At 35.7% G+C, this 72089-nt stretch overlaps 2 protein-coding genes and 4 pseudogenes across 2 annotated transcripts; 1 reads left to right on the top strand and 5 right to left on the bottom strand.

The window, feature by feature from the left end:
- Positions 1 to 11135: 11135 nt before the first annotated feature.
- On the bottom strand, positions 11136 to 15804 carry LOC113768851 (RINT1-like protein MAG2). Its single transcript, XM_027313357.1, has 4 exons — positions 15448 to 15804; positions 15260 to 15346; positions 13704 to 13807; positions 11136 to 13614 (listed from the first exon to the last, which is right to left on the bottom strand). The coding sequence occupies exons 1-4, from the start codon at positions 15785 to 15787 to the stop codon at positions 11704 to 11706; spliced, it is 2442 nt and encodes an 813-aa protein (XP_027169158.1). The 5' UTR covers positions 15788 to 15804; the 3' UTR covers positions 11136 to 11703.
- A 19380-nt stretch (positions 15805 to 35184) lies between these two features.
- LOC113769397 lies at positions 35185 to 35772 on the top strand. The gene has a single exon (XM_027313849.1). It carries the CDS (start codon positions 35185 to 35187, stop codon positions 35770 to 35772), a length of 588 nt encoding a protein of 195 aa, XP_027169650.1.
- Positions 35773 to 37183: 1411 nt separating this feature from the next.
- On the bottom strand, positions 37184 to 38397 carry LOC113769398 (annotated as a pseudogene).
- Positions 38398 to 41339: 2942 nt separating this feature from the next.
- On the bottom strand, positions 41340 to 42607 carry LOC113769399 (annotated as a pseudogene).
- A 174-nt stretch (positions 42608 to 42781) lies between these two features.
- Positions 42782 to 59947, bottom strand: LOC113769400 (annotated as a pseudogene).
- A 10375-nt stretch (positions 59948 to 70322) lies between these two features.
- Positions 70323 to 71318, bottom strand: LOC113769401 (annotated as a pseudogene).
- Positions 71319 to 72089: the final 771 nt, after the last annotated feature.

Here is a 72089-nt window from a genome sequence, read left to right on the forward strand (position 1 = left end):
TCTTTGGGAAATGTCGGGTAGAGTTCTTTCAGTAGTTTTGTGTGGTTCAACCGTTTTTTGTGAAACAGCATGAAGAAACGAAAATGAGTTCTATTAATTTCATAATATGTTACTGCCTGCAGCAAACCTCTGCAATATAAGCGGGAGAGGGGCAAACCTTGGTTGAGTTTAATTGATTTAGTCTATTAGTTATAATGCAAAGTTACAAAATACTTGAGAAAGGGTCATCTCAATAGCCACTTTGTTTTACTATAAGTTAAGACTGGACAGGATAGATTATATTCCTTAATTAGTAGGGTAATCTACTTTACCATCTTGACATCTCTTTGCTTTGCATAACCTTTAACCTTTTCTTGTTCAGTATTTGGCAATGCTCAGTTTTAAACTTCATGAAGCTTGCCTATTTTGGCTGGTTGTAGGAAGTTAAGAATTCCTGTTTTCCATCTTGCTATTTTCATCCTTTTGCTTGCTTGTGATTTTGTACCATGTTATGTGTTCAACATGTTATAATTAATTTTCCTGCATAGCGAGATTAGATAATTTTTTAGTAGCTGTGCCCGCCTCCTATCCGAGATTTATAAGAAGAGTTGTTTTTAAAGCTTTTCTTGCTTTCTTGTCGACTTGAATTGTGGTTTTATCAAATCGTTGTTATACTAGTATTCTTTTTTCTTGCCTATATTAGTCTGGTTAACCAGCTACTAGGTGACATTCACATATTACCTCTAAAATGTCAGCTATTATTGTTCTTTTCATTTAAATCTGGTAGAATTTTCAAAACCTAGATTTTTGGCTGCTTTAGACTTTCATATCTTCTTTGGCTTTCTTTGAAAATGAACCCTAGTACTGCCATACTTGTTCGACAGTCTTCCGCTAGTCCTTCGTATATTTTTGGCACTCATACCATATTGTAACTGAAAAAATCCTATGCCTTTTGATTTGTTGAACAGCATGCTGTTCAGTGTAATTTTGTTGCTCCAGATTTCATCATTCAAACATGGTTCGCCATCGTGGGTCGCGATCGCGTCGCAGTTTCGGTTATTCCACATCCGTCGCGGCATATCGATTGAATATCGGGTGATATCTACATTATAATACATGAAAGTTTCCAAAAATTTTGAAAAAATTACTAAAATTAGAAAATACCAAAAAAGGCACAATTTGAAAAAATATCCGAGTCGACTCCGAGTGGACTCAGATATATCGGCCAATATCATGCATCACGGATTCGAATCAGTCAATATCGACTGAGTCAGAGATCAGTATCATACCGGTCCCCTCCGTTCCAATTACAACTCGGTCGATATGGCGAACCATGCATTCAATGGAAGTTCTTATTGTTCTCCAATACCAAGTCACTGCTTGAAGTTCTTGGATAATCCCATGCAGTTTGGACCAAGTTACCACCAACCTTGAATTTGGATAATGCCTATAATCATGTTTTAGTGACACCTTTTGTTACAATGTAGAACCCTATGACTTGTATGGACAGTGATTGTGCTTGTGACAATTTTTATGAGGTGGCACCCATGATTTGCTTATTCTTTTGCAACCTTTTTTAAGTCTTATTAGACAAGTCCTGCAATTAATTCACATGGTGGAGCATCTATCTATCTACTTTCGTTGGTCTGATCAACCATGGATCTTCCGTTCCATCAACACCAATTACTCTTGAATTTCGTATTAGTGCATCGTCAATGTCGAGTTTAACATTCATTGCAGGTTTTGCTTGTTACGAGACTAATCTGGAGTTTGCTTTTGCATTGCTTGGAGTTGCCAAGTCACTCGAGAAGATAATAGTTGAGCTTCGCGATAAATATAGTCATATTCATCCTGTCTTTCCACGTTGGAGAATGACCAGACAGCATGCCAAACAGCTCAAAGCAAAATTATTGGATACATAATGGAAACATGCAATTTATTGTTTCGACAAAAAAAAAATAAAAATTGAAACATGCAAATAAACTCTTGGATGTTTGGATAGCAAATTTTCCAAAAAAAATTTTCGCTTACATCATAAACATATTTTTCAATCCACCTTTTTATATTTTCAATCATCTTTTTATCTTACATACATTACATCAAAAAAAATACTAAAGTAATTATTTGGAATAATACTCTATCCAAATGTATCCATACAGATAATGAATGCTTTTCTCAAAGCACATGGTTCTTGGATAACCTTGTATCTGCCTAGAAATATTTGGATGTACCTTTTTTTTTTTTTACGAAAACGTTAGGAATTGTATTGATATCAAAACAAGCTATACAACTTGAGCAAATGGGCCCACAAGGAACTTTACAATAGTGTTGTTTGACACTGAGGACTTAGATATTCCTCATCTTGCACTAATATATATATATATATATATATATACTGGTCCTCCACAAAGGCTAGTTTCTGCCATACCTAGGAGGGAATCATTGAATTCTAGAAATCTGCTGTCTCTAAGACAAAAGAGTAGGGATGTGTCAAGTCCTTCTCTTGTCAAAGGTTTAGCTGCAATTTGTACTAATCCAAAATGAATATAATTGTATTTTTCTTTATGTTTTTCTATTGTTCTTTTGGATAGTAGTTTGATTTCTTCATGATCAACATCTAAAGCTATAGTTTGTTCTACTGTTTTAATTGTATAATCTGAAGTAGAAAACATCCACTTTCTGTCTCTTTCATAAATATCAGTTTGTGTATATTTAGGGATTTCCCAATTGTCTATGTCTTGATTGACATCTTGTATATGAATTTCTTCTTTTAGTTTGGTGTTTGAAGAAGAACTAGAAGATGCAGAATTTGTTCTAAAAAAGGAAGCCATGTAAAAAAGACAAGTAAAATTAAAAAATAAGCTTAAACAAATGAATAAACTTTATAATCATCTTCCCTTTGGCACAGAATCCTTCGGGATCCATGGAGGATAAACTATTTTTCTTAATCAAATTATAAAGGATAGTGTGAAACCTACAAGAAAAGATCTAACCTTTTGAGAAGAATTAACTATACATGACGACCATATTTCCATCATATTAAAGATAGTAAAAATAAACCTACGAGAATAGATCTAAATCTTTTGAGAAAGATTAACTATACATGACGACCATATTTCCAAACAAAATCATAAGATTGATAGTAAAAACCCATTTTCCCTGGATCTGATCTTGTGACACTTCCCCGTCTTGGAGTACGTCCCAAGAACCTCAACGCCCCTACAGAGCCAAATCCCATGGTCTTACCTGGACCGGACGTTGGCACTTACTGGATCCATGCCATTCAATCAGATCCAAAGTCATGAAATCAGAACTATCAAAATTATAATAAGCTTGAATACATTAGATGGTAATCACGAAGTTAACCAGTCTCATCTAATAAGATCTAAACTTGTAGATCTACACTATCAGTAGCATAAATAAGAAAGATGGTAATCACGAAGTTAATAAATTTCATCAGGAAGATATAAACTTTTAGATCTACACTACCAACATCATAATAAGTAAAGAAAGATAGCCATCTCCCCACTTCCCCCTCTGGCTCTGATACCAGACGGGACGAGGGGTTAGCCCCTTAAACCAAGAACAAGTAAAGAATAGAGGAGGAAAGCATAAAAGTTAGGAAGTGGGTCGCAGCCGGACTGCCACTAGTTAGTATAGGCGGTTGAACCAGCCATGTATAAACAAAATGTAAATAAAATGTAAGAACAAGTTAGAGTGTTAGATCAGGCGGTATAACCAGCCATGTATGGTTAATATAATCAAAACAAATAAAAATAAGTAAATGAATTTTCCAAACTTTACAGTTTCTTTAAAAGACAAAAATATTCTAGATACTTTAACTTTAAACATAAAAACTGCCAATTGTAGAGTCAAAACTGGGACTCTTCCTGTGGCTATCATTTATAGAATTCAATTCAAAGTTATGAATTTAGCATTCAGGACATGAGCCTTAAAAACATTACAAAAAGAAGAAACAGTCCTATTCCAAACAGATCTGGCCAGATCTAGGATTACAGTCCCAAGATCTATTACCTGGAACCAGATCTCACTACCAGAAAGCTGGGTTCTTCCCGAAGTAGTTCCAGCAGATCCAATACAAAATACATCAGTTTCAAGCATTCAACAATTTGCTTCTGGAGCTGTTCAAATCAAATTCAACAGATCCATGAGTTTCAGGGCATCATCTTCATCAACAACTGGTATAGATATGCCTAGATACTCAACAGGAAGAAGGTCAGTTTCAGACAGACCGCTGACTCCTTCCATTTCAACCAGACTTCAAGATCTAGATCTTTCTTCTAAGATTCCACAAGCAAGGTATGCAGCCAGCAGACCTACTCCTTCAGAGGCCCAAGATGAATCCTCTGATGATACGGAACAAGAAGGACTTCCTAGATCTCCTACATATTCTTCAATAACAGAGAGTCGTCCTCAACTTGATGAGTTAAGGGTGATTTCTTTGGATAAACAAGATATCAAAACAGAATTTTATGCTGACAACAATTATCCAAAAAGGATGTGGTTCTTTGATAAATACAAGGGACAACATCGACAAAAAATACAAGAAGATTTCTATGAGTTTCTCAGAAGAACGAAACAACATATTCAGTTCTTCGATTGGTTTGAAGTATATTCACAAAGAAAAGGAATTAATTATCCTTTTTCGCAAACAACAAATGTGGTAACAAGGTGGCAGACAGCTGAAGGAGAAATTCAAGCACAGCTTCCACCACCAAAGTCAATCATCTTCACATACAAATCAACAGAAATTAATGCTAAGCCATTCAAGCTCAAGAACATCCAGGATGAAGGAGCAATTAATAGCAAGGACATCCAAGGAATCTATGAGCAAAATAACTACACCAACAAGTATCTCCAAACTCTTGGAGAATATCTCTTAAACCAACCTATTTCCAAAATTCCTTCTATAACCACTTCTTCATCAAACCCAATTTTCAAACCTGATGAAATACCAACCAAATTTAAAAAAGAACTCCAAAACAAACCTTTAACCCAATTGGAAAAACGAATAGCCAAAATAGAACAATCCTTTTCTACCCCAATGACCAAACAAGGGTCAAATAACCAAGGTTCTGTAAGTGTTAGTCAAACGGCTTGTACCATTACCAAAGAAGAACCTCAATAGTCTTTGACCTTAAACAAATTACATCAACCTTCTTCTTCACAAAACCAGATTACCAACTGGAAAAATCCACAAAAACTATACTATTCCAGAGCCACTTATCCAGATATCCTTCTTGAAGAAAAATCCAACATCCTGCAAAATTCATATAATGCTAACAACATATATGAATGGAGCATAGATGGGATTTCTGAATACAACATTCTCACAATTCTTCAGCAAATGACAATGGTGGCAACAGCCTATCGGACATCACATGGCTGTACTGACCAATTAGCTGCTCATATTCTTATTACAGGATTTACAGGACAACTCAAAGGTTGGTGGGATGAACACCTCACCATAGAAGACAAAGACAGCATTCTTAATGCAATCAAGGTGGATACTAATGGTGAACCAATTCTTCGAGATTGAGATACTATCTCAGATGCGGTGGCAACCTTGATATTCACTATTGCAAAAACATTCGTCGGAGATCCAGGGATATTCAGGGAAAAATCATCGGAGCTACTAAACAATCTCAAATGCAAGAGTCTTTCAGACTTCCGATGGTATAAGGATACATTCTTAACCAGGATCTACTCCAGGACGGATGGCAACAAGGCCTATCGGAAAGAAAAATTCCTTGATGGTCTTCCAAAATCATTAAGAGACCTTGTTCGAGAAGAATTAAGGACTCAATACAATGAAACTGTACCATGAGAAGAAATAACCTATGGACAGTTAACCAGTCAAATTCAACAAGTGGCACTCATAGTGTGTAGATAAGACAAGATGCTCAGACAACTAGCAAAGGATCGAGCCCAAAGGAGAAAAGACCTTGGATCCTTTTGTGAACAGTTTGGGTTACCCAGTTGCTACAAAAAACCTCACAAACGGCCCAAGCCCACAAAACATTTTGAAAAACCACCTATATACAAAAAGAAATATCAGCCCAAACAACCTTTACCCATACAGTCTCCTCAAATAACAAACTCTTCTCCAGTTTGCTACAAATGCCATAAACCCGGGCATATAGCTCGATATTGCAAACTCAACCAAAGGATTAATACTTTGGGACTAGATGACCAAGTCAAAATTCAAATATCAAACCTTCTAATTGATTCAGAAACTGATTCTGAAAAAGAAGAAGATTATCTCAATCAATTGGAAGATGATATTTCAACATCTACTTCCTCACAAACCGCCAGTGACAAAGAAGGAGAAGGCCCTACCATCAATGTCTTAACAAAAGACCAAAACCTTCTTCTTAACATCATCGAAGATACTCCTGAAATAGAGAAGAGACAACTCTATTTAGACAAATTCAAAGAATCCCTGAACCAAGCCACAAATTCTTCAAATCCCTTAGCCAAAGACCCTAGAATTCTTAAAACCTATAATCTCACAGACATTCTTGATAGGTTTCCCTCCAAACCTGTTAAACCTTTGACCCTACAACACCTTCAAACAGAAATTGATCTGCTCAAAGAGGAGATTAGATCGATTAGAGCCAAACAAGACCTTAGCAACCTTGTTCTTCAAAACCTAACACCAATTGAGGAACCTATCAACCAGGAGGATTCTGAATTCCTAGAACAACTTTCTAAAAAACCCAAGGAAGACAAGGATTATTTGGTCCAGATTCGATTACTAATTAATAATAATTATGTGATCGAAACCGAAGCCCTATTTGATACTGGGGCAGATCAAAATTGTATTCTTGAAAGCCTTATCCCACCTCAATTCTTTGAACAAAACAAAGAAATTCTCAGAGGAGCTAATGGATCCAAACTTGAAATTAACTTCAAGTTAACAAATGTTCAAATCCAATTCTTCTCATTATCTATTCCAAATACATTTCTTCTAGCCAAAAAACTATCCAACAATGTTATTCTTGGAACACCTTTTATTAAAAAACTTGTTCCTTATCTTACTACAAACGAGGGCATAATACCCCAACTTCTTGATTCAAATGCCCTCCTGCCTTTTTCTAAAAAACTAACAAATTTTGTTTTGCAGGAAGAATGACAAATTCAGCAATAGTCGAAGAATGGATACCTCAATACCTTGCCAATAATTCTATCGTAAAAGAATATTATTCTCACAAACATCAATGCAGGGAAGATAGGATCAGATTCTTCAATGTTGTATTTTACAACTTTGAAACGGGACAAAGCATTCCTCCCTATCTTCGGTATCAACATAACAACATTGTTGCAAAACCAACAAACAACACAGTTCGCAGTTTGAAGGATCAAAGCTTCATGAGGCGAAGAAAAATTCAGAGACTAATTCTTCACAAACATTGGATCAAGCATCAAGGGGGAACACAAGCACCTGAGATTGACAAAATGATTCAAGAAACAAAACAAGAGCTATCCGCAACTATCTTCTGAAAACAAGATATTCAAGCTGGCTCAATCGAAACAAAATTCAGAAAAAATCATTTTTACTGTAGCACCGGAGGTACTGTAGCAATCCGGCAAGTTACTGTGCAAACATGACAACAAAAGACAAACGTTGCACTGTAGCGCACACTGTAGCGGTACTGTAGCAACACTGTAGCGGGTACTGTAGCACTACGGAAATTTTGCTATAAATACCCCTCAAACCCAACACCATTCCTACACCAATTCTTCAAAGCTACTTCTCTCTCTAGCTTGAAGAATCCTCCTCCCTCTCTCTACAAACAAGTTCCTAGTTTTTATATTTTAGTTTTTAGGATCAAACAAAGGAGCTTGTCCAAGCTTCATATCCTTATATATATATATATATATATATATATATATATATATATATATATTTCAAAATCAAGATATACTAATCTTTTCCATCTTTATTTATTCCTGACAGAAGACATGGAAAATGTTATTTAAATAAGAAAGTTATTTCTGTGCTATTTAAATAAGGGATAATTTCAGAAACCTCCCCTGAGGTTTCTGACAGTCTCACTCACCTCTCTTGAACTTTGCAAAATATCAGATACCTCCCTTGTCAGATTATTGGGCCCTATTTGTGATATCATTGATGATGAATTGACAGATATACCCTCATAACTTATGATATATTTTGAAGCTATTTTGACAGAATTAGTTAAATGAGTAATAGAGATATAACTTATGATATATCCACTATTCCACTTTACACTTTTTCGTCGTAGTACAATCGCCAATGAAGAGTTTAGCACTAGTGTTACCTTTCTCTAAAGTCATGTATTTCATGTTTTTTTTTTGTAAGACAATTATCTAGTGTAACTCATTACTTATATTTGGGTAAATTTGGTTTTCAAAAATTCAATGACGTAAATTGTATATTACATCATCTCATAAAGTGATGCGACACAATTTGGGTTATTGAATTTCTTGAAAATCGGATCTACCTAAGTTCTGGCATTCAAACGAAGCTTGTTGAATAAATTCGACTAACTACAGTGTGAATTAATTTTTTTTTTTAAAAAATCTCAAGTAAAGTATCTAGCACTAAATGAAATGAAGTATCTTGCTACTTCATTTCATTTTCCACAGAGAAAATCGCAAAAAGAGTTATTAAACTATTGAGAATTTGGTTATTTGATCGTTCCACTATTTATTTAACTGCAATTGCCATTCACTCAATTAACCAAATAGTGAAAATTTTTTTGTGACTTAACTAGTAAAAATTTATACTTTTAATCACTCAAATAATATTTTTTTATGACTTAACTAATAACAATTTATATTTTTAATCACTCAAATTATAAAACTATACATTTTTTTTATATCACCAGAAGTATGCTTCAATTAATTGAATGATCATATTAGCTAAATAAATGTCTAATAGCTAAAACAAAAAAATATAAATAGCATTGTAACATTGTTTGAAGAAGCCATCTGCATTTGTTTCTAACTGGTTCAACTTATTATTTCTTTTTTTTTGCTTTTGCTTTAGCTCAAGTTGTGGATAAGCAAAAAGGGCATATGTGGAACACAAATATCATCTCACTCCTCAAAATATTTTTTTAATGCTCATTTTTCTGACATGGGCTGATCTTGTTACTCCAACTATAAGTTCAGGGGAGGTATATGATATTTTGCAAAGTTTAGGGGAGGTGAGTGAGACTGTCAGAAACTTCAGGGGAGGTTTCTGAAATTATCCCAAAATTCAATGACGTAAATTGTATATTACATCATCTCACAAAGTGATGCGACACAATTTGGGTTATTGAATTTTTTGAAAATCGGATCTACCTAAGTTCTGGTATTTAAACGAAACTTGTTGAATAAATTCGACTAACTACAGTGTGAATTAATTTTTTTTAAAAAAAATCTCAAGTAAAGTATCTAGCACTAAATGAAATGAAGTATCTTGCTACTTCATTTCATTTTCCACAGAGAAAATCGCAAAAAGAGTTATTAAACTATTGAGAATTTGGTTATTTGATCGTTACACTATTTATTTAACTGCAATTGCCATTCACTCAATTAACCAAATAGTGAAAATTTTTTTGTGACTTAACTAGTAAAAATTTATACTTTTAATCACTCAAATAATATTTTTTTTATGACTTAACTAATAAAAATTTATACTTTTAATCACTCAAATTATAAAACTATACATTTTTTTTATATCACCAGAAGTATGTTTCAATTAATTGAATGATCATATTAGCCAAATAAATGTCTAATAGCTAAAACAAAAAAATATAAATAGCATTGTAACATTGTTTGAAGAAGCCATCTGCATTTGTTTCTATCTGGTTCAACTTATTACTTCTTTTTTTTGCTCTTGCTTTAGCTCAAGTTGTGGATAAGCCAAAAGGGCATATGTGGAACACAAATATCATCTCACTCCTCAAAATATTTTTTTGATGCTCATTTTTCTGACATGGGCTGATCTTGTTACTCCAACTATAAGTTCATGGGAGGTATATGATATTTTGCAAAGTTTAGGGGAGGTGAGTGAGACTGTCAGAAACCTCAGGGGAGGTTTCTGAAATTATCCCTTTAAATAATAACAATAAAAATAATAAGGTAAATTTTTTTTTTTGCCGCAAAATGTATATCAAGATCCTTGATGGACTCGCAAAACCTCACTGCCTTACGGTTTGCGAAGGATTTTGGGATAGCACTTCTTTTTTTTTTTATTTTATTTTATTGGAAGGTGATGCTCTTAACATTGTTCAGAGAATTAATAGTGATGAACCTTATCTGTCGATTATAGTAAAACTTAATTCATGGAATCAGATCCCTGCTTGCCAGCTGATGGTGATGAACAAAATATTCCTGCTCACATCTTGTCTAAACTTGTCTCCTGAGGTAAGTGCTGTCTGGTTTGTAAACTTCCCCAAGAAAGTTATTGATGCTGCTCTTGTTGATCCTTCATAAATGAATATTATTTCTGAGTTTCAAAAAAAAAAAATGTTGTGGCCTTCTTATTGATTCAAATATTGTGGCCTCGATATTCAAGGGCTGAAAATTGAAAATCCCTTTCGATTTTCCAAGAAGATAGTAATTTCTAAAGATTCTGCCTTCTTTGTCCCTTAACATCTTTCAACTACCATTTCAAAACTACTAGAGACTTCTATGGACAAATTCAATGCCAGAAGCCTAGGATTGTCCACCAAAGTGGTGGCACGCTATGAACATGAACATTTGCTGAGAATTTTAGCCATTAACTATCATTTACAGAGATTTCGTCCCCGTCTCCTGTCTGTCCCACGCAAAGATTTAAAGTAACCCAAAATTGTGTCAGATATGTGAACAACATCCAAAGCGATAAATAGTAAGGATGCAATTATAATCAGCCTGTGTAAAAATTTTGCTTTATCAGTATATTGATAAGAGTGTTCCACAAAATTCTCCTTTTAACTGCTAGTTCTTGTATAGGCCAAAGGAAACCAACTCTTAGAAATCACGTAGTTGTCAGATTTAAGAACACAGCAGAAATATTATTGCATGACCTACAAAGTGCATCCTAGCTTGAAAATCATCAAAGCCTCATAACCACAGTATCAAAATTGTGGAAACATCACGCAAGATAAACAATGCACTAGTCTACGAAGAAAAGTGCATTAATCCTAAGTTTTTTGTGAACAAAAAGAGGTATTCCTGGAGCTATGACCAACCGTACATGTATCGTACAGAGCACCTGGAAATTCCAAATTGAGGTGGGAAAAAGAGGAGAGAGTTATCCTTAACATATTGCCAAACAAGCTAGCCTGTTCCTAAGATAAAGTAGCTAAAGATTTTCAAAATCAGCAAGCTTGAACTAGAGTCTAATAGCCCTGACAAAACATGAACCAATAACCAACCTAATTTTCATACTAACTGGAAAGAACAGTTGAAGTTCATCAGGAAAGTTAAATGGAAAAAACCTGCTGCACCTCCTATATCCATCTCCAATATGTTCTACTTTCTCTAAAAATATCTTCACCAAAATTATCTGAGTGTGTTGAACCACTGAATATACTCTAATGAGGATGACCCATCATCTGTATACCCTATTCTTCACAACTTTTTCTACCTCTCCTGCTTTCAGTTGGCTTACTGTAAATATTTTCACCAGAGTGATTTATAGGTGTGTTCAACCACTGAAAATACTCTAACAAGGATGATTCATCAGCCAAACACCCTGTTCTTCACAATTTTTTCTACCTCTCCTGCTTTCAAATGGCTTATTCTATTATCCTTCAACCATCTTTCTCCCCCAGCCAAACCATTTTGAAGTAGCTTCTTTTCCATTTTCAATAGCTTCAATCCCTCACTTGTTCTGGGAAAGAAGCCTTCAGGTCTCAAACACCATGTGCAGAACACCCCAAACAGTACTTCCAAATCATTACTAAGCTTCTTAACTCCCCCATCATTGAATTTCACATTACTCAGAAAAATACCACCACATATAAATTGGTCAAGACCACTAGCTAAAGATCTCCACACCCTAACAAAGTCCATTGCATTCAAATTTTCTTCCAGTACTGACAATTTTCCTTGAAGATACTCTAAAGCCCCAAGAAACAATCTAGACACACCCCACCCTTCTTCACCCTTTTCCTGCCATTGCTTTCTGTTTTTCATGTAATCTCGACAAGAAGCATCAAATCCACGCAAAATAACTGTTGATAACTTCTCTATCCATTCTACTCTAAATCTCTCAAGCTTGTCCACTTCCTTCACAATATCATTCTCTCCTTTTGCTTCCATTGATCTTCCACTAAAATCACCTATGCCAGATGTTTCCAACTGATCATCCTGGTCCAATCCCATTTCAAGGAAAAAGACATCCTCACACCATTCTTTCAAAATAGACACAAAACCACGAGCAGCATTAAGTGATATTGCAACTTTGACTAAAGCATCATCATCCGTCAGAGCTGTCAATCCCTCAGCCTCAAGGCACCTGAGAAGTAAGCAATCCAAGAACTTCTGTATTATAGGCACACATGTCAATCTAACAAACCTTGACTTCAATGAGATGCTGGGCAGTGATCGACAACGATCAACCACATAAGACAGAAGACGCAGGATAACACTGGAAATTGGCGGCGACTTGCTATCTTCTTGACCTGATAAAAGAGCAGCACCCAGAGATTTAGTAGACCAGCTTCTTTCATCCTCCATCTCTTGTTTCAATTTGTCAATAGTGTCACTGAGCTCTATCTCAGCCCACAAATCAAGCCAGTCAGGTCTGTCACAGAACACAGAGAGCGATGATATTTTGTGCTGGTTCTCATCTTCTGGTAAAGAAACCAAGATTCCAGAATGTGCTACCAAAGACTGAATTCGTTTATCAAATGAGATCATCAAGTCGATAAGATGTAGCCAAGATATTCGTGCCTGTGAACGAATTCCCGAGATACTCTCTTCCTCCAGCTGGGCAACATACATAGGGAGTATTTCTTTTGCCAAATATGTTGATAAGGAAGTTACCATAGCAGAGACCCATTCTTCTCTACAACTGTAGCCAGATAACAATGCTTCATCAACCAGTGGTTGCAATAAATCATCCATGGAGTCCACATAGTCTCGAGTGATTTTGTACACAAGGGCAAAAATGAACTCAGGCTTATCAATCCATTTTGAGAAGTGGTGTTGAGAATCAATGAATATAGGATTGACGAGCTCTTCAATAGCCCAAAGAGGCTGGCGCAATGCAACTTCTCTATTATGTCCTTCAAGCTGACGAGACTTTCTCTGTCTTTGCAGTTCTTGGAGACTACACAAAGCCAGAAAACTTTTGCAGTATTGGTGTTTGAGGTCCCCTTCCACTGTGAAAAGGGGATTTTGGACTTCACCCGATCCTTTTACATTGAGACTCGATGAATTTAAAGATGATAGAGATGGTGGCCATCCTAGGGAAGCAAGAAGAGATCGATGATCTGCGACTGCCTGTGGTCTAAGAACAGCTAAAGCTCGATCTACTCTGTGATCAACAGCTAAAACAAGTCGAGTCCACTGGGGATTTGACTTTGCAATGGAAGAGAGAATGGCTTCTGTCAGTTTAAGAGTTCTAATAGCACTGACACGCGTATCCTGAAGCAAAGAAGAAATAAGAACAGAAAATCAGAAGGGAAATTCCAGGACTCTAATTCTCTTGCAGTTTCAACACATCCAAGCTGGACTTCTAGTTTATTAGAAGATGGATGCCTCCTTAGTGTTCTGTTTAAAGTTACAGAGACAGCATCTTCAATGTCACCCACCAAAGTGTCAAGTTTTAACGCTGTCTCTGAAATGAAAAAAAAAAGAGTTAAAAAAAGGCAAAAACAAGGATTACACTCTGAATTACGTATGATTTAACATAAAAAAAAAAGGTTCCACAACCCAAGCATTGTAAACATTGGTATACATGAATGACTATTGAATTGACAGTAAAGAAACACTGAAAAGAAGACAAAGCTCATATGCTAGTAGGAATATATCTTCTTCCACGCAATTGAGATGACACTACGAAGAGGAAAATCATGAATGTCTATACTATATACTATAGTAACCATTGGTTAAAGTCTTAAAACCACCACCATGATTAAAAGTATGGCCTTAATGAAGAAACCCATTTTCTTGTGTTGATAAGAGTCATAAAATATTAAGACGATAAGTTCAAAGAACAGAGGAAGTGTCAAGCTTATTAAATGACTCAATCAAATCTCCCCTACAAAAACATTTTACTGATATTTGATGACAACTGACATGACCAGATGACTGAAGTTATCTATACTTGTGGTGAGAATCAAGAGCACCTCCTTGGGGGTGTGAAATATGCTGAAAAGTAGTGGACCAGTGCAGCAGTTGTTGGACCCCCTTCACGAGCAGTGTAGGGGGCTGATTGTGGCACAGGTTCTAGCTCTACCAAAAACTGGCAGCGTCAGTACTAATTTTGAAATTAAAACATTAATAAATTGCACAACAACCTAAAATCTGCTTCATGGTGATTCTCACCTTGAAAAGAAAAGCCTCTAGATGCATGAATTTATGTTTTGACTGCCAAACAATTATGGCATGAGTAAAGTTGGAGCACTCTGTAAGTCACAAAATTTATTAGAATGGGACTAAATTACCTAAGGTGCAAATCTTGGACGCTTATTGTTGAAACTCTTCAGAATTCTGATTTTACAGCCTATAAAAGAAGTATTATTTGATTATAAATGTGATGAAACAGCTACCTTTGCAGATTTTCAGTGCATTTACTTCAGCAATCGAAATCTTCTATTCTTCTAAAGTTCACCACATTCAGCAACATTTAGTTCGTCAACATCTAAGTTGCTTAGAACTTAGAATTGACAGTAATCAGACATCTAGAGCACACCTCACAACTTCTTGCTGAAGTCATGGTTGACATCATAACAAAATTGGAATTCTCTCTTCCAATCAGGAAATCTTATTAATCCAGAAAAGGATTTGGCAGACGGTACTTGATTTGCTTCAGTTCATCCTACAGCATTCTTTCTTCGTCGATCAAATTTCCATTATACCAAAGCCAAATCTCTAGCACACAACCAAATTGAAAACTTTTCAAGAAAAAAAGAAACTTTCAAGTTAAATTTCTTCGATATCCACACATTTTTATGAAAACACCAGAAATGCCATCGAATTCAACTCCATCAACTTCCTCCAGAAAACAATTAATTTCTTCAAGCAATAAAAAAAGGGAAAGGATGAATAAAAATACAAACATATTCACCTGCATAAGTCCTCACGGCTTCAACCCTCGCCACCTCCTTCGCCAATGCCGGCAGCTCCTCCCCAAGTAATCTTCCAGACCCTCCATCTACATACAACAATTGTACACATCTATACATATAATCAATCAAAAATAAATCACAATTAACAAAACTTACAAATGAGTGCATGAATTCTGATAATATATACCTGATGAAGAAGAAGCAGAGGAGACAGTGGAAGAGCGAAGATCAGATAATTTACACCTAATAGCCTCAAAATTGGAACCGATTTGATTGGAATGCGAAGAATAATCAGCGAGTAATTGGTTGAAGTGGTGGCTGAGATCAGAGAGACTCCGGTCGAGGCTATCGCACTCGGTTCGGAGCTCCGAGACGAGAACAGGAGCGAGGTGGTGGAGGTCTTCGTCGGCGGTGAGTTTGGCGTTGAGGCAAGCTAGGGTTGTTCGGGAGAGGGAGGAGATCGGAGGAAGGGGGAGGATCCGAGTTGGATGCTCAGTTCGGGTCATTGGGGAAGCGGGTCGGGTCATGTAACGGGGAATGGATGGCGGGGATACTATGCAAAGGGGAAACTTAGAGAGCAGAATTTAAGAAATGCGGATCCATCTACAAATAATACGAAAGAAAAAGAAAGGGATAATTTCAGAAACCTCCCCTGAAGTTTCTAATAACTTCACTAAGTTCTCATGGGGTTTTGGAAATTACACTTATCTCCCTTAACTATTTAAGGGTGTGTTTGATAAAATCGAAATTTGAAATATGGAATCTAAAGTTTGAATTCATTAAAGGGATAATTTCAGAAACCTCCCCTGAGGTTTCTGACACTTTCACTGACCTCCCCTGAGGTTCTGAAAATTTCACTTACCTCCCCTGGACCCCTTTTCTGACATCATAAAGGCCAAAATGACAAATGTATCCTCGGAAGTTATTGTTTATTACTACCGTTTAGTTGCCTAAAAAGGCATGTGGTGATTAAATAAGTTTAATACAACTCCTTCAAACTTGATTACAAAATCATGAATTAAAGCTTGATTAAGGAGGTTCTGGTGCCAATTGAGCTGCAATATTGGTGCCATTTTTGTGTCTGCTGTGATTTGACAAGAAGATAACATATCACTTATATGCATAGTGGGTTGACACTCTGGATTACGGAAAGAAACAGAGGAGGTAACAAGAACAAAAATGGGAAGGAAGTTATTATCAAAGCAGTGGTCCTGATATGCATTGGAGTATCAGCAGCAAAGTGAAGCTATTAATTGTTGTTTTCGTATAGTTGCAAACACAGCAGTAAAGGTACAAAATTATTTGTTCCTTTAAATTTCGTTTACTGGTGCTGCTCCTTTAACTAACCTTTACTAGTATTGCTCGATTCCACCTCTATCTCGTGTCTAATTCTTGATATTGAACATCCATTTTGTTTGTTAAGTGAATTTTTGAGTTAATCATTGACACTTAACTGAAGCCATTGCATATTATGTGTGAGACTACTCTGAAATCTTGTGCTACATGTATGCTGTGAAGATTAGTTGATCATAATTATTGTTATGTTAATGAAAGTTGAGTAGCATGCTGCTGAGTTATATAACCAATGTTTCTAGTTTTTAGATGCTGTTTTCTCAAACTAGCTTTGGTTATGATCATCATCATATTTGAATGCTGAGATTGTAGGATGGAGAATCTTGCTGCTGCCTATGACATTATGGTTCACTGTAATGGGAACAAAATCAAAATTCCAAATGTGGATCCAACTGGCTATACGTACATCTCCTTGCTATTTGATGTAACTGAGAAGACATTGAGTAAAATGCCTGGCAATGTTAATATGGTTATGCAGATGAGATGTGAGGTTCCTGGAAAAAATTGCATGATGGATGTTAATGATGATGATTCAATTACTGAGATGTTCAAAATACATAAATCTAAATTAGTAATTAACTTGCATGTGTCTGATATGGAAATTAACCTAGTTGATGAAGACAATACATCAGTGAATGTGAGAGAAATGAACAAAGGAGATAGTGTAGGCTTTGAACAAATTCCTAGCAAGACAATAGTTGTAGACATTGGACAGTCGGATGATAACTATGGTGACTCTAGCTCTGATGATTCCTGGAAACACAACCTACATGTTGACACTGATGAGGAATTAGATGATGATAGGGCAGTAGATGCATACAGTGAGGACAGTAACACTAACGTTTCTGATTTTGAGGACAATGAGGCTCTTGTTGTGGTTCCTGATTCTGATAATGAGGAAGAAAATGAACCTATGAGACAAGTAATGAGACAAAAAATATGGATTTATAATAACAAAGATGAGATAGAGTTTCAAAAGGGTCAGTTGTTCACCAATGTGGATGCCTTTAGAGCTGCATTAAAAGACTATGTCATTCAAAAAGGCTTTCCTATTTTGAGGTTGAAGAATGAGAAGAGTCGAGTCACTGCTGTCTATGGTGTTGAGGGATGTCAGTGGAGAATTCATGCTTCACCAGTGGCTGATTCAGTCACTTTTCAGATTAAAAGCTATCAGCCAAAACACACTTGTGTTATGGACAAACAATGTGCTGAGGCCACATCCGACTGGATGGCCAAGAAATTGGTTTCTGTCATGAGGGATCATCCTAATATGACCAGTAAAGGGGTAGAGGCAGAGTTGCTTAAGTATGGTGTGAGGCCTAGTAAAATGTAAATTTTTAGAGCTAAAAACAAAGCACTAGCTGAGATAGAAGGCACACATGCTGAATCATATACAAAATTGCCAAGATATGCTGAGCTACTAAGAAAGTATAATCCCAATAGCATATGCAAAATACATTATGATAGACCAAATATCTTAGTTGAGCCTACCTGCCTAAGAATCTTTGTCAGTTTCACAGCACAAAAGCTAGGATTTCTGGAAGGGTGCAGGCCTTTTGTGGGGTTTGATGGCTGTTTCTTGAAGGGTCCGTTTGGTGGTGTATTGCTCACAGCAGTAGCTTTGGATGCAAATAACAGCATATTTCCTTTAGCCTTTGCTGTAGCTGAATGTGAGAGTAAGGATACTTGGAGGTGGTTCTTCCACTATTTTTCTGAGTTTTTTGGACCATTTGATCACAGGAAGCCTTTAACATTCATGAGTGATAGGCAAAAGGTAAAAATTCTGTCCAAAGCTTTTCATGTTTAATCTGAAAATGCTGGCTGAGTCATTTTATTTTGATTACAGGGATTGAATCTTGCATATGAGGAGATGATTCCTGAGGCAGTTGGAAGGCACTGCTGCAGGCATATATGCAGCAACTTTAAGAATCAATTTCCAGGTATCTTACTTAGTAGTTTCTTTTGGAAGGCAGCGAAAAGCTATGATGCAGTAGGACATAATGATGCAATGGCTAGCATTAAAGACATTAACATAAATGCCTGAAAATATTTGGATAAAATTCCAAGAACTACCTGGTGTAGACATGTATTCTCGACTGAGTTGAAATGTGACCATGTGACAAATAATTTTACTGAGTCTGTTAATGCTTGGATTGGTGATCTAAGAGGAAAACCAATACTGACTTTGGTTGATGGTTTAAGAAGAAAGTTCATGCAAAAAATGCATAAAAGGTACCAGAAAGGCTGCACCTTGACTGGTCACATTACTCCCCGAATTGTTGAGAAACTGTCAGAAATTGGTCAAGCATCAAGAAAATGTCAAATACATATGGCTAGTGAGGATATATTTGAGGTTGGTGATATGGACAGGACCTACATAGTTAACTTGAGGCAAAGATTCTGTGACTGTGGTGCTTTTCAAATTTTTGGAATTCCATGCAAGCATGCAGCATTAGGAGTTATGTATAAGAGAGAAAAACTAGAGAACTACTGTGAGGTTTGGTTCACCAAAGACATGTATTTAAAAACATACTCGCACTTGATTCATCCCATTCCTGATGTGAAGAGATGGCCTTCTATGCCTGAAGTGCTACCAACAACTGTCTTGCCACCACCTCTAAGAAGAGCTCCTGGTAGACCAAGAGTAAATAGAAGAAGGGAAGCTGATGAAACTACTTGCACAGCACAGCCAAAGAGGTCAAGCACTCTTAAGTGTGGAAATTGTGGAGCTTTTGGTCACAATAAGAGGACTTGCAAAGGAGCACCTGTGGAGAAAAGCTCCAGCAACACTACTCCTACTGAACAGGTATACATTACACTATTTGATATTATCCCTGCCTCCTAACTATTACTAATAGTAATTAGTTGTTTTGTATCACAGATGGCAATTAGAAGAGGTAGACCTGGTAGAGGAATGGCTAATACAGGCCTGTCCGGAGCTATTCTCTGGGTAAAGTACAATTATCATAATCATATGCTGAGTCAATTGAGTAGTTTATCTACTGCAAATCTCATTGCAGCTTGTCTCTCATGTTTTAGGATCATGCAACTGGAAACGTACCTGTTGTGCACTCCAGTCAATGGAGCAATCCAAGCCCCCCAACTACTCAAAATGGTGCAGCACATATTCAAGTGAATCAGCAAACTACTGCAACTTCTCATGCTAATAGAAAGGTATGATTAACATCTGCTATCCCAAACTACTGTCAATAATTCTAGCTGCTATTTCTTATTTCTGATGCACTTTATGTCTCAAATGTAACAGAGAGGAAGGCGTTTTGGACACAATCCTGTAACTTCTGCAGCAAGAGTTGGTGGTAGAACAAAAAACTTCAACTCTGCTTTCACTAATCCAGTTGTTCCAGTTCCACCTACCACTACATCTCAAAATGCTTCATCTATTAGCATAAACGCATCTACAAATCAGTAGACCAAAAGCATCAGTAGTACCAGTGGAATCAGCATGCTGTTTTGACAAGATGCTGCTAAATTCCAGCTGTTAGTTATGTCTACTTGTATCTCTTTTGTTAATGCTTTTGTTAATGCCTTCTTACAGTGACTGTGACTGTGGAATTGCAATCCTTACCATCTGCATATAGTGTTTTGATGCAGATGGTGTTTTGTATTATTGGATTGCAGTGATGCACACGTGATGTTGTATAACTGCTTGCAACTGGCATTTTAGCTAATGTAATGTTCTGCATTTGATCTTTAATCTGTCTTTTTGTTTACTAGTCACATAGAATTGTTTGCAAACTTGGCATAGTGGATGACAAAACAGAAATAAGGTAGTAATTAATTGCTTCACTCTGAAGTCCAAAAAGCTGCATACACAGTTTCATGTTGGTGCTTGAATTAATTCCAAGTAACTTAGCCTTCTGGTATGAATCTCCAATCACCAGAAAAGGCATCATATTACTTGGTACAGTATTGCAGCACAATTGCATGAGTTCATCGAATTGATTTTACAATTTGAATGAAAATAAATACAGCTAATAGGGTGAGGTTTATGATGATCAGTGCATTCCCTAAGGCTCCTGCTATCAGAAATTGCTTTGGCCCCGCAACTTGCCTAACTGGAATGCCATCTCCATTTCTAGCATTAACTTGTCCTCTTTCTGCATTGAGGTTGTTTCTTCTACTAGTGACTTCTTCTTCTTCACCGCTATACCATTCAAAGTACCTGCACTTTGCACAATAGAAGTACAACTTGTCTGGATTCCTTTCACTTTCTGATATCATTACCATTGCCTTGCGATTACAGCGGCAAAATCTGTTTTTAATGGAGAAAGATGTGGGTGAATTCCATGATTCTCCCCTACGGCTTGAAGAGGCCATGGTTGCAGCTAAAACTTTTAACTCAGAGCTTGGATTGCAGCACAGCAAATTAACTTTTTTGTCACTCCAAATCAGTAGCTAATGTAAGACAATAGTATGAACCTCAGAGGTAGTTAAGTTGCAATAGCTTTATATGCTATTGCTGCTGAATTTGCAGCTAGCCGTTGGACCATTTCAGTCACTGAACAAGTATAAATTTGGCCGTTGGACCATTTGAAGCTAGCCGTTACAAAATCATACTAACAATACCTCGCATGGCACATCTGGTGCTTTTGTTCTCTTTTTTTTGCACTTACACCCCCTTAACTTTAGTAATCAGTCCCTATCATTTATTTTTCTTTTAATCTTCTACTAATACAAGGAGCAAAAGGGCAGCATTGGAATAAAATTACTTTCTCACACATGAAACTAATATTATAATATGATTTGGGCTGCATTGTTACTAAAAAATCAAAAGCAAGGGAGGTAAGTGAAATTTTCAGAACCTCAGGGGAGGTCAGTGAAAGTGTCAAAAACCTCAGGGGAGGTTTCTGAAATTATCCCTTCATTAAATTATTGAATTGTTAAGTATTTAATCTAATACATTTGAGTGCATATTATATTCACTTAATTTTGTGAGCAAGTTTTACCAAAAAAATTCAGTGCTATTTAATTAATTCAGATGTTCAATTTTTTATTATCATGTTCACTATTGAGATGAGGGTTTTTGCCACTTAATCTCATTTAAAAGGAAGGCAGAAAGAGAGAAAAAGAAGAAGAAAAGACAAACCAAGAAAGAAAGAAGAAATTTCTACAAAATTTTTCCAGGAGAAAGGCTGACTTTTCAGCCCCCTTGCGGCCCAATTCTCTCCATTGATACAGCTTCGTTTGAGGAGCTTTCAATTTCTTCACAATCTACGAACTTAGTAGAACAAGTTTCATTTAGAAAATCGTTTGCAAAAGATGTCCCGAAGCCCTTTGAATTTGGCCTCCAATTTGCTGCTATGATTTCCCTGGCGCAAGTCTGAAGCTTCATCAACCTGCTTCCATTCACGTTTTTCTGATTCAATCTGGTCATAAAGCTTCATCAGGTATTTCCCCAACTTCTCCTTGTTTGATTCGACATTAATACAAGATATTTTGAGCGTGTTTATGGAGGTAAATGTTCAAGAAACTTAGATCCATATATTTTCATGATTATTTAGTTTTTTGGACCGTGTTTGAAGTTTAGGTAATTATATAATGCTACGAGCTTAGTGTATGTGGAAACACAGTTTGAAAAATGGGGTTCCGTCCATGTTTGGCAAGAATTTTTCGACTCGCCGGAAGTTTTTTACTTCTTTTCTTCTATTTATGTTCTCTTTATTTCCGTTTTGTTTTATTATGTTTTGATCCATTTGGGTTGGTAAATTTTTAATGGGATGTGTTTATGGACTAAAATTTGGGCAAAGAATTTATTTTATATTGGGTTTGTACAGGGGAGGGGCTGATGATTAAACCCAATGTTTTTGTTAGGTTTAGTTTATTAAGATGATGTTGGGCTGATCTGTTCCTTTTAACAAAAATAATCCGGTTATTCATTGGGTGGGAGTGCTTTGGCAAAAAAAGCCAAAACCAAATAAAAAAGAAGGAAAATGGCCCAACGTGGGTAAATCAGAAATAGATTTTGCAATTAGAACCCTAGTCTTTTGAATAATTTCATTGTATCTCTAAAAATTAAATTTCTTTCAATTAATTCCTTAATTTAATTACATTTTGGTCCCTAAATTTTATTTTTCTTTGATTTTGACCCCTAATTTTTGTAAAAATTATAATTTGATCTTAAAAACTTCTTAATTTTTGTAATTAGATCCCTAATCTTTATTATTTTTTAACTACAATTATTCATCTCATTTAATTGTTAATCATGCTTTATTGAAATGCATTTAATTAGTAATTTTTAGGGATTTTATGTTTATTCAAGTTTCTTTGAAATAAATAAAGTGAATTTGCTATATGTTTACATTTTCTTTCAAATTGTTAATTAAATTGGTGCCTTGACTATTTTGTTAGTTTTGGAGTATAAATAGGGCAAGTTCTACCTCATTTAACCACTACTTCAAAGGAGACACTTTCTATTATTATTTTAAGTTCTTTTATGTGTTCCTATGTCTTTCTTATGTATGATTGCATGTCTTAAGTGCTTTTTCTTTTATTCACTCATTTTTATTTATTTTAAATTTTCATTTATTTTATTTAATTTTTGATAATTATTTGAGAGGTATTTAAATGTCAAATTGCAATAGATAGGTGCCCAATAAATGTATTTAGTAAGGCAATACAATAGATAGATATTAATTTTTGTCAAAAATATAATTAGTTAGATAAATGTAATAGATAGATTTATTATTTTCAAAATTTCCCTTCTAGATTGTAGTTAGAACCCCCCAATATAATAATTAGTTTTTATTTGCTTGCATGCTTATGTGCTTATGTGTTTTATTCGCTTTCTTTAGGATTTTTATATCTAGATATTATACTTATGTGTTATGTGCTCTATATGTTTTATGTGTTTATTTATTTATAATAAATGTACGACGTCACCACACTAGTCCAATGTTAGTTGTGGTATTTCTCTCTAATTTCTCACTAGTCCAATGCTAGTGAGGAATTGTAAAATTGGGTTAGTCCAATACTAGACCCTTTAGGCGATTTTCGCGTTAGATTCATACCTTGTGTGACATTTATTGCATCTCATGCATTTTTTCCTACTTTTAGATTATTTTCAATTGCATGACATTTCCCCCCACTATTATTCCCTTATTATCTACATGTTTGGACCATATTATTTAGAATTACATTTCATTTTAGGAAATTAGAAGTAGGTTAGTCCATTTGCTTAACTAGGTTAGAAGAGTCACCCTTCGAATATGGGAAATGGACGAGTATGGTTTTTTAGTCTTAACATGCTATTATTCCTCTATAAAAAGAAAATTTGAGTAATGAATCTTAGGCCCCCTCCCTCGTGTACCCGTTATGTTGTGTTTCCCTCTATTAAGTCATGTATATTTATTTATATATTATAATTTCCTTTTTTTGAGTCTCATTTTTTGCATTTTTCATGACCTCTTGAGAAAATCATTCTTGGGCATCACAATTAATGTGATTGGTACCTCTTTTCTTTTGGAATTTGAGCATAGCAAATGCTCCCAAAAACCTTCAAGTGTTTCACCAATGGCTTCCTTCCACTCTATGTTTCAATTGGAGCTCGATTCCATATGGCCTTTGTAGGGTTTCGATTGAGCAAATATATAGCTATATAAATGGCTTCAATCCAAAATTTCTTTGGCAAACCTTTGTCATGTAACATAGATTTTGCCATCTCCATCACAGTTTGGTTCTTTCTTTCCAAGACTCCATTTTGTTGTGGTATATAGCCAACGGTCAGCTGCCTTTCCAAACTTTCATCTTCACAAAATTCTTGAAATGTATTTGAGGTGTACTCCTTACCATGATCACTCCTCAATTTTTTGATGTAACAGTCACTTTATTTTTCAACAAGACTTTTGAACTTTTTAAAAATTGAAAACACCTCGGATTTTTCTTTCATGAAATATACCCAAGTTATTCTTGAAAAATCATCAATGAAAAGGATGAAATACTTGTTACCTCCACGAGAAGTTGTCTTCATGGGTCCACAAATATCCGTATCAATCAGTTCCAAAATCTTTTTGGCTCGCCATGCAACTCCTTTGGGAAATGATTGCCGGTGTTGTTTGCCAAGTGTACAACCTTCACAAACGTCATGTTTCTCCTCAATTCTTGATAAGCCATATGCCATCCCTCTTTGTTGAAGCATTTTGAGCCTATGAAAATTCAAATGGCCAAATCTCTTGTGCCACAACCATAAATCTTCATTGACATGTGCTTTCAAGACTTGATTTCCTTTATAATTGAATTTGATTGGAAAACTTTAGCTGGCTTGCATTAAGATTTTCATCACAAGATGTCTACTACCCTTTTTGTCATAGATGAAGCACTCATAATCATCAAAGTTAAGTGCATATTTATGCTCAAGAAGCTGTCCAAGACTCAATAAATTTTGGCCTAAATCAAGATCAAATAAAACATCACGAATGAACTTCATACCTTGCTTGGTTTGGACACCAATTGTTCCCCATCCTTTTGCTTGAACTATGACTTCATTTCCCATCTTCACTTCAATCTTTATAGATTTATCCAAGTCAATAAAAATGAATTTATCTCTTATCATATGATGCTACAACAGCTGTCAATGTACCACATATTGTTCTTGACTTCAGTGGCCATGTGAAAAGCATAGAATAAGTTTCCTTCTCCTTACTTGTCTTCTAAAAATTGTGCTTGATGATTGGTTTTGAATTTGCAATCCTTCTCAATATGGCCAAATCTCTTGCAATAGTAGCACTTTGGCTTGTCTTTGTGCCAATAATCTTTCTCAAGGTGATTGGTTTTGCCAAAATAACTGCAAGGTTGTGAATTTTCAGCATTAAGTCCTCTTTGAAGGTCGTTTCTTCCTCTTCCTCTTGAATTTCTGCCTCTGCCTCTTCCATGGCCATATCTACTACCTCTTTGGTAACTACAAGATGGTTCTCGTTCATTGATTTTGGGATTGAAATTCAGCTTTGATTGGAATGCACTTTCAATAGATTTTTCAGCATGTCTAGCCAACCTTCTCTCATGAGCTTTCAAGGATCCCATCAACTATTGAACACTCATTGAGGAAATATCTTTTGTCTCCTCAATTATGGGCACCATTGGATCAAATTTTGGTGGCAAACTAACAAGAATCTTTTCAACAATTCTGCTGTCACTAATTTCTTCACCAAAGGTTTTCATTTCATTTACAATTGTGGTGACTTTTGTGTAGTAATTTTGAATACTTTCATCATCACTCATCTTCAAATTTTCAAGATCTCTTCTAAGAGTTTGAAAAGTAACATTCTTTATCTTAAGATTCCCTTGGAACTCCTTTTGTAGAATCTTCCATATTTCCTTGGCATGATCGACTCTCATTATTCTTGATAAAAAAAATATCTGGACTCACACCTTACTGGATGTGTGAAAGAGCCTTTGCATCCTTCTTCCTATGCTCCTTAAGTGCTTTTAATTCTTGATTGGTGAGACCTTCTTCATTTTTCGGTTCTCTATAACCATTCTCTACATATTTCCACAAATATTGTGATCTAAAATTTGTTTTCATTTTCACGAATCAATGATCATCGTGCTCACTGAAGAATATGGGAATTGGAAGACCATCACTAGTATGATTGGCCATCTTGTATAGTTGGAAATCTCTCAAATATTTTTGGTTTTAGGGTACGAACTAAGGTTATGAAACTTTAGCTCTGATACCAATTTTGTTGGATATTAGGCCAATAATTGAGAATATTTGGAGACAAAGGTAACTTCAATTATTTCTTTCTTTTATTTCCTTTTACTCTTATACTATTTTGGAGCTTACAAGGTCAATTTATAGTTGTAAATGATCATTCTAGATACATAGGAAAGATTTCCAGCCACACTTACCAACAACCTTCCTAATTTCAAACCTTCTAGATACATAGAGAACATTCCAACTATCTCATTTACCAAATAATTAATCAAACTTCCCAATTAATTGATTTAGCACATTATTTAACACTACTAAATCTCTCTACCATTGTATATAAATGTACTTTGCTTTATGCTCTTAGAAAAGAAATATAGAACGACTTTATAAACTTGATATATAACATATTGTGATTGCAATAGTGAATGTGATATGGCTAGCTTGTTGTTCATGGGCCAAACTCTACATATCAAAATAAATTGAAAATTGACAGTTGAAATGGGGCTTAGGATTGTTTGTAAAGCTAGATTGCTTATTATCTCTTAGTTTTTAAGATAAAAAGTATAGTGCCATAAGGACTTTTGGAGGAAAAAACAAAAAAGAAACCTCAAACTATGAGAGAAAAGAAGGAAAGGAAAAAAGAAGAAAAGATATTTTTTTTGTTGCTTGGAAATTTAGAAAAAAAAAGAAATATATAAAATGGACTCACATATAAATTGGATTGTATGCTGTAGTATTTTGAGGCCTAAGGGCACTATCTCAGTTTTCAAAAACACACCAAGCATCTTTCCATTTCTTCTCAAGTTTGGAGAAAAGATTTTATTTATTTTTAACTGCAGCACTCTTTTCCTCCAAATCTGTCCAAATTTTGGTTCATTCTTATTTGGAAAATCTTCCAAATAATGAAAAGTCCAACTTTCTCGCATCTTTCTTTCTTTTCTTTTTAGATCTCTTACTCCTAATTGACCTATAGTAGTTTTTCCAATATGTATAGATGTTTATCCTTATCCAGTCAATATCGACTCCATATATATTTACTCTTTCCCATCTTGCTTGGTTGCTTGTTAAACCAATCAACTGAATAATAATTGGCGGGTGTTTCAAACCAAAAATAACTATATGGCGAAAAGTATAAGATTCAAATAGTGTAATGGCTATACTAAGACATTTTACACTTTTCTAAAAGCTCGCAACAACTTGGTATCATTTTTTATTTTTATTTTTTTAAAGTACCATTTTCTTTTTATATGCATTCTGAGTTCTTGGTCTGAAAGGACCTTGGTGTTTTCCCCCTCTTTTATATTTATATTTTTTTTTTACTATATGACACTTGTAGAATTTTCAAGTTTCATATAGTAGATGGATGTTCTTATGCCTGTTCTTTTTCTTTCTACTCATTTAGGTAATTAAATGGGTAATTTTATTGCTATTTTTTTTAAGTCATGAGGTCTACCAATCATGCATGCATGTTATTTAGTTATTATAAAAAATTATGTAAGCTTTTATTATTTGTGTATTTAATTCCCCTTGAATGACAGTTTTCCCAAAATTGAACATCTCCCCTTGAATGACATTTTTTTCCCAAAATTGAACATTAGTACTATGATCTTACATTTGACTTTTTTTTTTTAATAATTGTAGACATTCAAAAATGTTTCAGGTACGGAGATTATTGTACTTGGTCATCAATGAAATCTAAAAGCATTTACCACATAAAGTTTTGGACTCCGCATATAAGTTCTACAAAGTGGAATGCCTCTCTTTTATAAATTGAGATTCAAGAAAATAGGTTAAAGAAGAATTAAAGTTTGCTACTACATTGAGAAGAAGGAAATTAAAATGCATGTACAATCATAGCCGGAGACGTGGATATGAAGGGTAATTTTCTGTCTCTTATCCTCATCCAGTTGCATTAAAGTTTGTTTTTTCTTTTTAATCTTTCTACCATCTTGGAGATAATGATTTCTCTCTCACTCTCTCTGTTTGTTCTACATGATAAAAAATAATATGATTTAACATATATGTAAAAACTCATAGAACATATAAAAGCAAGCAAAAACATATATAAATTCTGTGCATGTACCTGTTTTCATTCATGCATGCATTTTCTGGTGCAAATTTTTTACCTTTCCTTTTTTTTTTGTTATGCAAATGCCTGCAGGACCTTTAACCCAAAAAAAAAAAAAACACATTACTCTTAAGCATTAGATCACCAGCAATCCATATGGGAAGTTGTTTTCTATGCATGGAGACAGGAAATTAGGCTTTTCATGATAAAGGGAGGAAAATGTTGTCCTTTTTAGTTTTCTTGTTTCCAATTTTGATGGTAATGTAATTGTGTACCTTTGCTTCGTTAGCAATCAAGATTCCTTTGAACCAATCTTAATTTAAGAGATTCAAATGGGAATATGATTTCTTTTTTTAACTTTATGAATTAACATTAATTTTTGTTGGTTTAATGATTGAATCTTGTTGACATATGTATAAAATTACTTGAACATAATTTGATTTTTTTAATAGTTGCTCAAATTGGAGTAGCTTTTTTGTGGCTCTAGTAAAATGCAAAACTTTTTCAAATAAATTAAACTACTCCTATTGTTAGACAATTATTTTTCAACGTATCTATTAATTTCTTAAAACTCATAATACATTTAAAACCATTGCGATGAAATAAATCCTGGTGTAAGAGATTGTTTATGTATAGCTCTTGAGCAACTGTAAAGGGTGTTGTTAGCCAAGGTCATTGTGCCAGTGTGCCTTTGCCAAGGTCATTGAGTTTTTTAAAATGGATGAAGCATATCAATTCAGTCTTACATGAATAGTAATTAAGAATTTTGGCCTACACGTAATGTTTTCTTTAGTATATTGCATGACTTGTAGTGGTTCATGTCTAATTTATTGGGACCCCGAGTAAGAAATGTTGGCAACACAAGCATGTATCTCACAGGATATTAAGTTCAATCCATGTAGATATTATGTCCTACTAGTGTTTTTGCACATTATTTGTGTTCTTTATTAAGAAAATTGTACAATAATACTAACAAAAGAAGCTAAAATGTATCATTAGTTGGTGGAAGATTGAAGAAATATTATGGTGTTGAGTATTTTTTTTGTTTAAAAAAAGGGGGGGAAGTTGGAACTTAAAAACTTATATAGAAAGGAATAACATTAAGTATCATTATTTACACCAAAATCGGACTCTTGCTTTATTCTATGAGCTACACTAACTAATTAATTGAACCTTCCTTATTTATCATTGCAGCAGAATATCTCTCACGTTCTCTAAATCAGCTTGTTCACAAGTGGGGATTTGTTGGTTATAAGGTTCCCAGTGGTTGTCCTACCGTAACTCATCTAGCTTATGCTAATGACGTTATCATCTTCTCTAGTGCAGCTTCATCTTCTTTGCGAATGATTATGGATGTGTTGCAGAATTAAGAACATGTGTCTGGTCAGTTGGTTAACTCCATTAAGAGTTTTCATCTGGTTCATTCTCGACTGCTGCTATGTTGAAGAAGAATTATTGAGTAGAAAGCGCATTTTTCTTTTAAATCCTTTCCAGTTGAATATTTGGGATGCCCCTTATTTTCTGGCCATTGTAAATTAGCTTATTATGGAGATGTTTGTCAAAAAATTATTGCTAGAGTTTCATCCTAGAAGTCTCGGTTGCTCTGTGCTAGGGCTGATTAAGCATGTGCTTGCCCAAATCCCATTACATCTGCTAGCTGCTGCGCACATGCCACGGGAAATTTTTCATTTGATGGAGAAAATTTTTGCAAATTTTCTTATGGGGTTCATCTGTTGGTATTCATAAAGTTTCCTGGATTCAGTGGGGAGACTTGTGTTTTCCAGAGTGTGAGGGAGGAGTTGGTTTTAGATCCTTGGTAGATATTTATAAGGCATTTTCTTTGAAATTATGGTGGAACTTTCAAAAAGGAGAATAATTATGGTTTGTTTTTATGAGATCAAAATATTGTTGCAATTTGAATCTTGTGCAAGTGGATTTTTCAAGACGAAGCTCTGCTACTTGGACTCAAATGCTACAGGCCAAAGAAATACGGAAGCAGCATATGGGCTGGTTATTTTGGAATGGCAAGTCCATTTTTTTGGTTTGATAACTGGCTTGAAACTGGTGCTTTGTTCAATAAAATTGAGGTTTATTCAGATCATTTGGTGCGGAACTTTGTCTCTAATGGCCGTTGGGATATTCAGATGTTGCAGCAACGGCTGCCTTCGAATATGGTGTCGGAGGTGGTTAAGCTTGCTGTTCCAACATCAAATTCTTTTAATTTGATGATTTGGTCTCCTACAAAGTCAGCTTCTTTCTCTATTTTCTTTGCATTTTTTGTTGGTGGGATCAATTAAGAATCATTCTTTTATGTTTAACCAGATTTGGCATCCACAAATTCCACTCAAGGTCTCTTTGTTTATGCTACAATTGCTTCTTTTTAAGCTGCCTTTAGCTTCTTTGTTGATTAGGTTTGGCATTCGTGGTTTGTCCAAGTGCTTTTGTTGTATTTCTCCATCAATTGAGTCCTTTGATCACATATTTTGCTCTGGAGAATTGGCTTCTAAGCTTTGGCATTTCTTTGGAGCTTATGTCAATTGCTTCCTACTGGAGATGGTTTAAGGGCTGTTTTAGCAAGTTGGTGATATTCTACTGGTGGAAATATGTATGTGTCTTTTGTTCATTGATTGCTACTAGTTTTTATATGTTGGAATGTGTGGAAGGCTAGGAACATATATTTCTTTGAAGGGAAAACACTAAATTTTGATACAGTATGCTGTAACATCATGTAAGATTTGTTTGCTTCATTTTCCATTAAATTCAAGTTCTAACCGATTGCAACATCTTGGGTGGTTTTTCTGGACAAAATTGTTTCTATTCCAAAGACGTTCTCCATCAAAATGGTTAAGCGACTGCCTCCCTCTGTTGGTTGTTTCAAATTTAACATTGATGGATGCTTCAAGGTTTATCCAGGATTAAGTGGGCGAGTTGGAGTGCTTATAGATTCTAATGGTCAGTTGGTGTTTGCATTTGCTTGTCATTTTGGGATAGCCTCAAGTTTGCAAGCTGAGGCCAAAGCTTTGGTGTTCGGAATTCGACATTGTCATCAATTGGGGTATAATCATATTAATGTTGAGTTGGATTCTTTAATTTTGGTTCATATTTTTCAACAAAAATACAAATGCCCATGGTCTATTTTCTCAGAGCTAGAAGAGATGTTGTGGATGACAAGTTTGCTTTTTTTTATTGTTCCTGGTCTATAGATAGAATACTATGTGTTTGTCTCGCATACTTTTTGTAAAAGCTAAAAGGGTTAATTCCACTTTGTCCCCCCAAACTTTGGATGATTACCCACTTCAGTCTCTAAACTTCAAAATGGGACACTTAAGTCCCTAAACTTATAAATTAGTACCCACTTAAGTCCCTAAACTTATAAAATGGGACACTTAAATCCCTAAACCCTTATAAAATGGGACACTTCGACCACCAACGGCATTCAGGATTTGTTAACAATTTTCCTTAAGTGGGAGGTATTTATAAGTTTAGGGACTTAAGTGTCCCATTTTGAAGTTCAAGGACTGAAGTGGATAATCGTCCAAAGTTTGGGGGGACAAAGTGGTATTAACCCAAGCTAAAAAGATTGCCGATGCTTAATCTAATGAAGGATGTGTCACTAGATCTTCTTTGATTTAGACACAAGAGTCAGAACATCCAAAGACAGTTAAAGGGGAAATTTGAGTTGATAGATTATGATTCCCATTTGTAAGGATGTGTAAACGTTAATTTTGTTTTATTTGGAATATTATTGTAACATCTTCATGTACTTCTGGATGTCAGGTTTATGCCTATCTCTGTTTTAATAATTAATAAAATTTGGAATTGACATCCCTTCCCTATAGACAGGGTTTGTCATTAAAAAAAAAATAAATTGAACAAGATCTTGTACAAGTGCGTGGCTAGCTTTTGTGGGAGCCTTATAATGCCAAATTTAATATGAAAATTATTAGAGAGAAATGTTTCGAGAGAACCGATCAAAGAACCTAATATGTATATCACGAACCCAATTTTGATACAAAATTATTAGGTTTTGCATCCTTACTTATATATTAACTGTTCTTTCTCCATCTCAGATCAATGTAGGACATAATTCTTTACTCAGTCTCCCCTTCATGAGTAACCCATCATATTAAACCCAAGTTTACAATCTCTTCTTCGAACCCATGTTAATATTCAACGCAAACTCACCTTAACACCTGAGGTCACATTTTCTCCCAATCATGGATTCACTCTTTTTCAACATCTAAACTGGATTTTAAACCTCTTTACCAACCCTTGGCTCCTTGATCTCACACCAATTGAGCCCCTCGCCAAACTTATGGCGCACCAGTCAAATTCCTTGGTATTTTAGTCCATCATCAAGAAGAGAATTTTTCACCGGTTCAACTTCGAAAAGAATTCACTTGTCTATGAGTAGCCCAACCCCTCACATTAAATCCAAATTTACAAATCCTTTTTCGAACCCATTTTAATACTCAACACAAGGCCACCTTAACACTTAAATTCATATCTTCTCTTAATTATGGACCCACTCTTCTTCAACATTCAAACTGAATTTTGGACCGCAACACCAATCAAATTCCTTGGCACTTCAGTCCACTACCAAGAAGAGAATTTTCACCGGTCCAACATCGAGAAGAATCCACCTGTTCATGAGTAGCCCAACACCTCATATTAAATCAAAATTTACAAGCTCTTCTTTGAACCCATTTTAATATGCAACGCAAGCCCATCTTAACATCTAAGGTCATCTCTTTTTTCAATCACGAACCCACTTTTTTTCAATATTCAAACTGGATTTTGGACCTCCTGCCAACTCTTGGCTCTTTGATCTCACACGAACCGGACCCCTTGCTAAACCCATGGCACACCAGATTCAATTTTAGTCCACTTTTGACCATGAGTAATCTGGACTCACAACCTGAAATTTTGATACAACTTGTTAGGGAAAAAATATCTCAAAAGATTCTATCAAAGATACCAATATGAAAATTAGGAACTCAATTCTGACCCAAAATCTTAGATTATTAGGTTTTGAACCCTTACTTACATATTAACTATTCTTTCTCCATTTCTCGGACCAATGTAGGACGTAATTCTTTATTCATAAACTAACAAAAGTAAACTTGAAGAAATGAAGATTTAAACCATCAATGGAGACAAATATTATTTTGGGCAAATTACACTTTACCCACCTGTGATTTAGTATTTTTCGACATAACCCTTTCATGGTTTCAAAATAACCCTCTCATGATTTGAATTAAAGTGTCAAAATGACGAAAATGATCATTTATAATGGAATCTTTAAAAATGTTGAAATTATCTTTATAAATACATGACACACTAATCCCATATGATTTTATATTTTATCATATAACCCCCTTATGATTTAATATTTTACCATATAACCCCCTCATAGTTTTCAAAATATACATATAACCCCCCTTGGTTAATAAATGATTTTTAATTTTACATAAAGGTATTTTTGACATTTTAGATGACTGCGTTACGAATGATCATTTTTGTCACTTGACACTTGAATTCAAACCATAAGGAGGTTATGCATAACTTTTAAAATCATATGGAAGTTATGTAAAAAAATATTAAATCATAGAGGGCTAAAATGTAATTTGCCCTATTGTTTTAGTATATTATAGCTTAGCAAATAGAGGAGTGACACAATCGACTAAGAGCTAAACAAAATCTATGAGCAATGTTATTGATTTAAAACCTAATCTTGAAGGTAACTGGTGTACTGTCAAAGTCGTTAGTGGAAAGAAGGTAATTTTATACATAGGTCTTGGCTAAGATGAGTTTTTGGGATGCAAGCAAGAGTTCTTTTCAAAAAACTAATCTTCAAGTTTCGACTAATCAGATTACATAAATAAATAAATAAATATATATATATATATATAAACAGAACAAAAACCATATTAACGATGGCAGATACGAATGTATTTATATGATTGGATGGATCATTGGACGTCCATATTGTAAGAAACTCAAGAAAATTTTCAACTTTTCTACATCAAATTAAGATAATAAACGAAATCAGAATTGTCTATTTACATAACACTTTCCATTCTGTTGATTGAAGTTATATAATATTTTACACCTAAAAGATGCCCCTGGTGCTCTACATTACTTGTCTATGCCTCTTGCATTTCTTTCTAACTCTTGACCAGCCAAAATTTTTTTCTGAATAATATTAACAAGGCATATGAAAGTAAACATGTAAATTATGAGTTGTTATCAGATCAGGACACCTCAGCAACCCATCACAGTGCAATTATATACAAAACTTCCTGAATGCTTTCTTCCCAACAATGTCCATTCTAGTGAACCTTCATCCGGCTCCCAAGCATTAATCTTTATGCTCTATCCATTCAATGCCCTTGTTGAGATATGCCAACTTTTTCTACAGATTTTATCAGATTGGGTTTGATATCAAAATAATTTAGTTATTAGAAAATAAGGATATTTGTTAATCAAAGATCATGTTGGTTTGTTAACAAATATATTAGCTAAGATTTGCTAGTAGTAGAACATTATATTTTGTTGAGATTTTTAGGATAATTGTTAGTTGGATATTTTGCTAGTTTATTTCATGTAATCACTATAAATAGTGAGTTGATGAATGTAGAACATAAGCTCATTTTCTACCTTCAATACAAGTCTCTTATAAGTTTTTTTTGCAACACTAAGGTGTTGTTTCTTAGTTTATGCCCTAAAAAATCAACAAAGTGGTATCAAGAGCCTAAATTTTAAGGGTTTGTTTCTTTGAGAGTGAGTGAATTTGGTGAGAATTCCTTTTTCACACTTAAGCCCTCAACATCAAAATGCCAGGAAACAACTTCTTGTCAAATCCTCCAAGTTTCACTAGTGAGAATTACCAAATCAGGGCTGTCAAAATGAAGTCCTATTTGGATGCTAATGATCTTTGGGATGTGATAGATACAGATCCTGTTCCTGAATTGCCAGAAGATTCAACTATTGCAGAGATGAGAGCCCATAGAGATGCAGTCAAAAGGAGATCAAAAGCTATGACTTGCATTCATTCAGTAGTTTTCGATGCAGTATTCACAAAAAATATGACTTGTAAAACTGCAAAAGAAGCTTGGGATGCTCTCAAAGTGGCTTTTCAAGGCAATGACAGAACAAGACAGATGCAAGTTTTGAACCTTAGGAGAGAATTTGAACTCCTTAGGATGAAACACAAAGAAAACATTAAAGAATATTCTGACAGACTCTTAAATGTTGTGAACAAAATCAGATTGATTGGAGAACAACTTCCAGATAGCAGAGTTGTGGAGAAAGTCTTGGTGAGTTTACCAGAAAGGTTTGAAGCCAAGATTTCCTCTCTTGAAGATTCAAGAGATCTCTCTCGGATGACCTTGTCAGAATTGATCAATGCTCTAGAGGCATAAGAACAAAGACGAGCCATAAGAACTGAAGAAGTCATTGAAGGTGCTTTTCAAGCAATAAACAAGGATCAAATTCGACAAGGTGAAAGAAATGATCAAGAAAAAAATAGCAAAGATGAGAAGAAAAATGGCAGAAATCCTCCGTGTCCACACTGTAAGAAAATCTCATATCTTTCAATATATTGTTGGTTTAGACCTGACATTCAATGTAGGTTTTGTAAGCAAATGAGACATATGGAGAGAGTTTGCAAAAATAAAGGAAAAAGAGAACATCACGCTCAGATGGTTGATGAACAAGATGAGGAGCAACTTTTCATGGCCACATGTTTTGCAAGCAATAATTCCAATATTGAAACTTGGCTAATAGACAGTGGTTGCACTCATCACATGGCATATGATGAATCTATATTTAGGAAACTTGATAAATCGCAAATCTCCAAAGTCAGAATTGGAAATGGAGATTATTGAGGTGAAAGGCAAAGGTAGTGTTGCTATTGATTATGGTTCACGTACCAAAATTATTTCTAATGTTTTGCATATACCTGAAATTAATCAAAATCTATTAAGTGTTGGACAGTTATTGAAGAAGAATTATTCTGTCATCTTCAAAAATAGGACCTGTGTTATACATGATCCAGTTGTGAATGAGCTTTTCTCAGTGAAAATGAGAGGCAAAAATTTCTTTGAATTTGTCAGAAATTAACAATTCTAAGATGCAGTATGGTGAACCAAAAAAAATTTAGATGTTGCTAAAATTCAGGAGGAGATCACTGATGAGGCAATTGAAGGAGGTTACATTGTGAAAATTCATGAAATGCTACTCAAGGATGATGGTGGTGACATAGCTGATAAAAGGCCATACAAAAATTTGAAGGATTATTTTATGTCTCTCATAGCAATCATTTTTTGTATTGTGAATTTCTTCTTCAGGTTCATCTATTACGTATGGGAGTTCCACTTTCAAGTTGTAAAGAAGTCATTTGAATACATCGGAAAATTTGGTATTGATTTTTGAAGTTTGGCTCAAGAAACATTGCAAGACTGATGGCCAGATTGCAGAAATTTTTATGAAAGTCTTGTCCAAAACAAGGTTCAAAGATTTGAGAAGGCAATTGAAAATCTGCAGCAAAAGTAGCAAGGAGGAGTGTTGAGATATGCCAACTTTTCCTACAGATTTTATCAGATTAGATTTGATATCAAAATAATTTAGTTATTAGAAAATAAGGATATTTGTTAACCAAAGATCATGTTGGTTTGTTAACAAATATATTAGCTAAGATTTGCTAGTAGTAGAAGATTATATTTTGTTGAGATTTTTAGAATAATTGTTAGTTGGATATTTTGTTAATTTGTTTCATGTAATCACTATAAATAGTGAGTTGATGAATGTAGAACATAAGCTCATTTTCTACCTTCAATACAAGTCTTTTATAAGCTTTTTTTGCAACACTAAGGTGTTGTTTCTTAGTTTATGCCCCAAAAAACCAACAGCTCTTTGTCCACCGATAACCATTAGTTGATTACCATAGGCCTTGAATGCCCAACCCCCAGCCATATATGGAGGTTGCTCGTTCAGGCAATCTACCTATGGTAATACACATATTTCTCTGCTCGTCATACTTCCAAACTTCTTTTTCATTGTAATAACCTGCATATAACTCATTCTTCACCATTGCAAGTAGAGGAGGTACTCTTGCTGTTACAGGTGAATCATTAGTATTCTTTTTAGCACATTGAGGACACATATCAGGAATTTCAAACTAGGTTCCTGTCCTCAAATCATATACCTCCTCACAGGTAAACACCTTTAAGTTGGTTCCATTGCTTGCACTTGGATTGCCTATTCCAACACCACCAATGACATAAAACTTGCAATCTATAAATACCCCTGAACATAGCTTTCTGGGTTTATGCATTCTGGGGAGAGTGCACCAAGTTTCTGTTGTTGAGTTATGAAGTTCAGCAGAGCTCCGTAAATTGCTTCTTGAGTTGCAACCACTAGCCACAATCACAATCTATCCAAGACTAGCAGAACCAAACAGCCATCTTGGGGTGTTTGTCTTTACGCCAGATGACCATGAATTGGTTAATATGCTGTATTTGTAGATCACTTGAGACTCTATTTCCTTTCCAAAGAAAAGAAGTTTGGTGCGAACAGCTATCGACTCCATGCTAGAAAAAAGAAACACTCATTTGAGGTCATTTTAGGCAAAGATATCCATTTGCGATAGACAGGATCAAAAGCTTTGCTTTTAAAAAGGCTGCAAGATACATAGACCCAATGTCCTGCTGCCTCCTCAACCTATAAAGATACCCACTTCAGATTAGAGACCTAAAACTCTGATTGAGTAAAACAATAGAGCCATAATCCGCTCTCGAGCAGAGAAGTAAGCAATTGATTGAGATATCTCGGCTAAGTTGGAAGATGAGTGAACTTGTTTTAGAATAATACCCATCGTGACCTTGGTTATATTCTTGATCCATACCTTGCCCTTGGAATACCAGTCGCTTGGATGATTTCATTACTTCAGTCTCTTCCTCGGGGTGCTTTTGTTTTGAGTTCTCTCTCTCGGGGCACTTTCGCTTTGAACCTTGCCTTTGGAATGCTGGCTGCTTGGATGATTTCATCACTTCAGTCGCTTTCTCGTCCTTCTTGGGGCCCTTTCGCTTTAAATCATTTCAAATCATAAAAAGATATCTAAATATCTTCTCAATTCATTTTATTTGATGATTAAATCATTAAAATCTATAAAAATATAAAGTTTTCACCATTTGATCACATATAAATGCAATTTTTTACCCTTTCAACCACAAAATGCATAATTCACTAGAAATCTAGTTAATTAGCTATAAAAATAAATAAAACACACTAAAATTAAATAATAAAATGCATTTAAATCACTTAAAATGCACACTTATCAAAAGACATAATTAAGAAGAACAAAGACAAATTATGAGAAAAAGTTTACAAGCACACAACTTTACGTGTATTGTTACCTAAATATCACATTTAACTAAAGCAGATTTTGTAATTTTAATCACAATAAAGCAATTAGAAATTATAACATTTTACATAAAAAATTTCTAAACTCAATAAAACAGTTTATATATGCAATCAAAAGCCACATAGTATCTCAATGATTGGGACTAATACCATATGTTAATTGACAAATTTTTTTTGCCAGTTACCATGATTTTAATTGTATACAACAATTATCGATTTAGTAATTTATTTACAAAGTTTAATGTTGTGGAATACAACTTGTATTGTCTTAAAGATTGGAGCTATAGAGTACCTAGCATAAAAAAATCCATATATATATATATATATATATGAATATGATTGGACACATTGAACAAAAATCATATTAATGATGGCAGACACAAATGTATTTATACAATTGGATATGTTAGGGAGAAACATTTCGAAAGAACCCACTAAAAAGTCTAATATGTAAGTCAAGAACCCAACTCTGAGCCAAAAGTTTAAACTATTAGATCTCGAGTCTTTACTTACATATTAACTGCTCCCATCTCTCGAACCAATGTGAGACATAATTCTTTACTCGTTAACCTAACAAATCTCCTCTTTCATGAGTAACTCTTCACATCAAGTAACCCCTCACATTAAACTTTAAATTCAAGTTTACAAGCTCTTCTTTGACCCCACTTTCAATATTTAAGGCAAGCCCACCTTAGAGTAACCTCTCAGATTAAACTCAAGTTTACAAGCTCTTCTTCGACTCCACTTTTAATACTCAAGGCAAATCCACCTTAGAGTAACCCCTCAAATTAAACTCAAGTTTACAAGTTCTTCTTTGACCGCACTTTTAATACTCAAGGCAAGCCCAATCATAGGCCTACTGTTCTTCAAGATCCAAACTCTTTTTCAACCCCACTGTTAATACTTAAGGCAAGTCCACTTTAACACCTAGTGTCACCTCTTCTCCCAATCATAGACCCACTTTTCTTCAACATTCAAACTAAAGGCCCTTGTTCTGCCAATTTCTCCCAATCATAGATCTATTTTTTTCAACATCCAAATTAAGGTCCCCTGTTCTGCCAATTTCTCTCAATCATAGATCCATTGTTCTTCAACATTCAAATTAAGATCACCTCTTCTCCCAATCATAAACCTACTATTTTTCAAATTTCAAATTAGATTTCGGACCCCTGTCAACCCTTGGCTCCTTAATTTAACACCAACTGGACCTCTTGGCAAACCATGGTACACCTGGTCCAACACTCCTTGGCACTTAGATCACCTCTTCTCCTAATCATAGATTCCGGACCCCAGCCAACTCCTTGACACTTCAGTCCTCCCACTGTCTTTCAACATCCAAATTAAGGTCACCTCTTCTCCCAATCATAGACCCACTATTCTTCAACATCCAAATTAGATTTCGGACCCCTGCCAACACTTGACTCATTGGTTTAACACCAACAGGATCCCCTACCAAATCCATGGTGCAACTAGTCAAACACTTCTTGATACTTAGTCATATCTTCTCCCAATCATAGATTCAGACCTCGGCCAACTCCTTAACTGTTCTTCAACATCTGAATTAGATTCCAGACTCCTGCCAACCCTTGGCTCCTTGGTTGGCCCAACTTCGAGAAGAATCCACTTGTGCACAAGTAATCTAGGCTCGTAATTTGAAATTCTGATACCACTTGTTAGGGAGAAACATCTCGAGAGAATCCACCAACGAGGCCGATATATAAGTCACGAATCCAATTTTGACCCAAAAGTTTAAACTATTGGGTCTCAGACCCATACTTATATATTAACCACTCTTTCTTCATCTCTCGAATCAATATGGGACATAATCCTTTACTCATTAATCTAACAAGATAGATCTTGGACGTCCATACTGTAAGAAACTCAAGAAGTAACCCCCATATTTTCACGTTCTTAGTTGGAATAGCATGAACCACCAGATCATACAAAGGCACTAGCAGATATGTGAATGAAAAAAAAGAGAAAAAAAGGGTTTTGCTATAAGATTCTAAACAGAAGATTATCAGAGCTCCAAAGCATGACCAAACCAGCCACAAAAGCGAAAATAATACCACAAATAACAAAATAATAAATAAAAATTCAAAAAGTTGATATTAAAAATATATAAAGGCACTGCCACAAAGGGCAAATATCCTACTTTTAGAACTAACAACTTCACTGAGACACCATGATGAAGGAGGAAACTGTGAAACTCGTCGGTCCTTTAATCAGAAGTAGAAAGGATATATTTATCACCAGATTTACCATATTTGAAGGATAACAATGTATGAGAAAGGGAATACATAGAACGAAAGAAACCAAGCAATTTCGACCTTTCTACATCAAATTAAGATAATAAAGAAAATTAGATTTACATAGCACTTTTCATTCTATTTATTGAAGTTTTACAATATTTCACAGCTAAAAGATGCAGCTGGTGCTCAACATTATTTGTCTATGGCTCTTGAATTTCTTTCAAGCTCAAAATTTTTTTTCTTCTGAATGTCATATTAACAAGGCATATGAAATTAAACATGTAAACTATGAGTTGTTGTCAGATCGAGACACCTCAACAACCCATCTTAGAGCAATTATATACAAAACATCCTGAATGCTTTCTTCCAAACAATGTCCACTTTAGGGGACCTTCATTCGGCTCCCAAGCATTAATCTTTATGCACCATCCATTCAATGCCCTTGGTTCACCGATAACCATTAGTTGATTACTATAGGCCTTGAATGCCCAACCCCAACTATCCATAGAGGTTGCCCGTTCAGGCAATCTACCTTTGGTAATCCACACATTTCTTTGCTTGTCATACTTCCAGACTTCCATTTCATCATAATAAGCTACATAGAACTCATTCTTCACCACTACAAGTAGAGGAGGTGCTCTTGTTGTTACAGGCGAATCATGAGGACCCTTTCTAGCTCATGGAGAATACATATTAGGAATTTCAAACTAGGTTCCTCTCATCAAATCATATACCTCCCCACAGGTAAGCACCTTTAAGTTGGTTCCATCGCTTGCACTTGGGTTGCCTATTCCGACACCACCAATGACATAAAACTTGCTATCTATAAATACCCCTGAACATAGTTTTCTGGGTTTATGCATTCTGGAGAGAGTGCACCAAATTTTTGTCGTTGAGTTATAAAGTTCAGCAGAGTTAAGTAATTGCCTCTTGAGTCGCAACCACCAGCCACGATTGCAATCTCTCCAAGACTAGCAGATCCAAACAGCCATCTTGAGGTGTTTGTCCTTATGCCATATGACATGAATTGGTTAATATGCTGTATTTGTAGATCACTTGAGACTCTATTTCCTTTCCAAAGAAAAGAAGTTCGGTGCCAACAGCCAGCGACTCCACGTCAGAAAAAAAGAAACACTCGTTTGAAGTCATTTTAAGCACAGGCATCCATCTGCGACGCATGGGATCAAAAGCTTCGCATTCAAGAAGGCTGCAAGATACATAGACCCATGTTCTACAATACTTGCTGCCTCCTTAACCTATAAAGATCCCCACTTTGGATTAGAGACCTAAAATTCCGATTGAGTGAAGTGATAGAGCCATAATCTGGAGTCGAGCAGAGAAGTAAGGAATTGATTAAGATATCTCGGCCAAGTTGGAAGATGAGTGAACTCGTATCAGAATAATACCTATCGTAGCCTTGGTTATCTTCTTGATCCATACCTTGCCGTTGGAATGCCAACCGCTTGGATGATTTTATCACTCTAGTTTCATCCTTGGGGTGCTTTTGCTTTGAGTTCTCTCTCTCGGGAAACTTTTGCTTTGAGCCTTGCCCCTGGAATACCGGCCGCTTGGATGATTTCATAACTCCAGTCTCTTTCTCGTCTTCCTTGGGGCCCTTTCACTTTGAGTTCTTGATAATAGAATAAGCATTAAAAACCCACTCGCTCTCTTCTTCACATGCGCTTGGTAAGTCCTGAGAGATAGGAAATGATGGCCCCTCCAATATGATGGCTAAAAAGAATTAGAAATCTGAGAACTAAACTGGTCCAACTAAGTTATGCCTAAAGACATCAATATAAGCTATATCAGTTAATGCTACAATCTGGAAAAAAGGAAGCAAAAGGATACCTAAACAATTCAGCCATAAATACGTGATCTTTACTTAAGATTGGAATAAATACAATCTATATACCTCTTTGATATGCTAAGAAGAGAAAATTCCATAACCATAAGATATCTAAAATAGAGAGTAACAAAGTGGATGTTATTGTCTTGGAATTACATTTAAAAAGTGAACGAGACCCTCTTTAAGTTGTTGATTGCATATTCACTAAGGCAGACTGCATAAAGCAAGACTTGCGAATCACGGTAACCCATATTTTATTTATGATTAAAATATTAGCAAACTAGTTAAACCATGCAAAGCATCATGCAATGCATGATTAAAGGAAAAATTTTCACAAACAATCAGTTAAAATCCAAAACTCAATAGCATGGTATAGAGGAGTGTTTTTGAAGACATTTATTGCTTGAGCAGTTCTACATTTGCAAGGTAATAGTTAAATCAAAACAGAGCAACCAGGGCATGACACACATCTTGATACAAGCGGAAACAAGTGCTGAAAATACTAGCATGTCTAGCTTAGAGATGACTAGATCTCTTTCCCATCGTCAATATCAAATATTTTTCCAAATCATCAAAATAGATAAAAATTGGAATGAATGGGTAGAAAAATTGTTATTTAAAGTACAGTAGATAAAACAGCAAACTCTAGGATCACATTGAATGCCTGCTGAAACGATCCACTTATGAATAAGAATAAATTCCTTGAATTAGAAGTTATGTTTGTATTTCTAGAAAGGAAAGGAAAGGAAAGAAAGAAAGTTTTCATTTAAATTCCATGAAATAAATTCCAAATGTGGAAATCAACAAGAAGGATCTTATTCATTGAAAAGAAGCACTGATGAATAAGAATAAATTCCTGAATTGGAAAATGATTTTGTACTTCTAGCGAAAAGAGATTTTTCATTTAAATTCCATAAAACAAATCCAAGTTTGGAAAAGAATAAAAGAATCTTCTACTTTACTAATAGAGACAAATCACCATACAAAAGTTAGAAATCCATCCCTACAAACTCAATCTGGAAAAGGGTTGAACTCTTGATATTTATACAAAAGTTAAATCAAAACAAGGATAAGGATTCAGTATTAAATCCAAAACCAAATTAAAACCTACATGCATGTACGATAAAAGCCAATTCGATTCCACAAACCTCTACAAGAAAAATTCAAACTAAAATTAGACCATCAAATGCCTGTCCTGGAAGCAATTATAGCAACAAGAAAACTTGAGATGAAAAAGGGAAAAGAACTCATTAGCAATTATCTCATAACAAGAAAAACCAAAAAACTTACAGAGCAATCCGAGCACAATCTATGATTGTAACTACCAAAAAGAACAAATTTCTACTGAGAAACAGTGAAAGAAAAAAGAATCAGTTGCTGAATTATTTCATCGGGGCCTCTTTGGAAACTTCTTTTATTCACATTTGAGGCCCTCTTAGATCTAAACTACAACAAAAAACATTTCACTTTTCAGCTGTGATGAGGTTGAGGAGTGAGGAGGAGGAAGAAGAGTTGGGATTTTTATAGTGATTTTTTTAATATTTATTTTATTGGATGAGTTGAATGTTGGCTAGATGTAGTAGCAATTATAGTAGTGAACCAATGGGAAGAGGGAGATGAGGGTAATGTGGGAAATGAGATGGCTATGATAAAAAAGGGTTAGGATTTAATGGAAGATGATTCAATAGCTGTCATTTGTACGTGTAAGCATTTTTCTGAAACGGTGGTTACCTTTTGGACTATTTTTCTTTACCAAACTCCAAAAGAGTTCCCTTCTCCATATGACTCTTTGTTTTGTACTGGAGTAACATACTATAATTTCCACTTTTCTCTTTTTTCTTTGAGTGGAATTGATGTTTATTAGAGTGATCCTAACATGGTCTCTTTCCAATCCAATTATGTTGGTACCAAAATACATGTTTCCTAATTTAGAAATCTATTTTTCTACATGAGAATTATGTTTAAGGCTTTCGAAGGATTATGATGTATTTGGCATGTATGGTCCTATGGTTTTAATTATTTACAAAAATTTCCCTATTTTCTATATTCAATTAAAAAGGTTTAGGTTATACAATATGAATTCAATTATTTTATATAATTAGGTTATGGAGTACAAAGCTTCGATTAGATATCTATGCGTGAGTTCTGTTAGAAATATATATAGGTAAAAATAGCATATATAATATTTGTCATTTGCAATTATTTAGGTTAAGAAAAATGAATTGAATCGCCTTACAAATTAGGTAATGGAATACAAAGCATCAGAAAAAATTCATGCTCGAGCTATATTTGTATATAACAGTGAAAAGTAACATATATAGTGATTTGTCGTATTTGTCTCTTGTACTAAAGTAATTGACTAAAAAAAGTCAATAATACACGATAGTTATTCCATCATTAAATAAAATAAAACACCAAAATCGAACTTTATCTGACGAACTACTTTTATAAGAAGATCTAAAATTCTATCGTATATTGTTCACGTAATAATTAATTTTTTCATGAGTTAATTGAAAAGAAATAACAACAATAATAATCATGAATATCAATTGTTATGCACTTAGTTCTGGTAAAACTATTTGTGCAAAGAGAATTCTACTTATTTATGTATCTCTATGTTTGGAGCATTTCTTTTGCACTATAATAACAAACTATTTTTTCAGGTTTTCCATGTCACCCATTTATTTATTTAAATTTCCTAATTTATTGTTCAATTTCCTCTTGATGGGAATTATCTTTTGGGTTTGGTTCAGCAATGACTCATTAACAAATGTTCTCATGGTTTTAATGGTATACAATAGTTCTCGATCTAGTAATTCATCTACAAAAATTAATGTTGTGGAACATGCCTTGTATTGCCTTTTAAATTAGGGTTTTCTAGCTATTGCCCTGTGTAAAAATGGTTTGCCTACGAAAAATTTGAGTAATACTACTATACGAACATAGACATCTAAATAATTTTGTTTATTGATAAAACATTTTTGGGGTGAAACATCTAACGAGGGATTTCTAAGTAGAGTTGTTGAACTTTAACAATACACAAATATCATGTTAGGCACATTTTTCATAGATTCAATTTTTTGTTTTCCTTTCTTTCTTTTCACTTGAGTATTTATGGATAAATTTTTCTTAATGTTTGAATTTTGTAGTACTTAATTTTTGGTGGTTTCATTAGGTTAAAAAGAAACACAATGTTTTTAATTTTCCTTTAGAAAAACACACAACATCACGTGAGCAAAAATCCCATGCAGCTACTATGATACTACTACCAACAAATTCACAACTTAAATTCTCACACACACAAATCTGTGATGATCATAGATGCACGGATGAACTTTCGCAAATTCAATGATATTTATCCATGCTTATCTAAGTATTTGCTATGATAAATGTTCTTTTGTTTTCTCTAGGGTAGTTGGTGGGGTGGAGGTTTTTTTTTTGTGAAATTTTGGATTAATTATTTCCTCTCACACATGCACAGTGACATATACACTGTGACATAACCACATGTAGAGTCAAAATCAATTTTAAAACATGTGTAGGAAATGCATAAGAAAATCAATTTTGAAATACGTGTATGACATGCATAAGAAAAACATGTTATGTCAGTCACAAATTAGAAAGTAAATCCAAGAAAAAAGTGAGAACGCGAGGATAGACATCGAGTTTGAAAGAATAGCAAAATTTGGTTCGGATGAAAAAGTGACCATGGGAGGATAGACATCGTGGCAAGAAAAACAAAATTTGCTTCAGTTGCATGATGACAAAAACAGTAGAGGAAAAGGTGGATGACGAGTGCGGGGCATGCATATAACAATTAGCCTTAATCCACAGTCAAGTTTTACATTTATAAAATCCTAAATACCCTACACGCGATTTTTCTGCAAGTTTACTGGTCGAGATTGAGTATAGGGTATTAAGGGTCGAACCTACAAGGAAGAATGGATAACTACCGGCACTACTAAAATTTCTCTATTATTTAGACGATTAACAAATTGAAGGAAATAAAAGTAAGTTAAAATATGCAAGAAAATAGCAAATGCAAGCTCCTTCGGTCATCGTATCCCTAACCACTTATGCAAGTGCAACTTTTGGATCATTGAATACTACTATTTTGGCTAGTTATGGGGTAATTTTCTTATACATGTGAATCCTATTCTCGTAGTGAATCAACTATACTTATAACTAATCCATATCTACTCGCGTGGTTATGAAATTAGTTACAAGTTAATTACCTCTATGAAATTACATAAAATAAATCGCTAAAACCACAAAGGTGCACCTCTATTCTCATGAGTGTACTCCCAGGTTTAGTATTTCTTGAACTAGTGTTAAATCGTAATTTTCATTGAACAATCAATACCTTTAGATAACACAATTAACGGTACCAAGTTAATCATGATTTAGAGAAGCAAAAGTGCTAAATAATTTGCTCAAAATAAAAGTATCAAATAGCCAAGAAATAAACACAATACAATAATAGAAAGTTCAACCAAAATCCAAGGCATAAATTTTAGAAAGACATAATAAGCATAAAATTCAAACTTATTTATTAACTAAACTTAGAATCAATTACAAAAGATAAAGAGTTGGGAAGGTAGATTTGTCACATGAGCTCTGTGACGCCCCCATTTCTCCCTAAGGCGAACCAAAGGGTATCTGCGGAATGCTTGCCCAACTCTCGCCAGGATTCAATACAATTTCAGTTCAACTTACTGTGTAAAACTAACAACGAAAGTCGGAACAAGGGTACAAAGTCATTTCCATACACGAATATTCAACCTTGCATCATAATTTCAAAATACAATTACTTTCCCCAAAGTATACAACTTCCAAAAGTATTTAGTCGATTACAATCGAAACTCTAATACAAAAGTTCATCCCAATGGTTTCTCTGAATTTCACTCCATATCCGTTCCTGTTAAGGAAAACAAATCTACGGAGTGAGCGATTGCTCGTGAGGCCAAGAAACACACATGCAAGCACGTTATCCAAGTAACAATCCCATTTAACAAGTACAACAGTAATATTCAAGTAAATAACAATTTGGACGAGAAAACTAAACAGAAACAATTCAAGGATATAAGAGCTCTCAGGAGCTAATTTCCACTTGCACGATCAAGAACCTCCACGAGTTGACACTCCGTCAATCGGGTAGGTTATAATCCGTAGAACTTCACTTACTCGTTCACCTTTACTCCCCCTGCTCCGGGCCCGCACGTTCTTTTGTTATAGGCAATACTGTTCGAGTATGCCAAGCAAGATTTTCCCATTAGATCAAACTTATACACTTTTCTCATGGCTCACCAAGCTTCTTGACTGAGCCCAAGCCGGCTCGGTCACAAGGTCGGTCGATGAGATTTGGGCGTCCTCCGCTAGTATCACTAGGAGTCGAGAAGATTCACTCCAATCGACTTATGCAACCATAACATAATTAATCATTGAAACACTTCACTTAATTCACTTAACAAGTCACTTCAAGCAATTTACTTCAAGTAATTCAAGTGCACTTCACGTAAATATTCACTTCAAGTATTTCATGTCAAGTAATTCAAGTACACTTCACTTAAATGAGAACGAGTGCGGTAAAGTACACACCCGACTCAGGATTTTCAAAATATTCAATCACTAATAACGATTAAACATGTAACAAGTTCACATACACTTGACACTCACCTAGTCAAAATGAGATAGTGGTGCACAATTCAAGTGTTTAAGCGTCCGTTGTGAGGTCCTCTTGAAGGTCCCCTTGAATGCCTGAGTAAACAATAATTATCCATCACACACTATCGCTTAAAACCCCCAATTATCAAGGAAGATCGTACACTTGTACAATCTAAGAAAATATCATGAAAATGAGCCTTAATTACTCGTAAATCGAGACTCTAAAGTGGGGTTTAATAATACAAGGAAAATCTGATTTTCATCTTTGAAACCAAGTATAAAATGGTCAAGCAATATCGAAGGGAAATGGAGAGTTCCTAAAAACTCAATTCCCTTCAAGTTGAGAAATTCCAGATTTGAAGTGCAATCTTTGAAAAATCATATCTCACGTTCCGTAGGTCTAAAATTGGAAAACTTGGTACCGTTGAAAACTAGTTCCGAAGTACTAAAAATTCCTAGAAGATATTTTTCCATGATTCTAAATGAAAGACACTCAAATCTCAGTTTAAAGCTGCTGACTTGCACTTCCAAGACAGATTCGGGTTTGGTTTTTGGTAAACTTTGGAAATTCGGTAAAATTTACAGAATATGAACTAGCCTCTGAAATTAGTAACTCAATTAGAATTCCAATCTAGGTTTAAAACACAACAAACGGAACAAGAATCGGAGTTTTGACCGCCAAGATATAGCAACTCAAAGTTGGTTAAAAATGGAGACTGTTGGGCAATTTTTCAGATTTGAAAGAATAACTTTGGTAACTTATTTGTACATCAAAACAGTTTTAGAATGACACCAAAATTGGTATAAATCAACTTCTATATGAGGACTACTCCTCTATCAAATTTTATTTGAAAATTCACACGGGAAGGTAGTTAATTAAACTACCAAAATTTAAGGAAATCCGAAAACAAAGCTGCCTTCATGTTCCGTTTTTCTTTTTCGAACCTTTGGCCAATGAAATCATCTCAAACATGGTTCATTTATGAAGAAAAGGTCTAAGAAATATTCAACATACATTTGGTAGGTGATTGATACCAAAAATTTCAAAATAACAAGTCCCAATTTAGGCTAAGCCATTCGGCTAGCCAAAATTAGGATTTTCTATCACTGGTGCGGTTCTGTAATTTGGCCATAACTCAGTCATTCAACTTGGAATTGCACATGGTTGATGGCATTGAAAACTACATTCATAAGGTTACATTTCATGAGAAGGAATCATTTTGAAATTCGGTTCATAGCTAGCTCAAATTCAAGCAACAAATCCCAGCACACCACTGACTCTCTAGCACAGTAGTAAAACAGAACAGGTAACTTTAAAGAACTTGTATGGCTCACTCAAGTCAAATCAGGGGATGCATTTTATACCGTTAGAAAACTGGAAGTGTCTAGTTTCAAATGCCGCAAACGGCACTTGATTTTGATATCGAAGCAAAGAGTTATGATCGTTCAAAGTTCACTGCAAGAGAACCCCTGTTACGCGAATTTCTAGTTTGTTCTTGTTCAAAACTCAACTTTTTCTTAACCAAATCAAGTAATTTTTTGTGGAAACTTTCCACACAACCTATACAACATATCTACAACAAATTCAAGGTTATTTGATCACAAAAAAAATCGAACCAAGGGCTCTGCAAAAATAGGGCAGAATCGGCTAAGCTTCTCATGCAACTTTCCTTTGATTTTCTTTCCACTTTTTCAACTTATATCTACTTGTTTAACACTTAATCAACATAAATAACACCCATAATCATCATATCAGTCCAACATGTCCATTGTGAGATTTCATAGAGTTCACTCCAAGCATTGTCAACTAAATAACAACACCCACATGAAGCTACAAGCTCCAAGGCCAAATTTAATCCACTAGAACCAAGTTTAAAGGGTTGGATGATTACTACCTCTTAGATGATGAAAAATCAGAAATTTTGGGTCACCAAAAGCTCCAAGAAACCGTGAGAAAGATGCTCCCTTCCTAGTCCAAGTGAATCTCCAAGTTGTTGTGAGTTTGTGTGGTGATTTTGGAGTGAAATAGTGAGAAGATTTGGAGTGAAATGAGAGAGCTCTTGCTCTTCTTCTTTGGTTGAGGATTTTCGGCAGCTTGAGAGGAAAGAGAGAGAGAGTGTAGCTGATGGTAAAGCTTCTCTTGGAAGCTTGATAAAACTTGGGGCCAAAGTTTGGTGAAAGTCAACTATCAATAGTAATCGCGCGCGCGTGTTCGTGTCCGTTTCTCTCGGATTTATTTCACTTGTGCACTAAATCTCTAATGCACTTCCTTAAACATCATAATTATTCACTCTTAGTAGTTTAGATTAAGTTTCTTAAATCTCCACTTAGCCGCTTCGGCTCGATTTACACGAATTTTCGATTCGCTCGCGATAAAGTGAAATTTAAAAGGAATTCTTATAACGATAATACAAGTAATTATTACTAGGGTAATTAATCATAAAATAGTTATTTTAGAAATAAAACTATGAGTACTCACACATATTGATTCCTCAAGCCTCCAATTTGTCGCGTGGTGTGATTTTCAAAAACTTTCGGCGCGAACACGGTATAAGTTTAATTAGAACTCATTCACCTCTAATTCTTCAATTAACTTTTCTTAATCTACTATTGACCATTCTTAATTCTCCAAGATAATTGCACTCTCGGATAGAATTTTGCCTCGAAACACGTGTACTCATTATTCCTCACTTAAACGAACCTCCGAAAAATTAAATTTGCTAACGGGACATTTTAAAAACATAAGGAAGACATTATTCCATACGAATGGATTTAAAATGGTTGAAATAAATCATTCGGAGAAAACGGTGAATAAATATTTAAATAAACCAATAATATTCGATAAAAATAAAAAAAATTTCGGGTCCTCACATCCTCCTCTCTTTAAAAGAATTTTGCTCTCGAAATTCACACCCAGGACAATGGCTCCGTTTAGAACCTGAGTTTTTTGAAAGTTTGTCTAAAATTTTACTGTAGATCTTTGTAGAAACTGTAGAAAAACTTTTGTAAGATGAAATTTTTTTTTCCTTTTCATTTTTTTCTTTCTTTTTCTTTTTTCTTTTTTTTTTCTTTTCTTTCCTCCGTTCCCGCTTCTTCTCCCTTCCCCTTCCTCCTCCCCCTTCCCTCCCCTACTCCTCTCCCGAAACTGCCGCACAAGCAGTCTGCAACAGAAACTGAGAACTGCTCTATTATTTTATTGAGAACTGAGAAGTGGGTTGGATGCAGGAGTTGAACGAGTTAATAAGGATTTACCCGAAGAAGTAAAGAAGAAATAAGAAAATGGGGTGCAGAGAAAAGAGTCAAAAAGGTTTCAGACTCTGTCTTTTGAGTGTCCGTCTCCATTTGCTCAATTGGAAATTGTCCATCCTGACCTTTACCTCTCCCCCTCTCCTCCCCTCTGTCCTTCCCCCTCCCCCTTCCCTCACCTGAAATTTCTTTACCTGCCGGCGATGGAGGAGCAACAGAAACTGCTTCACCTGCTTCTAATTTTCCCTCCTCTGTTCCTCCCCTCTCCTTTCCTCCTCTTGCCACACAGATCAGGTAGTCAAACTTTTTTTTGTTTTCAATTTTCCCTCTCCTCCCCCTCCCCCGCTACCCTCACCCTAAGTTTCAAAAAAAAAAAGTGGCCGCTGTCGAAGTTCATATCAGTATAACTTAGCCTTCCGTTGAGCAATCTGGTGCGATTTGGTCTAGCTACCAGATCGGCCAGTGGGGAAGGGGAAGAGTGGTGGGGGAGGAGTGGGGGAAAGGGAGAGGGAGAAAAAAAAGGGAGATGATCAAATTGGGTAAAGGGGAAGGAAGAGGGGGAAAGGGAGAAAGGGAAAAAAAATCTATACTCCGGTACCGGAAGAGGTGATCGGCCTCGGAACCGGCGCCGGAGGTGGTGGTGGGTTGGGGTGGGGGAGGAAGAAGAAGAAAAAGGGAAGAAATTTTTTTTTTCATGTGTTTTGGTATTTTGAAGTGTGTAGGTAAAAAGCTTTGAAAAGTTTTTTGGAGTTCTTGTAGCAAAAGTTGTTAAAAAACTAGTAGCATACAAATTTGCAAAAAACTTGAGGTTCCAAACAGGCCCAATATCATTCCCTTAATGGTTAAACCTACTAAATCAATCACTAACTTACGTTTTCCAACCCATACTTCACAATTTCTATTCATCCCACTAGCAATCAAACCTTGATTTTTCTCAATAGGCATTTTAACTTCCAAGTCATACGGCAACTTAATCGGATTCATGTCTATCTCATATCGGTAATGTCTTCATTTCTTTAATGCAAATATTATAGCCACTAATCCCAAATCGTGAGTTGACTACTTTCTCTCGTGATATTTTAACTTTCTAGAGGCATATACAATCACCTCATCATATATTATTAATATACATTCTAAACCATCCTTTGAAACATCTGTATAAATTACAAAACTACCTTCTCCGCTCGGTAAGGCTAACACAGGTGCATCGGTTAAACACTTTTCACTTTTAAAATTCTTTCTCACCTTTAGAATCGCAAATAACTTGCCAAGTTTTGCACTCTTAGAAAAGTCCTTGACAAACCAAAGGTAATATTCGGCTAACTCTAAGAACTCCAAATTTCGATAGGATTTTCTGATCGTTTCCTCTTAAACAGCTTCCACTTTAGCCGAATCAATAACAATTCCTTCCTTAAATATTGTATAACCTAGAAAAGCTATTTCTTTCAATCGAACTCACATTTATTGAACTTAACGAAAGTTGGTATTCTCTCGGGGTTTGTAAAACTATCATCAGGTGTCTTCATGATCTTCTCAAACATCAGAGTATACCGATATATCATCAATAAATGACACCACAGATTAATCCAAATATGATTTAAAACCCCGATGCATTAAGGCCAGAATTACTGCTAGTGCATTAGTTAACCCAAAGGGCGTGATTGAAAATTTAAAGTGTCCCCATCTTGAATTGGGAGTGGTTTTAAACACATCAGTTTCTAGGATCCTCAACTGGTAATAGCTCTACTTTAAATTCAACTTGAATAATACCACGGCCCCTTGCCATTGAACAAAATTCTCGTTTATGTGAGGTGACGGAGCATTTGTTCTTAATAGTCATATCGTTCAAGTCTCAATAGTCTATGTACAGTCTCAAACTTCAATTCCAATCATATCCTATCCCTTAATTGTTAGACTCATCAAATCTATCAAATTTTTTTTTCTACTAATCAGAACTCACAAGATTTCCTTGTCACCTCCAAGATCTCGGGGTTACATATACTCTCAAGTACGATCTCGACTACATCTACTACCATTCATGTCTTAATATAAATCTAAAAGTGTGGGGTAAAGTTTAATTATATATGTAAGTCATAAAATCAATTTTCATATGTCATAAATATCATAATAATTACATCCAGTTGGAAGAGGTTTATGAAATCATTTTAAAAGGAAAAGGGGAAACAACAAGATTATAACAAAACGTGCCAAGTTGCTAAGATACAAAATAACAAAAGATTTTTCCTTAAGCTGACTCCATCGCTTGCAGTTGGGTTGCCTATTCCAACACCACCAATGACATAAAACTTGCCATCTATAAATACGGCTGAACATAGTTTTCTGGGTGTATGCATTCTGGGGAGAGTGCACCAACTTTCTGTTGTTCAATTATAAAGTTTAGCAGAGCTCAGTAAATTGCCTCTTAAGTCACAACCACCAGTCACGATCGCAATCTCTCCAAGACTAGCAGAGCCAAACAGCCATCTTGGGGTGTTTGTCCTTACCCCATATGACTATGAATTGGTTAATATGTTGTATTTGTAAATCACTTGAGATTCTATTTCCTTTCCAAAGACAAGAAGTTCAGTGCCAACAGCCATCGACTCCTTGTCAGAAAAAAAAGAAACATTCGTTTGAAATCATTTTAGGCAAAGACATCCATCTACAATGGACGGGATCAAAAGCATCCCATTCAAGAAGGCTGCAAGAAACATAGACCCAATGTGCCACAATACCTAGCTGCCTCCTCAACCTATAAAGATCCCCACTTTGGATTAGAGACCTAAAACTCCAATTGAGTGAAGCGATAGAGCCATAATCTGCCCTTGAGCAGCGAAGTAAGCAATTAATTGAGAGATCTCGGCCAAGTTGGAAGATGAGTGAACTCGTATCAGAATATTTCGCATCGTGGCCTTGGTCATCTTTTTGATCCATAGCTTGCCCTTGGAATGCCAGTTGCTTGGATGATTTCATCACTCCAGTCTCTTCCTCGGGGTGAATTCGCTTTGAGTTCTCTCCCTCGGGGCACTTTCGCTTTGAGCCTTGCCCTTAGAATGCCAGCCGCTTGGATGATTTCATCGCTCCAGTCTCTTTCTCATCTTTTCTCAACGCCCTTTCGCTTTGAGTTTTTGATAACAAAATAATTATTAAAAACCCACTTGCTCTCTTCTTCACAGGCGCTTGGCAAGTCCCAAGAGACAAGAAATGATGGCCCCTCCAATATGATGGCCAAAAGAATGAAAAATCTGAGAACTAAACTGGTCCAACAAAGTTAAGCTTGAAGACATCAGTCCAAGGAATATCAGTTAATGCTACAATCTGGAAAAAAAGGAAGCAAAAGAGTACCTAAACAGTTTAGCCATAAATATATGATCTTTATTTAAGATTGGAATAAATACAATCTATATCTCTCTTTGATATGCTAAGAAGAGGAAATTCCATAACCATAAGACATCGAAAACAGGGAGTAACAAAGTGGATATAATTGGCTAGGTATTACATTTAAAAAATGAACAAGACCCTCTGCTTGTTGTTGCTTGCATACTCACCAAGGCAAACTACAAAATTAGCAAACTAGTAAAACCGTGCAAAGCATCATGACATGCATGATTAGAGGAAAAATTTGCACAAACAGTCAAGTTAAAACCCTAAACTAATAACATGATATAGAGGAGTGTTTTTGAAGACATTGATTGCTAGAGCAGTTCTACATTTGCAAGGAAACAATTGAGTCTAAACAGAACAACGATGGCGTGAACACACATCTTGATACAAGCACAAACAAGTGTTGACAATACTAGCATGTTTAGCTCGGAGATGACTAGCTCCAAGTGCCAATATAGATCTCTTTGCCATCGTTAATATCAAATATTTTTCCAAATCATCAAAATAGAAAAAAAATTGGAATTGAATGGGTAGAAACATGATTATTTAAAGCACAGTAGATAAAACAACAAACTCTAGAATCAGTTGTGGACGACAATGAATGCCAGCTGAAAAGATCTACTTATGAATATGAATAAATTCCTTGATTTGGAAAATGTTTTGTATTTCCAAAAGAGAAAGGAAAGAAAGACAGTTTTCATTTAAATTCCATGAAATAAATTCCAAATGTGGAAATCAACAGAAAAGATCTTATACATTGGAAAGAGCCAATGATGAGTAAGAATAAATTCTTGAATTGAAAAATGATGTTTTATTCTAGGGAAAAAAGATTTTCATTTAAATTCTATAAAACAAATCAAAATTTGGAAAACAACAAAAACAATCTTCTGCATTACTAATAGAGACAAATCACCATAAACTCACAAAAGTGGGAAATCCATCCCTTCAAACTCAATCTCAAAAAGGGTTGAACTCCCAACACTTTTACAATATTTAAATCAAGACAAGGATAAGGATTCAATATTCAATCCGAACCAAATTAAAACTTGCTTGCATGTATAGTAAAAGCCAATTCAATTCAACAAGCCCCCTGCAAGAAAAATCCAAACTAAAATCAGACCGCCAAATGCCTATCTTGGAAGCAACTATAGCAACACCCAATTAAGGGGATGACAAGCAAATACACAGAAGCAAAAAAACAGTCACAAATTTAATAGTGATAACTAGCAGTCAAGAGAACTTCTTTGAAAAATCCTACCAATCAAAAAAATCAAATATTAGTGATGTATGCAATAGGAAAATAAAAAAAATTAACACTGACATAAATTTGAAATAAAAGAGGGATCATTATACATGAATTGCCCTCAATGGTTAGAATCTTTGCATGCATTCCCTCCAAAATATAACTTGAAATGAAAAAGGGAAAAGAACTCATTAGGAATTATCTCTTAACAAGAAAAACCTAAAAAATCAAACCAGAAAACTTCCAGAGTAATATGAGCACAGTACTTGATTGTAACTACAAAAAAGAACAAATTTGTGCTGAAAAACAGAGAAAGAAAAATAAATCGGTACCTGAATTATTTTATCAGGGCCTCTTTGGAAACTTCTTTTATTCACGTTTGAGGCCCTCTCAAATCTAAACTACAACAAAAAAAATAGCTCACTCTTTAGCTATGATGAGAACTGAGGAGTAAGGAGGAGGAAGAAGACTTGGATTTTTTATTGGATGAGTTGAATATTGGCTAGAAGTAGCAGTATTTATAGCATTGAACTAACTGGAAGAGGGAGATGACGGTAACTTGGGAAATGAGATGGCTGTGATAGTAAGGGTTAAGATTTAATGGGGTTAAGATTTAACATAAGATGATTTATTGGCCATCAATTGCACGTGTAAGCATTTTTCTGAAATGGTTGTCACCTTTGGGATTGTTTTTCCTTACCAAACTCCAAAAGAGTTTCGTTCTCCGTACGGCTCTTCGTTCCGCAACAGTTCTTCTACACTGCTGTAACACACTATAATTTCAACTTTTCTCTTTTGTTTTTTTCTTTTGAGTGGATTTGATGTTTATTAGAGTGATTCTAATATGGTCTCTTTCCAATCAGATTATGTTGGTACCAAAATATACACATTTCCAAATTTAGAAATCTATTTTCCTATATGAGAATTATGATTAAGGCCTTTGAAGGATTATAATGTATTTGGCATGTATGGTCTTACGGTTTTAATTATTTACAAAAATGTCCCTATTTGCTACATTCGATTTCAACAATTTAGGTTATACAATATGAACTCAATTATTTGACATAATTAGGTTATGGAATACAAAGCATTGATTAGATATCGATGCGCGAGTTCTGTTAGAAATATATAGGCCAAAATAGTGTATATAATATTTGTCGTTTGCAAAGATTTAGGTTAAGAAATATGAATTGAATTGCTTTACAAATTAGGTCGTGGAATACAAAGTATAAAAAAAATTCATGCTTGAGCTCCATTTGCATATAACGGTTAAAAATAACATGTATAGCGATTTGTCATATTTGTTTCTTTCACTAAAATAATTGACCAAAAAAATCGATAATTGATGATAGTTATTCCATCATTAAATAAAGTAAAACAACAAAATTGAATTTTATCTGACGAATTACCTTTATAAGAGAATCTAAAACTCTATCGTATATTGTTCACATAATAATTAATTGTTTCATGAGTTCATTGAAAAGAAATAATAATAATAATCATGAACATCAATTATTATGCGCTTAGAGCTCATAAAACTATTTGTGCAAAAAGAATTCTACTTATTTGTGTACCTCTATGTTTGTAGAATTTCTCTTGCATCATAATAACAAACTATTTTTCTAAATTTTCCATTTAACTGATTTATTTATTTAAATTTCCTAATTTAGCTTTTGTGACAGCCCCACCTTCCCCTAGGGCGTATTTAAGGGTTTGGCGGACTGCCTGCCCAACTCTCGACAGAACTCAGTCACGCATCATGAAATTTACAAATGATAACCTCAAAATAAAAGTGATATTAAGAACAACCTTTAATATATACCTCCAATGTCCCACAATCTAATATACAACCAAGGAGTCAAACTTGCAAAAAAATTCAAACCAAACACGCTAGCTAGACATCTATAAAGTGCTTGCGTGAGCGACTGACGAATTTAGATGAAATCTAGTCCTTCCTCAATTCAACCTCTTATGTTCTCATCCCTGTAAGGAAAACAAATTTGCATGGAATGAGTTAAAAGTCCAGTGAGATTCCAAGAAAATAGGCAGGTAATATAATAGGCAAGATACCATACCCAAATATCAAGAAACAAGTCAAACTCAAATAGATCATGACCCAATATAAAGTTAAGCAAGTAACCAGATAGATCATGCAAAAGTGTACAGTAAAGAACACATTCATGACAAAAGATATAGGTTGCTCTCAGGAGCAAGTTCCACTGCAGTTTTAACAAGGTTCGTTGACTCTCCGTCAACTATGAAAGTATAACGTCCGTAGATCACTACTTGACACCAATTTCCGTCCACCAAACATATCCATTACCGGGTCCAAACATCAAAAAAGTATCCAAGATTCGTCGATCTCCTCGACCAAACCTTTGCTGACTCGATTCGACCAACTAGCTCTAGATTAGGCTTATAGCCCCAGATATTTAGTAATTCAGGATTTGGCTTATAACCCCAAGTATTCAGTATTCAGGAGTGGAGTCGTTGGCTGTTATCCAATGCTCACGCAGTAATTTTAATATTCAAGTGATGAATTCTAGTCAGGAGTAAAGAGGTTAGGAACTTGTCCTTTACTCAAGATTTCCCAACTTACCCGATTGCTCTGAGGCTGGTCTAAAGCAAGAGGTCCAACGAGGGTTCAGTTCAGCCATTACCGACTTACATTCACGCATACGCATGAGTAACCCTAAATTCCACTTACCTGACGTCTCGGATAAGCTCCAAGACCCAGTTCAATCACTACAAGAGAAATGTAGCTGGTCTACAATTCAACCGCTATAAGAAGGATGTAACCGGTCTACTATTCAATCGTCACAAGAAAAAATGCAGCCGATCTACAGTTTAACCGCTGCAAGAGAAATGCAGTCGGTCTACAACCATGCACATAAACATGCGGGTCCACATGTAGGATCAATTAACTCAAGTTCATGGAGGTCGAGCGCGAATAAGGACACACTCGCCTAACCATAATCAAGTTACATCTCAAGCATTTCAAGTATTTCAAGTCAATATACGGTCATATGCAAATCAAGTTACTTGTTCAAGCATAAATGAAATATCAATTATTTTGTCAAGTCAGGTCGATTGAGTGTACATAAGAGCACACGCCTAAACACGGCTTAAGTCACAAATAAGCTCAGCATATCATGTTACAAGCATTTTAAATATTTCAAATCCAAACAGTTGAAAACCGGGTGGTTGAGAAAACCTGAAGTCTCTGAAGCAGTAGCGCCTAACGATTCCTCCAGCATCTCCTCGTCTTTTTGCAGCTGGGCAGCAGTCATCGTTGTCATTATGGGAGGCAGCGAGACCTCCCCGCACTGACCCTCCAAAGGAGAAGCCACCACAGGGTCTACTGAAGGAGGTGCCATCTCCTTAGCAGCAAGAGCAGAATCAGTCTGCTTATCCATCTCCTTCCTTTGTACGGGAAGGTCAGGTTTTGCCAGCCCTTTGGTCCAGAGCTCTGGCTTTTTAACGTGGCATTCTTCCTCCCCATGCCCTTGGCGATAGCAGTGGGAGCAATACCGCGGCATGTGCTCATGTAACAATAGCTGCCAAAAACCCAGTCCCTCACCTAGTTGTAGCCATATACGGGATGGTATTTCCTTTACCAAGTCAACCTCGACACACACTCTTGCTATGCTAGGATAGGTGAGATTAGCCGTCACAGAATCGACGAAGAGAGGTCACCTCAAACATGAAACAATCTGAAACAAACATTGTTTATCAAACAGGTGAACTAGAAGCTTGGGCAGATTGAACCAAACTGGAAGCTTGGGCAGATTGAACCAAACTGGAGTGAGTGAAGATTCCCTGTCAACGTGAAACCTTGTAGACCATTTGAAGACACGCATTGGGCACCCAACCACATATCAGATACTCCTTGTCCAAACCCGTAAGAAATCAACCTCGTTCTGCAACCTGATCAGGACGTGCCGAGTGTCAAGCAGCCCAATGGACAATGAGTCATGCAAGTCGAGTGATGTAAAGAATTTGTGCACAACCTCCATTGCTGGCCGCTGTCTAGAGAACTTCCCGACCAAAGAGAATCGAAAGGGGGCCGCAACGAACTCCATAGCTGCTGCAGTAAAAGATATGGCCGACTCTGCATGATGGGTCATAGAGGTTGCCTTAACCTGGAGGCTGGGGAAGGGCGCTGAAACGGAGGAGAATAACTCAGAGAATGCTTTCTTGCGAAACCCAGGCGACGTAGAAGGAGGTTGCCCACCATCCGGAGGTGGGTGGGCAACCGCGGCAACCATAGAGGCTGCAGGTGGATTTCTGTCTACCTAGAAAAATATCCTATTTTGTCTTCATTAAGAACAAAAAATGGACACTAATTCCATTGAAGCATATTAACAAATATAAACAAGGCAAAACTTAAGTTCTTACGGTTCATAAAATTTGGACAGAAAAGAACTCCCAAATTTTACCAATAACCAGTAAGAAAAGAAAGAAGATAAACTAAGAAAACCCAAGGAAAAATGATTGAGAAGTTATGGGAATCCCCTTGGCCGAAGGTCTTAGTTTTGCTTTTGCAAGTGATCAAGCTCAGAAAAGTTTGGCTTTGGATATGAATTAAGTTTGCCCACCATACAACTCCAAGAGCTGTTGTCGTTTATTTTTTGTTCGCACGCATGCTAATTGATTACTATCTTACTATATATATATATATATATATATCTTTACAAAATATAAAGCCTCTACAATAGTTAATATGGTATTAATTTTGTGTGTTTCCAAATTTACCCTTATTTCTAACCCTTATCTCTATTATCCATTAAACATCTTTTATCACTTTTTAAACTTTCATTTTTATCTTCACAAAAACTAAATTTTATCCTAACTATCCAATCATATATAACCAACATAACAATTTTTGTTGCAACTACCAATAGGTTTAAATATCCAAACTTTTTATTATTAAAAAAAGGTTTAATTACCAAGATAACTACCAATTGACATCACTACCAAGATAACTATCAATTCATTAAAAAAATTCCATAAAAATTAATTTATTCTTAAATTGCACACACATGGGTGTGCCTTTAATACTAGTATATAATAAGGATAAATCTTTTATACACTGATAATATATACACTAGTGGGTCTAGATGTGTGCCACATATACAAAATTTGATATTTAAATTCAAATTCAGATGATATGGCATTCATCCAACCCCGTCAGCATATACAATGACATTGAAGATGTTTCTAAATTGGTATATATCTTGTGTTTCAAAGTTTGGTTTTGGAATTGGATATATTGTCTGTCTTGACCATTCAGTGTACTGATTTTGCTGGTATCCTTACATGACAAAGAGTATCAGTAATTAATTTAATGACATGCATGTATATAAATATATATGTACCAGAAAAGAGTTTTTGGATTAATTTAGGATTAGAGTTTTTTATTTCAAAATCACTTTTAGGTTTAGCACAAATTCAAAATTAGTAATTTTGGGATAACTTTTATTCTTTAAAAAATTAAAAATAAATTTTGGCTAATTTATCATTATATGCAAAATGTTATAAAGATTACAAATATAATTTAGAATTCAAAATCATACATTATCCAACAGAAAAACACTTATGTAAGTATAACTCTAAACAACTGAATTAGATATACTTTAAAGTGTATCTAAAGTGTATACTTTAGCATAAAAAAGTTAACTTTTGCAAACGAAGTAAGATTAAACCTAATTCTTCTAGTGTTCCTTGAGAGATAATAGAAGAATGTGAAGAAAAAAAAGCTCTTGTAAATATAAACAACACGATTTGTGATAACCTACGTGCTCCCGAAAGGATCCAACTAACTATATCTTTAACATAATTTTTTTTAAAAAAAAAGAAGAAGGAAAACTAGCATTTGAGTTCTCATGATGAACAACAAAATGCTCTTATCATGTTATTGGCTCCGATAAAAATGAAAAAGTACTTCTACAATGGAACTGGAAGTTGATCTCTTCCTCTCAACATCCTTCTCGTAGGAAAATGACATTTTCTATCATCACTCAAATGCCTCACAATCGGTGCTCTACATCATCATTACCTTATGAGTTTTTTTTTTTATGTGGCAAACCCCATCCACGGGGGTGGGATGCCAGCCCAACTTTTATTATAAGAAATCAAAAATACATAATGATGGACCACACGTTACCTCTAGCCTATGAGACCGATTAGACAAAGTTACCATCCGTGTTTACCCCTACGAAAACTAGGACAACCCCAACTATCTAAAGTAACATCTCCTCTAACCATGCGGGGAAGGGCCAGGATGGAATCATAAACTAACGACTCCCTAGAATCAACCCCAACCTTAGAAAGTCTATCCGCAGGTTTATTCGCCTCACGAAAGGAGTGTGAGATCTCTCTGTAGTGATGGCTATATTGCAACAATTCTTGTAACTCCCGCTGCACCACCCATGGACACTTAGCTCTCCCTTGGATAATGTTGATAAGAACCAACAAGTCAGACTCCAAATGTAAATTGGCCAGTCCCCGAGCTACTCCTAACCGCACCCCAAGGAGTAACGCCTTCATTTCTGCTTGTAAACTAGTCATCTCCCCAAAATAACAAGAAAAAGCTAACAGGAACCTCCCATCACTATCTCGGAACAGACCTCCCCCTCCACTCCTCCCAGGATTACCCCTTGAACAACCATCTGAGTTTAACTTCACCACTGCTTGCAACGGACATCTCCATCTAACCGTCAACACATTCACAGATATTCTCAACCTGGCTACCGCATCCAGGAGAGCAGGCCACGACCTAGGCATAATAACCTCCTGAAACTGAACGCCACAACTCTCGTCAAGCTCATTAACAATTCGACCACAAACTTGTGTCACAGTCGCCACCCTCCCTTCAAAGACAAACTTATTTCTCTTTTTCTATAAGTTCCAACAAATCAAGGCGGGCAGAATTCGAAACAAGAATCGAATATACGGAGTTCGACCAGATTTCAACCACCAATTAATCACCTTATGCCTTATCGTGAAAGCTTTCCCAAACCCTCTGATCGGCACTTCAAAGAAACCTCAGACCTGTCTAGCAAACTCACCAGTGCAAAAGATATGATTAATAGTTTCTTGAGAAGAACGCCAACAGCAAAAACAATGAGACGGGCTGAATACACCAAATTTATCCAGTACATCCATAACCGGCAGCCGACCATTCATCAATCGTACTATAAAAAGGAAAATTTCAAAGGTAAGACCCGATGCCATAAAAAGGAGAAGAGTCTAGAGCTATTACCACCCTGCCGCACCACCTGATATGCTGATGCTATAGAAAACTCACCCAAGCTAGTTGGATACCAAATCATTTTGTCCACCTGATCCGAAGAAGGTGGAGCCGCCTCCAAGACCCTCTGCACTCAACTCATAGGCAACACATCATATAACCTGTACCAATCCCAGCAACCTTGAACCACGAAATCTGCAACTGACTGTTCCTGAAAAGTTTCCACCGCTTGACATAGCGGTCCTGATCCTAACCAATTATCGTGCCAAAAACTTGAATTTCCGCTCCTCAATATCCATCGTATATTCCTCTCTGCCACCACCTGAACGTCCATCACCCTCCTCTAAGTGGTAGATTGCCCTAGACACACCTCGGAATAACACGGATGCAAATTGGAATTATATTTCAAGCGCATGAACTCTGCCCATAATGATTGTTGCAGCCTGAACCTCCACCACAACTTTAGAGAAAAAGCAACAAAAACATGGTGCAACGACCGTAGACCCACACCTCACTCCCCATAAGGCTTACACAGCTGGTCCCATTTGATCCATGAACCGTGGCCCAAAATTTGAAACACCCCATAAAAAGTCTACAAAAATATTCTCCAATATCCTGATAATCCCCTTAGGAGGATTGGAAGCTGCAAGAATATGGATAGGCATTGAAAACAGCACACTCCGTATCAAGACCAACTTGCTGCCATATGATGAGAATTCTCTTTCCACGAGAGCACCCTATTAACCACTGAAGTACATACAATCGAAAAGTAACTCTTTTTCTATCTCCCAGAGTACAATGGGTACCCAAGATACTTTATTAGGAAAGGATTGTGCGTGAAAACTAGTGGTTTGTGCAATAATACTCCTTCGTACACCCAAGATATTAGCATGAGACAAAAAACAGCTCTTATTATGATTGACCTTCTATCCCAAGATCATCTCATAATCCTCTAGCGCCTTTATAATCAGCCGTAACGACTTCTTCATCCCACTAGAAAAAATAATAACATCATCTGCATAAGCTAAATGGGTAACAACCGGACACCCTAATGGAACCTTAAAAGGCACAAAACCCCGTCACCCAATCAAGAAATTTAATAGTCGAGACAAGACTTCAGCACCTATGACAAAGAGAGATGGCGAGAGCGGATTTCCTTGGCGAATACCCCGACTAGATTTAAAAAAACCTTAGGGCACACCATTAATAATAATTGAGAACCAAACATTCGAAATCAGCCTCCAAACCATATCTATCCAAAACTCACTAAACCCGAACCTTCTAAGCACTTGCAATAGGAAAAGCCAGGACACCCTATCGTACGCCTTGACCATGTCTAACTTTAAGACAATATTACCCCCTCGACTAGGCTTCCCTATACCCGACACTATGTCTTGAGCTAACAGAAAGTTGTCAAAAATCTGTCTACCCTTAACAAAACCACTCTGTTGAGGGGAGATAATACAAGGCAACACCTTAGCCAATCTAACAGCCAGAACTTTAGACATAACCTTATTAATAAAATTACACAAACTTATCGGCCAAAATTGACTAAAGTCTTGAGGAGCACTTACCTTTGGGATAAGCACAACCAGCGTCGCAGTAATGCTCCTCGGCACCTCAGCTCCACAGAAAAAACTGCCCACCGCTTCATAGACATCCTTGCCCACCACATCCCAAGCAAAGGAAAAGAATCTCCCTGTAAAACCATCCGACCCAGTGGCACTCTCACCATCCATCGTAAACACAACCTCTCGAACCCCCTCCAAGAAAGGAACACGCACCAGATCCTCATTTTGATTATGAGATATTACTTTAGGAATTACATCTAGTGCATCCCAAAACCCCAAGCAAGGCTCAGCCGTAAACAAGCTCGCAAAGAAGTGGGCCGCCTCTATTGCAATCTAACTCTCATTTGTTAACCAAACCCCATTGGCATCCTTAATACAATGAAATATTGACTTGGCTCTCCTCTCTGCAACTATATAGCGGAAATACTTTGTGTTCCTATTCCCATCCTGCAGCTATTTAGCTCTTGTCTTTTGCTTCCAAAATTCCTCCTCCACAAACAAAGCATTTCTAAGTACCGCTTGAGCTTCTTGCAGTGCTAACAACTTCGCTCAGAGGGATCATAGTCAAAGAGAGCTTTTGCCATTGACACCTGCTCTTCAGCAACTTGCACCGCGTCAAAAATATTTCCAAACTGCTTACGAGACAACTTTGGATATGCTTTTTAACTTGCCGCAATTTACTTCCCAACCGCTGCAACGGCAGTCCTGAGAATGACCCTTCCCACCCTCTTCGAATCACCTCCAGTGAGAATGACCCTTCCCACCCTTTACTTCTAGTTGACATCAAATTTTGGAATTTTTAAAAAACAAGGCACAACATTACCAAAGATACCAGCAAGATAAATGAATGGACTAGCCACGACATGTAGTGTTATTCCATATTTAACAAGTGCAGACAGCTTTAACTTTCAAATAGTAATAAGGGTGGCCAGAATAAATGTCATTATATTTCATCCCTGCGAAACCAGCCTGTTCAGATTGATGTGGGTAGGCCTCTCAATATCCGGTGATCTTCGATAAATATCATAATTGGCTTCATTGTCCAAAAGCATTGAAACATCTGTGTGCTCAAAGAGCGAGTGAGTGGAAAGAACACCGTTGTAAGGCTCAACAACAGCTGTTGAGACCTGGGGAGAGGGACAAATTGTGAACCCAAGTTTTGATTTCTTGCCATAGTCGACTGAAAGCCTCTCCAACAGTAAGGAACCAAGGCCAGAGCCAGTTCCACCGCCAACAGCATGAAAAACTAAGAATCCTTGTAATCCTGTGCAGTTGTGAGCTAGCTTTCTTTCTATTTCAACATTTATAGATAAATTTTTCTCAACGTTTGAATTTCGTAGTATTTTCTTTCTTATAGTTTTTACTAAGTTAAAATGTAACACGATATTTTTAATTTTTCTTTAGAAAAAAACAAAAAGCCTCTAAAAAAAGATCCCGTGCAAATGCTATGATATTACTACCATCAAATCCACCACTTGGATTTTTACACACACTAATTTATGATGATAAAAATGCAACTTTTGCAAATTCAATGATATTTATCCATGCTGATCTAAGTATTTGTTGTGATAAATGTCCTTTTGATTTCTTTTGAGGTGGTTGGTGGGTTGGAGGTTTTTTTTGTGGAATTTTGGATTAATTATTTCCTCTCTCTCACACACACACACACACACAAGTGATATATACACTATGACACAGTCACATATAGAGTCAAAATCAATTTTAAAACACGTGTATGACATGCATGAGAAAATTGTGTTATTTCAATTAAAAAATAATAAGTAAATCCAAGAAAATAGTGAAAATGGGAGGATAGACATCGAGTTGGAAAGAAGAACAAAATTTGCTTTAAATGAAAAAATTGGCCATGTGAGAATAGACATCGTGGCAAGAAGAACAAAATTTGCTTCAATTGCGTGATGACAAAAGCAGTCGAGGAAAAGATGGATAACCATTGAAGATCGGTGAGATGAGCTAGTTATAAATTAACTCTATTGAAGCAGATTCCAAGGATGATTTCTTACATATATCCAAGTCTCTCAATCTACGGTGGGTTATAGATCCAAGTGGTACATTCTTGTACGTTGATTGATCTTACAAATTCTTTTTTTACATGCAACTATAATACATTTGCTCAAATCTTGGTTCAAAGTCGCGAACGTGGTCCGAACAGTTCTATATCGGTTTCGGCATATCGATCGCTGTCTCGTCGATCGAGATGCAAATTTTTGAAATATTTAATATTTTAAAAAATATAAAAAATATGATAAACAAAAATAATAAAAATTCGAGTTGATTTGGAAGGATTTGGCCATTTCTATTTCGTCTCGATCAAGTTTTCAGCGATTTATTATCTCGGAGTCATCTCGTCCCGATATCGGATCGGGAAACCCCGTTCTAGTAACGACTCGACTGAGTCTTTGAACCATGGCTCAAATGCGCTGTTTGTAATCTCTGCAACTGATAGTTGCTCATGGTGTGCCTTTTCTGAAGAAATAACAGGTGCATAGGAGGAATGCATGAAATGGATGCGTGGGTATGGCACCAAGTTTGTTTGGAATTCAGTAACATCCACGTTAAGAGCACCATCAAAGCGAAGAGATGCTGTCAAGGAGGAGATCACCTGCATGCAAAAGACAGATTATGCTCGAAGACATCCATCAATCAGGGATCTTTGTTGGTCAGCTGATCTATTTCCCCATTTGATATCCATTTCTTCTTCTAGTTGACATCAAATTCTAGAATTTTCAAAAAACAAGGCACAACATTACCAAAGATACCAGCAAGATAAATGAATGGACTAGCCCCGACATGTAGTGTTATTCCATATTTAACAAGTGCAGACAGCTTTAACTTTCAAATAGTAATAAGGGTGGCCAGAATAAATGTCATTATATTTCATACCTGTGAAACCAGCTGGTTCAGATTGATGTGGGTAGGCCTCTCAATATCCAGTGATCTTCGACAAATATCACAATTGGCTTCATTGTCCAAAAGCATTGAAACATCTGTGTGCTCAAGGAGCGAGTGAGTGGAAAGAACACCGTTGTATTTCTCAACATTTATAGATAAATTTTTCTCAACGTTTGAATTTCGTAGTATTTTCTTTCTAATAGTTTTTACTAAGTTAAAATGTAACACGATATTTTTAATTTTTCTTTTAGAAAAACACAAAAAGCCTCTAAGAAAAGATCCCGTGCAGCTGCTATGATATTACTACCATCAAATCCACCACTTGGATTTTTACACACACTAATTTGGATATTTATCCATGCTGATCTAAGTATTTGTTGTGATACATGTCCTTTTGATTTCTTTTAAGGTGGTTGGTGGGTTGGAGGTTGTTTTTTTGTGGAATCTTGGATTAATTATTTCCTCTCTCTCTCACACACACAAGTGATATATACACTATGACATAGTCACATATAGAGTCAGAATCAATTTTTAAACACCTGTATGACATGCATGAGAAAATTGTGTTATTTCAATTAAAAAATAATAAGTAAATCCAAGAAGATAGTGAGAATGGGAGGATAGACATCGAGTTGGAAAGAAGAACAAAATTTGCTTCAATTGCATGATGACAAAAGCAGTGGAGGACAAGATAGATAACCACTGAAGATCGGTGAGATGAGTTAGTCAAAAATTAACTTTATTGAAGCAGATTCCAAGGATGATTTCTTACATAGATCCAAGTCACTCAATTTACGGTAGGTTATAGATCCAAGTAGTACATTCTTGTACATTGACTGATCTTACAATTTTTTTTTTACATGCAACTATAATACATTTGCAAGAAAATGATCCCTAGGCGTAATTTAGGTTGTGCAAAACACTCTCAAGACTTTAAAATTTTTGTGATAGCACCATTGACACCATAATTTTAGTAGTTATCACATATGAATGTTTAAATTGTTATTTGCATTGTCTAATATCTGTATCTATACTATATATAAAAGGAGAGGAGAGGGTTGGTGTAAACATTTTGTGTTACTTTATGTTATACCAAAAGCACCCTTTAAAGTTAGTTTTCAAACTATTCACATTTCCTTTTTTTTTCCACCATAATTTCAATACAATAACTTCTTCCAATGTCAAACTATTCAGATTCTCTCTTTTTCTCCACCATAATCCCAAATACAATAAATTGCTCTAAAAAATTGTAATTACAGATTTTCCAAATAAACAAATACACGTGTACCATGAAATGTAATAACTTAATATGATGGGAAAAATAATCATATATTTTTTTACAATAAACACACATTTAAGGAGTGCCAAAAGCACTAGTTTTAAAAAAGTATGTGATTGCTAACAAAATAAGAAGTGAATAATTTAAATATTCAAGCATATGAGAAATACACGGTTAGGAAAATTGATATTTGAGAATCATCTGTAACAATAAAAGATTTTCTATTTTCCTACACAAATTATAAGAAAACGTTTACATGCACACAATAATTTATGTGTGTAGTAACCTAAATATCATGATTAACTAAAGTGGAATTTGTAATTTTTATCAGAATAAGCAATTAGAAATTATAACATCTTACAATAATATATATAAACTCAATAGAACAGTTTATATATATATATAATTAACACGTGGTATTAGCCCCAATCATTGAGATGTTCATCTAGCCTCTGATTGCATATATACAACAGCTGATTAAACCACTAAATGTGAACTTGGCAATTGCCAATCAGTGGAACTGTGAAACTTGTTGGTACTTTAATCAGAAGGAGAAAGGATATGTTTATCACTAGCTTTACCATATTTGAAGGATGACAATATAGAAGCAAGAAAATACATAGAACAAAAGAAACCAGGCAATTTCAACTTTTCTACATCAAATTAAGACATTAAAGGAAATCAGAATTGTCTATTTGCATAGCATATTCCATTCTGTTTATTGAAGTTTTACAATATTTCACAGCTAAAAGATGCACCTAGTGCTCTACATTATTTGTCTATGCCTCTTGAATCTCTTTCAAGCTCTTTTGACTAGCCAAATTTTATCTAAACATCAAATTAACAAGCTAGATGAAAGTAAACATGTAAACTATGAGTTGTTGCCAAATCAGGACACCTCAGCAACCCATCACAGTGCAATTATACACAAAACTTCCTAAATGCTTTGTTCCCAACAATGTCCACTCTAGGGGGACCTTCATCTGGCTTCCAAGCATTGATTTCTATGTACCCTCCATTCAATGCCCTTGGTCCACCGATAACCATTAGTTGATTACCACATGCCCTGAATGCCAGCCCTCATCCATTCATGGAGGTTGCCTGCTCAGGTAGTTGCATATAACTCATTCTTCACCAATGCGAGCAGAGGAGGTGCTCTTGCTATTGCAGGAGAATCATTAGTACCCTCTCTAGCACATTGAGGGTACATATCAAGAATTTCAAACTAGGTTCCTGTCCTCAAATCATATACCTCTCCACAAGTAAACACCTTTAAGCTGGCTCCATCGCTTGCACTTGGGTTGCCTATTCCGATATCACCGATGACATAAAACTTGCCATCTATAAATACCCCTGAACATAGTTTTCTGGGTTTATGCATTCTGGGGAGAATGCACCAACTTTCTGTCATTGAGTTATAAAGTTTAGCAGAGCTTAGTAAATTGCCTTTTGAGTCGCAACCACCAGCCACGATCGCAATCTCTCCAAGACTAGCAGAGCCAAATAGCCATCTTGGGATGTTTGTCCTTACGCCAGACGACCATGTATTGGTTAATATGCTATATTTCTAGATCACTTTAAAGGAAACACTCGTTTGAAATAATTTTAGGCAAAGACATCCATCTATGGCGCAAAGGATCAAAAGCTTCCCATTCAAGAAGGCTGCAAGAAACATAGACCCAATGTTCTACAATACCCAGCTGCCTTCTCAACTTATAAAGATCCCCACTTCTGATTAGAGACCTGAAACTCCGATTGAGTGAAGCGATAGTGCCATAATCTGCCCTCAAGCAGCGAAGTAAGCAATTAATTGAGAGATCTTGGCCAAGTTGGAGGATGAGTGAACTTGTATCAGTATAATACCCATAGTGGCCTTGGTCATCTTCTTGATCCATAGCTTACCCTTGGAATGCCAGCGGCTTGGATGGTTTCATCACTCCAGTCTCTTCCTCGAGGTGCTTTCGCTTTGAGTTCCCTCTCTTGGGGCACTTTTGCTTTGAGCCTTGACCTCGGAATGCCAGTCGCTTGGATGATTTCATCACTCCAGTCTCTTTCTCGGGATGCTGTAGCTTTAAGTTCTCTCCCTCGGGCCCTTTCGCTTTAAGTTCTCGATAGTAGAATAAGTATTAAAAACCCACTTGCTCTCTTCTTCACAGGCACTTGGCAAGTCACGAGAGATAAGAAATGATGGCCCCTCTAATATGATGGCGAAAAGAGTGAGAAATCTGAGAACTAAACTGGTCCAACAAAGTTAAGCCTAAAGACATCAGTCCAGGCGATATTAGTTAATGCTACAATCTAGAAAATAAAGAAGCAAAAGAATACCTAAACAGTTCAGCCATAAATATATGATCTTTATTGAAGATTGGAATAATTACAATCTATATCTCTCTTTGATATGCTAAGAAGAGCAAATTCCATAACCATAAGACATCTAAAATAGGGAGTAACAAAGTGGATGTAATTGGTTAGGCATTACATTTAAAAAGCGAATCAGACCCTCTATGAGAAAACCGTGCAACGCATCAAGAAATGCATGATTAGAGGAAAAAGTTTCCCAAACAGTCAGTTAAAACCCAAAACTCAATTTTGAAGTCATTGATTGTTGGAGCAGTTCTACATTTGCAAGGAAACAGTTGAGTGTAAACTGAACAACAAGGGCATGA

Source organism: Coffea eugenioides, chromosome 4, assembly GCF_003713205.1.
Source record: "Coffea eugenioides isolate CCC68of chromosome 4, Ceug_1.0, whole genome shotgun sequence".
NCBI classification, from domain to species: domain Eukaryota; kingdom Viridiplantae; phylum Streptophyta; class Magnoliopsida; order Gentianales; family Rubiaceae; genus Coffea; species Coffea eugenioides.

What these genes read in the sequence shown, in the direction of transcription:
- LOC113768851 (XM_027313357.1), bottom strand. Translation starts at nt 15,787, where the DNA reads ATGACCCGACCCGCTTCCCCAATGACCCGAACTGAGCATCCAACTCGG. An exon ending in CTCTGCTTCTTCTTCATCAG is followed by an intron (nt 15,347 to 15,447) that starts GTATATATTATC and finishes TGTTGTATGTAG; the next exon opens with ATGGAGGGTCTGGAAGATTA. An exon ending in CATCTTCTAATAAACTAGAA is followed by an intron (nt 13,615 to 13,703) that starts GTCCAGCTTGGA and finishes TCTTTGCTTCAG; the next exon opens with GATACGCGTGTCAGTGCTAT.
- LOC113769397 (XM_027313849.1), top strand. Translation starts at nt 35,185, where the DNA reads ATGCCAGGAAACAACTTCTTGTCAAATCCTCCAAGTTTCACTAGTGAG.